A 72,089-nucleotide genomic window follows, 5' to 3' on the forward strand; every position below is an offset into this window, starting at 1 on the left:
GTTGTTGTTTTTTTTTTTTTTTTTTTTTTTTTTTTTTTTTTTTTTTTTTTATTATTATTATTATTAACTGAAATAAAAAGAAAAAAAAACAACGCGCGATTTACATGTACATTATTGAACGAACTAATTATCGATAGTAAATAAGCAATATAATAAGTCGTACAGTATTGTATTCTTATAAATAGCGTAACTTTAAATGATAAAGCGTATTTAAGATGTTTAACGATTTTTTTTTTCTCTGCTGATGGGTCCCGTTAACTGCTTATTGTGGTCATGATATTTTTATACCAATACATCAGAAATGTACATTTTTACAAAAAAATTATTAATTCTCAATACTTACATAAATAATTAGTCGACAAATGTACACGACATGATTGTCGGGGTTACTTTTTATCCCTGATACTTATTATTATTTTAATTTCTGCAGATGAATGAATTTTTTTAAAAAAATGCTGATTTTTGAATTCATAAATGGAAAGATGAATATAAGTATTCATTCATTATTTAGGCCACTTTTAAACAATTTTTTACCCCCATACTGCATATTATAAAATCCAATAGAATCAAAACTCACAGTCAACCTATATCATATGATAGAACATGCTGCATTCGATCATAAATTACATTTTTACGTATCAAAAATATAAAAAAAAAATTCCAAGTCGTCGAATTACATTAATAATTAATTGTAATCTAAAATACCTATTAAATCTTATTTACATGTAGTTTCAAAAATATTTTTTTCTATAATTTTTTTTTTTTTTTTTTTTTTTTTTTTTTTGCAGTTATCCAAAGTCCATTAATTGCAGCAGTAAATATTTTTAATCTAAGATATCTATTAATAAGTTTTTTATTTTTTGTTTTTTTTAAATATCCACTCCTAAATATTTTTAACTATTTTGTGTAAAACGTGATCGTTCGTGTATGTTGTCAACAATAACATTGCAGCCACTGCACATGCACCTGTATCGATCAGGGATGGGGTAATCGTAATCGAGTAATCGTAATCGATTGTAATGATTACTTTTTTCCAAGTAATCGACAGTAATCTGTAATCGAAGAGATTTTCAATTACTTGTAATCGTAATTTAATCGATTACAGCTAAAATTTTCAATGTAATTATAATTACATTTTCAATTACTTTCGATTAGTTTATACATAAATGGATGTTATTTTGGAGAATTATTTCCAGTCAGTCACACATAAAAATTTGATATAAAATATAAACCACCTGGTGTAATGTTTGGATTTCCTAACTTTTATTATTATAAGTTTAATGATGTTCTCAATAAATTTTGCATTATAGACCTACTGGTCTAGTATTTAATAATTCAGAAGTGCATTTCAACCATTTATTAATAAAATATACAGATATTTCGTGTGCATTTTACATTTGACCCACTGTCCTCTTGCTGCATGTCCCTTTTCATATTTCAGATGTTGAAAAACTTTGTCTTGTAATAGAAAATTATAAATAGCAAAAACAGATTGAAGTGCTGTATTAAATATAAATAATTTGGTAAATAAACTATATTGTACTCGAAAAAAGAAGATGGAAATACTTCTGAAAATGTTTAAAAACAACCTCAAACTTGTGTTTTAGTAACTTTAAAATTTGCAAAATCATTCGCATGTTTTCATTCCAACTTGTAAGGTTGCTTTTATATTAGTGAAAGGTTATAAGTGTCTGTAAGAGAGGAGTGTGTCACTGTGTTTGCTTATCTTAATTGGCTAATTAATTGACTGAGACATCTCTGACTTGCAGATAATGAGGTGTAAACTGTGAACTACCTAGTGTTTAACTTTTATTCCATTGAAGACAAACAATATTAATAAAACAATTAATAGCTCTCAAAACATTTATTTCAATACAGAATGAAATTGTGCTATTTGTTTCATTACTTAAAGACACATTTAATTTACATGTTTATTACAAAGAGTTCTAATTTACTTACTTTTTTGAAAAAGACACGCACAGGAATGTTTAATATGTACTGTCAACGTACGGGCAGCCCAAATACTTCTAATGAAGTAATTCACAATAAAATATTAAATAATTTTTGCAACAAGTAAATGTGGAGGTTCAGATATCCAAGGTTGAAAAGAATAATTAATTCCTTGGCATATTTTATTGTAGGAATCATGTCTCCACTTTCCATGGTAGAGAATCCCTCATTTGGGCATTTAGTGAGAATGTTAGCCAGAATAAAACCTTAATCTGTAGAATCTGTACTGAAACTGCAGGAACACAAACTTCAGTGGATAACATCAACATTTACCATTTAAATATTGCTTTGATATTTGAAGGGATAAAAACTTGGAAGTAATCGATTATTAATCGATTACATCTTCCAAAGTAATCGATTACAATCGATTACAGGACTAAAATGAGTGTAATCGATTATTAACCGATTACACAAAATTCCTCTAAGTAATCGATTATTAATCGATTACATTTTTCAGTAATCGTGCCCATCCCTGGTATCGATCGCCACAAAAACAACAATGATCGATTTCACTGCTGTATTTGGAATAAACAAGGGGTGGAGCTTACTGGCGGCAAGATTAAAGCGGGGTCCGCTTCGCGCATGAGTGCGCAAAGCGAACCCAGAAAGCGAACGCCGGGTTCGCTCTGGCGGACCCAGAGCTGACCCCGAGCGAACGCAGAGCGAACCCGAAGCGAACCCAGAGCGCACCCAAAATTTCTGAAAGCGGACCCGTAGCGGACCCCGAGAGAACCCAGAAAGCGAACCCGGGGTGCGCTTTGGGTTCGCTCTGGTGTTAGGTTGTGTCTGGTCGGCACTGTACCTCAGAGCATCAGCTCTGTTTCTGGATTGTTATCAGAGAAAATTTTGGCCTCTTAACCCATGTATCTATTTCATACAATGCTGTAACCTACTGTACCAAAGTGTACCCTTTGTAACCAGTGTACCCCTAACATCAGCTCTTTTCCTGAAATTTTATGTCAGAAAAGTTTGGCCTCTTCTCTTCGTACCCATTTCTTATAGTGTTGTAACCAACTGTACCCAAGTGTAACCGGTGAACCCCCTAGCATCAGCCTTTTTCCTGAAATTTTATGTCAGAAAATTTTTGTCTTTTGACCTTCGTATCTATTTCTTATAGTATTGTAACCAACTTTACCCAATTGTACCCTTTGCAGCCACTGAACCCGTGCTTTAGCTCAATCGGTTGAGTTTTAACTTTAAAAAAATAGCCTCATCATCCCTTATATCCGTTTCTAATAGTATTGCTACCTGCTGTACCTAGTTGTACCCAGTATACCTTACTCATCTGCTTCTTTTTTTTTTAAATTAACCTTACCACTCCACTGTAGAACATCTACTTTCAATTTCAGTAGGAACTTATAGTGTACCCTTTTTGTAATCTTTGGTCCATACATTTCATATGGGTGTACCCTAGGGTACAAAAGTATCACCTCAAAATGCAGTACCAGTTTCTTGCCATATCTAATAAAGTTACAGTCCCCAGACTCTTCTTTCTACAATCTCCACATTTAGTTTTAGCATTGCATTTAATTAAATGATGCAGGCATTAATTTAAAATACTTTCAATTTAAGACATGTCATGCGTTAAGATCTAATGTTACGCTGTCACCTTCAAATTCTTGACAAAAGGTACCTACTTTTACCCTCGAGACCAATGAAAAAAGCCCCTACAAAGCACATCGATGTGAAGTCCAATTTTACCCACAATGCAATTATTGTACATACATCACAAGATTATAGATTATACATCACAAGATTATTGAATAAACATCACAAGACAATCAAACAAACATCTCAAGATTATTAAATATACATCACAACTAAGATTTTGAATATACATCACAAGAATATACATCACAAGATATTGAACAAACATCACAAGATATTGATCAAACATCACAAGATTCTAAATATACATTGCAAGATTTCGAATATACATCACAAGATAATGAGTATACATCAAAAGATTTTGAATATGCATGTGCATCATAGAGTAATTGAATAAAGCAACGTTTTACACGCCCTACATTTGTCTAGAATCGGAAATTAATCGATGAAGAATGCAACCTTTGTAAAATAATAATGAACAGTGCTGTTTTAAAAGCATACATACTAGTATTTGTACACTCGTTGAATATTTACAAATATACGTAAAGGTCGTCCTGCTTAATTCAGTAAAAACGTGTAAAATTGGCTACAATGTTTAGTAAATACATGAATTTCCTAGTCTATTGCATGAGTAATTGCATGTATATATTTCCTAAAACAGCCAGTAAATACATGTATCTACTAATTGGTTTAGTAAATACATGTAATTCCTGATTTCATATATTTACTGTAATATATTTTGTTATACACTTCAGCTTAGCAGTATAAGGCTACCGAAGTCGAATGGATCTCCGCAAATGTGGTTATATAAACAAAATTTTGAAGAGTTGACAAATGAATGATAGTTAATGTTAATAGCATGTAAATGATTGCAAGTACATGTAAGTTAAGGTGTCTATAACGTCATACATGTAATATATTTTGGGAAAATTGATTTAAAAAAAAAATAAAAGGTATTCTCTAGGGACCACTTAAAACACATTGGAACATATCAGAAGGAACTAAATAACAAAAACAACTTACAAAGCACTTCGAATTTTCTACGGGCATGATAAAGAATCAAATATTAAGGCCAAAAACTGTCCATTCTGTGAGAGAAAGAACTAATTGAGGGCCGTAGGCCCGAGATTAGTTCTTTCTCTCACAGAATGGACAGTTTTCGGCCTTTTCCTACTTAAATCATGATTTCCTTTGTTCTAAAAATTAAATAAAAAATGTACAAAATGACAGGTAGCACACATACAAGGACAAGTTCATTGTTTACGGAATGGACAGTCACAGGTAAGCTAGGGATGCAGAGCAATTTGTTGAATAGCTATTGTGTTTCCAGATGCAAATAACAAAAGGTCTTTGTCTTAAGAATGGACAGTTACAAGTGGATTTTGTGGGATACTAGTATTTATACAAGTATGTGATGCTTTAGAATCAGTTTACAGTTTGCGTTGTAAAGGCATACATGTTTATCTGTGATGGAGAGAGTTTATGACAGAATCAAAATCTTATAAACCAAAATATGCACAAAATTAATGATATTTGGATCTGGAAACAGAAAAGTAAAAGAAATATTAGCCAAATTTTGACCCAAAAATGAACTTCGACGACATATACAGATGATCAAATTCAAATCAAACCTGGTAATGTTTTAATTGAATTCTATTTTTGAGGATATATTAACTGCAGCAGTGTATTGGTGAGATGCAAATTATATTCTGAGTGTTGGATTAGCCATGAGCTAATCTTCTACCTGAATTGTTTTTCAAATGAAATCTGGAAATGTTTCATTTTTATTTATTTTCTACCGAAATATTAACTGCGGCAGTGTAGTGTTCATGTTGCAAACTGTTTTCTGGGTGGAGGGTTTAATATTAGACGTATTTCTATCTGAAAATGAATTCTCCTCGAGGGAATGATTTTTCCGAAATTTAAATCAAATGTGAATTCGTGTCATTTGAATTCAAGTTTTGTGAAAATCAAGTTTTGGGTATTGAAAAAATGTGCATCATTCATGAATTTAAAAGAGTAAAATCGAGTGGATGCTGTGCAGACATTGTGTTCTGGATTAACTTTAATCTCCGCGTTCTTTTTGTTATGTAAATTAAAAAAGTATTTAATGTATTTGTTTTTGTTTTCCTCTTGAACACATTCCAAAGTTTACCTGTAACTCTCCATTCTGTTTGTTTTAACTGTCCATTCTTTTTTTAAAAAACTGTCCATTCTTAAAAGAATGGACAGTTTTTCAAAAAGAATGGACACTTACAGGTGACTTAATGGATTGTTTGAGGAGTAAGCTCAACATTAAGCTATAGAATGGACAACACAAACAAAAGGTTTACGTCACAATCATGTTTTAAAGAAACTTTTAAGAGTAACGCTCTAGAAGAATAAGAAGTTTAACTTCATCCGAAAAATGTACTGTTATGAAAATTTTTAGTATTTAAATCATTATTCGTACATGTGTCGACAACTGAAGTATGAATACAATGATATATTTTTCCAGAGAGAGAGAGAGAGAGAGAAGACATATTACACTTTACTCACTCAAAATGCCAAAAAAATATGATGGTTTTGGTCAAAATTGATTGCAAGCTTTGAAGTGTACAAGCGCGATTGATCGAAATGACTTCACAATAAAAAAAAAAACAACAACAAAAAAAAAAACAAAACAAAACTCCACCCTCAGATAATTTTTGATAACACATTAAAAATTAACTCATAGGCTTGAAATGTAAATACCAAAATAACTCTGTTAATACCAGGGGCTATTGGTTCCCATGGGAATTCCAACAGACCAGCGCGGCTTGGATAAGGCTGTCCCTTATATATCAAACCGTTTCATCTGTAGTCACTTATCTGAACTACCTAGATATGACTTTATAATAGCATATGACGTCAAGTCCCTGCATATTTGAGCTGACATGACAGGGAAAGTGTCATAACCTATACACATGTAGATTTCTTTTGGTGTTATTGTTTAATTCATGTGTCTGGATTGTTCTTTAAGCTCCAATGTGCTGTTATGATGTTGAACATTTGCAATTTAATATCGTTATTCCTTTCGCTTGTCCGATATGCACATATGATATATCACATAAAAAAAATGCGATGTGAAACGCTCCCCCTTACACGTCTGTAAACAGAGTAAGAACTTATGAATCGTGTATATATCTGACTGATACAAGTGATTAATAACGATAAATTGAATTTATTCTGTGTGAATCTTCTAGCGAAGTATGTCTTCTAATTGAATTTTGCTGGGGGGGGGGGGGGGATTGCATTTAATTTATGTTATTTTGTATAAATTACGATAAAAAGTGGAAAATAAGACCTTTGTATGTGGGTAAGTTGAATTTCTCGTGAAATGTTTTCTTAAGAAGTAGATATGTACCAAAGATCACGATGAATGTATTTATGTAACTCACTTTTCACAATAATTTTGTTTTGCACTTGTGCCGATGCGATTTTTGTGCAACATTTAGGAATTCACAATTGTCCGTAACGTGATCAAGAAAGTCCTGTGACATCACAAAAATTCGTTATTATAATAACTGATAAAACTCTCATCACAAGTTAACTGAAAATGCATACATAGATAACATATTTAAATTAAAATCTAGCTCAAAATAAAATGTATATTTTTAATGCATGTTTAGCCCTCGGACAGCCTTAACATAGCTCCGAGATCGATCTCCAAAAACTATATAGATACTGTCAATCAGAAACTCAAGCATCTTTTTAATATCAACTTCAGAGTACTTGTTAGTACTATCAGGCTATTTTTCAACAAAATAATTTTGCAAATGATCAATGACAAGGTAAGTATTTTTGCAAGTTCCATTTAAAAAAAAAAAAAAAAAAAAAAAAAAAAAAAAAAAAAATCTGTTTGTGATGTCATAAGCCTGGACTTCAATTTAACCTGGGGAATGGTTGTATAAAGTGTTGAAAAGTTGTACGTTATGATGTTATTGATTTTGGTAAAATATTAGGATTTCGGGTTTTCCAAACATTCCTTAGAATTAAAGTATCAACATCTGATTTACACCATTTCTAAAATATACTGTTGTACATTACTCCTGAAGTTTGTTTTTCCCTGCTATAAATATTTAGTGAGGAGAAAAGAAAGGGGCTTGGTAGAACATTTACTGGAAACCGCTATGTATCTTTGTTTGTAAGGATTTTTACTGAGTTTTAGAATCCAGTATAGATATGGTAATTCAAATTCAAATGGAATGTTGGGAATATTAAAACTATTTTAAGCCAGACATATGGTTAGGAAGAAAATATCTGGTGAACAGCAATTTAATTGATTGGAATGATTTAAACGTGCTTAAAAAAACCCACAGTTTTACAAAGATATCGTTTCTAGATTTAACATCACTTGACTCAGGTGACTTAATGGATTGTTTGAGGAGTAAGCTCAACATTAAGCTATAGAATGGACAACACAAACAAAAGGTTTACGTCACAATCATGTTTTAAAGAAACTTTTAAGAGTAACGCTCTAGAAGAATAAGAAGTTTAACTTCATCCGAAAAATGTACTGTTATGAAAATTTTTAGTATTTAAATCATTATTCGTACATGTGTCGACAACTGAAGTATGAATACAATGATATATTTTTCCAGAGAGAGAGAGAGAGAGAGAAGACATATTACACTTTACTCACTCAAAATGCCAAAAAAATATGATGGTTTTGGTCAAAATTGATTGCAAGCTTTGAAGTGTACAAGCGCGATTGATCGAAATGACTTCACAATAAAAAAAAAAAACAACAACAAAAAAAACAAAACAAAACTCCACCCTCAGATAATTTTTGATAACACATTAAAAATTAACTCATAGGCTTGAAATGTAAATACCAAAATAACTCTGTTAATACCAGGGGCTATTGGTTCCCATGGGAATTCCAACAGACCAGCGCGGCTTGGATAAGGCTGTCCCTTATATATCAAACCGTTTCATCTGTAGTCACTTATCTGAACTACCTAGATATGACTTTATAATAGCATATGACGTCAAGTCCCTGCATATTTGAGCTGACATGACAGGGAAAGTGTCATAACCTATACACATGTAGATTTCTTTTGGTGTTATTGTTTAATTCATGTGTCTGGATTGTTCTTTAAGCTCCAATGTGCTGTTATGATGTTGAACATTTGCAATTTAATATCGTTATTCCTTTCGCTTGTCCGATATGCACATATGATATATCACATAAAAAAAATGCGATGTGAAACGCTCCCCCTTACACGTCTGTAAACAGAGTAAGAACTTATGAATCGTGTATATATCTGACTGATACAAGTGATTAATAACGATAAATTGAATTTATTCTGTGTGAATCTTCTAGCGAAGTATGTCTTCTAATTGAATTTTGCTGGGGGGGGGGGGATTGCATTTAATTTATGTTATTTTGTATAAATTACGATAAAAAGTGGAAAATAAGACCTTTGTATGTGGGTAAGTTGAATTTCTCGTGAAATGTTTTCTTAAGAAGTAGATATGTACCAAAGATCACGATGAATGTATTTATGTAACTCACTTTTCACAATAATTTTGTTTTGCACTTGTGCCGATGCGATTTTTGTGCAACATTTAGGAATTCACAATTGTCCGTAACGTGATCAAGAAAGTCCTGTGACATCACAAAAATTCGTTATTATAATAACTGATAAAACTCTCATCACAAGTTAACTGAAAATGCATACATAGATAACATATTTAAATTAAAATCTAGCTCAAAATAAAATGTATATTTTTAATGCATGTTTAGCCCTCGGACAGCCTTAACATAGCTCCGAGATCGATCTCCAAAAACTATATAGATACTGTCAATCAGAAACTCAAGCATCTTTTTAATATCAACTTCAGAGTACTTGTTAGTACTATCAGGCTATTTTTCAACAAAATAATTTTGCAAATGATCAATGACAAGGTAAGTATTTTTGCAAGTTCCATTTAAAAAAAAAAAAAAAAAAAAAAAAAAAAAAAAAAAAATCTGTTTGTGATGTCATAAGCCTGGACTTCAATTTAACCTGGGGAATGGTTGTATAAAGTGTTGAAAAGTTGTACGTTATGATGTTATTGATTTTGGTAAAATATTAGGATTTCGGGTTTTCCAAACATTCCTTAGAATTAAAGTATCAACATCTGATTTACACCATTTCTAAAATATACTGTTGTACATTACTCCTGAAGTTTGTTTTTCCCTGCTATAAATATTTAGTGAGGAGAAAAGAAAGGGGCTTGGTAGAACATTTACTGGAAACCGCTATGTATCTTTGTTTGTAAGGATTTTTACTGAGTTTTAGAATCCAGTATAGATATGGTAATTCAAATTCAAATGGAATGTTGGGAATATTAAAACTATTTTAAGCCAGACATATGGTTAGGAAGAAAATATCTGGTGAACAGCAATTTAATTGATTGGAATGATTTAAACGTGCTTAAAAAAACCCACAGTTTTACAAAGATATCGTTTCTAGATTTAACATCACTTGACTCAGGTGACTTAATGGATTGTTTGAGGAGTAAGCTCAACATTAAGCTATAGAATGGACAACACAAACAAAAGGTTTACGTCACAATCATGTTTTAAAGAAACTTTTAAGAGTAACGCTCTAGAAGAATAAGAAGTTTAACTTCATCCGAAAAATGTACTGTTATGAAAATTTTTAGTATTTAAATCATTATTCGTACATGTGTCGACAACTGAAGTATGAATACAATGATATATTTTTCCAGAGAGAGAGAGAGAGAGAGAAGACATATTACACTTTACTCACTCAAAATGCCAAAAAAATATGATGGTTTTGGTCAAAATTGATTGCAAGCTTTGAAGTGTACAAGCGCGATTGATCGAAATGACTTCACAATAAAAAAAAAAACAACAACAAAAAAAACAAAACAAAACTCCACCCTCAGATAATTTTTGATAACACATTAAAAATTAACTCATAGGCTTGAAATGTAAATACCAAAATAACTCTGTTAATACCAGGGGCTATTGGTTCCCATGGGAATTCCAACAGACCAGCGCGGCTTGGATAAGGCTGTCCCTTATATATCAAACCGTTTCATCTGTAGTCACTTATCTGAACTACCTAGATATGACTTTATAATAGCATATGACGTCAAGTCCCTGCATATTTGAGCTGACATGACAGGGAAAGTGTCATAACCTATACACATGTAGATTTCTTTTGGTGTTATTGTTTAATTCATGTGTCTGGATTGTTCTTTAAGCTCCAATGTGCTGTTATGATGTTGAACATTTGCAATTTAATATCGTTATTCCTTTCGCTTGTCCGATATGCACATATGATATATCACATAAAAAAAATGCGATGTGAAACGCTCCCCCTTACACGTCTGTAAACAGAGTAAGAACTTATGAATCGTGTATATATCTGACTGATACAAGTGATAAATAACGATAAATTGAATTTATTCTGTGTGAATCTTCTAGCGAAGTATGTCTTCTAATTGAATTTTGCTGGGGGGGGGGGGGGGATTGCATTTAATTTATGTTATTTTGTATAAATTACGATAAAAAGTGGAAAATAAGACCTTTGTATGTGGGTAAGTTGAATTTCTCGTGAAATGTTTTCTTAAGAAGTAGATATGTACCAAAGATCACGATGAATGTATTTATGTAACTCACTTTTCACAATAATTTTGTTTTGCACTTGTGCCGATGCGATTTTTGTGCAACATTTAGGAATTCACAATTGTCCGTAACGTGATCAAGAAAGTCCTGTGACATCACAAAAATTCGTTATTATAATAACTGATAAAACTCTCATCACAAGTTAACTGAAAATGCATACATAGATAACATATTTAAATTAAAATCTAGCTCAAAATAAAATGTATATTTTTAATGCATGTTTAGCCCTCGGACAGCCTTAACATAGCTCCGAGATCGATCTCCAAAAACTATATAGATACTGTCAATCAGAAACTCAAGCATCTTTTTAATATCAACTTCAGAGTACTTGTTAGTACTATCAGGCTATTTTTCAACAAAATAATTTTGCAAATGATCAATGACAAGGTAAGTATTTTTGCAAGTTCCATTTAAAAAAAAAAAAAAAAAAAAAAAAAAAAAAAAAAAAAAATCTGTTTGTGATGTCATAAGCCTGGACTTCAATTTAACCTGGGGAATGGTTGTATAAAGTGTTGAAAAGTTGTACGTTATGATGTTATTGATTTTGGTAAAATATTAGGATTTCGGGTTTTCCAAACATTCCTTAGAATTAAAGTATCAACATCTGATTTACACCATTTCTAAAATATACTGTTGTACATTACTCCTGAAGTTTGTTTTTCCCTGCTATAAATATTTAGTGAGGAGAAAAGAAAGGGGCTTGGTAGAACATTTACTGGAAACCGCTATGTATCTTTGTTTGTAAGGATTTTTACTGAGTTTTAGAATCCAGTATAGATATGGTAATTCAAATTCAAATGGAATGTTGGGAATATTAAAACTATTTTAAGCCAGACATATGGTTAGGAAGAAAATATCTGGTGAACAGCAATTTAATTGATTGGAATGATTTAAACGTGCTTAAAAAAACCCACAGTTTTACAAAGATATCGTTTCTAGATTTAACATCACTTGACTCAGGTGACTTAATGGATTGTTTGAGGAGTAAGCTCAACATTAAGCTATAGAATGGACAACACAAACAAAAGGTTTACGTCACAATCATGTTTTAAAGAAACTTTTAAGAGTAACGCTCTAGAAGAATAAGAAGTTTAACTTCATCCGAAAAATGTACTGTTATGAAAATTTTTAGTATTTAAATCATTATTCGTACATGTGTCGACAACTGAAGTATGAATACAATGATATATTTTTCCAGAGAGAGAGAGAGAGAGAGAGAGAGAGAGAAGACATATTACACTTTACTCACTCAAAATGCCAAAAAAATATGATGATTTTGGTCAAAATTGATTGCAAGCTTTGAAGTGTACAAGCGCGATTGATCGAAATGACTTCACAATAAAAAAAAAAAACAACAACAAAAAAAAAAACAAAACAAAACTCCACCCTCAGATAATTTTTGATAACACATTAAAAATTAACTCATAGGCTTGAAATGTAAATACCAAAATAACTCTGTTAATACCAGGGGCTATTGGTTCCCATGGGAATTCCAACAGACCAGCGCGGCTTGGATAAGGCTGTCCCTTATATATCAAACCGTTTCATCTGTAGTCACTTATCTGAACTACCTAGATATGACTTTATAATAGCATATGACGTCAAGTCCCTGCATATTTGAGCTGACATGACAGGGAAAGTGTCATAACCTATACACATGTAGATTTCTTTTGGTGTTATTGTTTAATTCATGTGTCTGGATTGTTCTTTAAGCTCCAATGTGCTGTTATGATGTTGAACATTTGCAATTTAATATCGTTATTCCTTTCGCTTGTCCGATATGCACATATGATATATCACATAAAAAAAATGCGATGTGAAACGCTCCCCCTTACACGTCTGTAAACAGAGTAAGAACTTATGAATCGTGTATATATCTGACTGATACAAGTGATTAATAACGATAAATTGAATTTATTCTGTGTGAATCTTCTAGCGAAGTATGTCTTCTAATTGAATTTTGCTGGGGGGGGGGGGATTGCATTTAATTTATGTTATTTTGTATAAATTACGATAAAAAGTGGAAAATAAGACCTTTGTATGTGGGTAAGTTGAATTTCTCGTGAAATGTTTTCTTAAGAAGTAGATATGTACCAAAGATCACGATGAATGTATTTATGTAACTCACTTTTCACAATAATTTTGTTTTGCACTTGTGCCGATGCGATTTTTGTGCAACATTTAGGAATTCACAATTGTCCGTAACGTGATCAAGAAAGTCCTGTGACATCACAAAAATTCGTTATTATAATAACTGATAAAACTCTCATCACAAGTTAACTGAAAATGCATACATAGATAACATATTTAAATTAAAATCTAGCTCAAAATAAAATGTATATTTTTAATGCATGTTTAGCCCTCGGACAGCCTTAACATAGCTCCGAGATCGATCTCCAAAAACTATATAGATACTGTCAATCAGAAACTCAAGCATCTTTTTAATATCAACTTCAGAGTACTTGTTAGTACTATCAGGCTATTTTTCAACAAAATAATTTTGCAAATGATCAATGACAAGGTAAGTATTTTTGCAAGTTCCATTTAAAAAAAAAAAAAAAAAAAAAAAAAAAAAAAAAAAAAAAAAATCTGTTTGTGATGTCATAAGCCTGGACTTCAATTTAACCTGGGGAATGGTTGTATAAAGTGTTGAAAAGTTGTACGTTATGATGTTATTGATTTTGGTAAAATATTAGGATTTCGGGTTTTCCAAACATTCCTTAGAATTAAAGTATCAACATCTGATTTACACCATTTCTAAAATATACTGTTGTACATTACTCCTGAAGTTTGTTTTTCCCTGCTATAAATATTTAGTGAGGAGAAAAGAAAGGGGCTTGGTAGAACATTTACTGGAAACCGCTATGTATCTTTGTTTGTAAGGATTTTTACTGAGTTTTAGAATCCAGTATAGATATGGTAATTCAAATTCAAATGGAATGTTGGGAATATTAAAACTATTTTAAGCCAGACATATGGTTAGGAAGAAAATATCTGGTGAACAGCAATTTAATTGATTGGAATGATTTAAACGTGCTTAAAAAAACCCACAGTTTTACAAAGATATCGTTTCTAGATTTAACATCACTTGACTCAGGTGACTTAATGGATTGTTTGAGGAGTAAGCTCAACATTAAGCTATAGAATGGACAACACAAACAAAAGGTTTACGTCACAATCATGTTTTAAAGAAACTTTTAAGAGTAACGCTCTAGAAGAATAAGAAGTTTAACTTCATCCGAAAAATGTACTGTTATGAAAATTTTTAGTATTTAAATCATTATTCGTACATGTGTCGACAACTGAAGTATGAATACAATGATATATTTTTCCAGAGAGAGAGAGAGAGAGAGAAGACATATTACACTTTACTCACTCAAAATGCCAAAAAAATATGATGGTTTTGGTCAAAATTGATTGCAAGCTTTGAAGTGTACAAGCGCGATTGATCGAAATGACTTCACAATAAAAAAAAAAACAACAACAAAAAAAACAAAACAAAACTCCACCCTCAGATAATTTTTGATAACACATTAAAAATTAACTCATAGGCTTGAAATGTAAATACCAAAATAACTCTGTTAATACCAGGGGCTATTGGTTCCCATGGGAATTCCAACAGACCAGCGCGGCTTGGATAAGGCTGTCCCTTATATATCAAACCGTTTCATCTGTAGTCACTTATCTGAACTACCTAGATATGACTTTATAATAGCATATGACGTCAAGTCCCTGCATATTTGAGCTGACATGACAGGGAAAGTGTCATAACCTATACACATGTAGATTTCTTTTGGTGTTATTGTTTAATTCATGTGTCTGGATTGTTCTTTAAGCTCCAATGTGCTGTTATGATGTTGAACATTTGCAATTTAATATCGTTATTCCTTTCGCTTGTCCGATATGCACATATGATATATCACATAAAAAAAATGCGATGTGAAACGCTCCCCCTTACACGTCTGTAAACAGAGTAAGAACTTATGAATCGTGTATATATCTGACTGATACAAGTGATTAATAACGATAAATTGAATTTATTCTGTGTGAATCTTCTAGCGAAGTATGTCTTCTAATTGAATTTTGCTGGGGGGGGGGGGATTGCATTTAATTTATGTTATTTTGTATAAATTACGATAAAAAGTGGAAAATAAGACCTTTGTATGTGGGTAAGTTGAATTTCTCGTGAAATGTTTTCTTAAGAAGTAGATATGTACCAAAGATCACGATGAATGTATTTATGTAACTCACTTTTCACAATAATTTTGTTTTGCACTTGTGCCGATGCGATTTTTGTGCAACATTTAGGAATTCACAATTGTCCGTAACGTGATCAAGAAAGTCCTGTGACATCACAAAAATTCGTTATTATAATAACTGATAAAACTCTCATCACAAGTTAACTGAAAATGCATACATAGATAACATATTTAAATTAAAATCTAGCTCAAAATAAAATGTATATTTTTAATGCATGTTTAGCCCTCGGACAGCCTTAACATAGCTCCGAGATCGATCTCCAAAAACTATATAGATACTGTCAATCAGAAACTCAAGCATCTTTTTAATATCAACTTCAGAGTACTTGTTAGTACTATCAGGCTATTTTTCAACAAAATAATTTTGCAAATGATCAATGACAAGGTAAGTATTTTTGCAAGTTCCATTTAAAAAAAAAAAAAAAAAAAAAAAAAAAAAAAAAAAAATCTGTTTGTGATGTCATAAGCCTGGACTTCAATTTAACCTGGGGAATGGTTGTATAAAGTGTTGAAAAGTTGTACGTTATGATGTTATTGATTTTGGTAAAATATTAGGATTTCGGGTTTTCCAAACATTCCTTAGAATTAAAGTATCAACATCTGATTTACACCATTTCTAAAATATACTGTTGTACATTACTCCTGAAGTTTGTTTTTCCCTGCTATAAATATTTAGTGAGGAGAAAAGAAAGGGGCTTGGTAGAACATTTACTGGAAACCGCTATGTATCTTTGTTTGTAAGGATTTTTACTGAGTTTTAGAATCCAGTATAGATATGGTAATTCAAATTCAAATGGAATGTTGGGAATATTAAAACTATTTTAAGCCAGACATATGGTTAGGAAGAAAATATCTGGTGAACAGCAATTTAATTGATTGGAATGATTTAAACGTGCTTAAAAAAACCCACAGTTTTACAAAGATATCGTTTCTAGATTTAACATCACTTGACTCAGGTGACTTAATGGATTGTTTGAGGAGTAAGCTCAACATTAAGCTATAGAATGGACAACACAAACAAAAGGTTTACGTCACAATCATGTTTTAAAGAAACTTTTAAGAGTAACGCTCTAGAAGAATAAGAAGTTTAACTTCATCCGAAAAATGTACTGTTATGAAAATTTTTAGTATTTAAATCATTATTCGTACATGTGTCGACAACTGAAGTATGAATACAATGATATATTTTTCCAGAGAGAGAGAGAGAGAGAGAAGACATATTACACTTTACTCACTCAAAATGCCAAAAAAATATGATGGTTTTGGTCAAAATTGATTGCAAGCTTTGAAGTGTACAAGCGCGATTGATCGAAATGACTTCACAATAAAAAAAAAAACAACAACAAAAAAAACAAAACAAAACTCCACCCTCAGATAATTTTTGATAACACATTAAAAATTAACTCATAGGCTTGAAATGTAAATACCAAAATAACTCTGTTAATACCAGGGGCTATTGGTTCCCATGGGAATTCCAACAGACCAGCGCGGCTTGGATAAGGCTGTCCCTTATATATCAAACCGTTTCATCTGTAGTCACTTATCTGAACTACCTAGATATGACTTTATAATAGCATATGACGTCAAGTCCCTGCATATTTGAGCTGACATGACAGGGAAAGTGTCATAACCTATACACATGTAGATTTCTTTTGGTGTTATTGTTTAATTCATGTGTCTGGATTGTTCTTTAAGCTCCAATGTGCTGTTATGATGTTGAACATTTGCAATTTAATATCGTTATTCCTTTCGCTTGTCCGATATGCACATATGATATATCACATAAAAAAAATGCGATGTGAAACGCTCCCCCTTACACGTCTGTAAACAGAGTAAGAACTTATGAATCGTGTATATATCTGACTGATACAAGTGATAAATAACGATAAATTGAATTTATTCTGTGTGAATCTTCTAGCGAAGTATGTCTTCTAATTGAATTTTGCTGGGGGGGGGGGGGGGGATTGCATTTAATTTATGTTATTTTGTATAAATTACGATAAAAAGTGGAAAATAAGACCTTTGTATGTGGGTAAGTTGAATTTCTCGTGAAATGTTTTCTTAAGAAGTAGATATGTACCAAAGATCACGATGAATGTATTTATGTAACTCACTTTTCACAATAATTTTGTTTTGCACTTGTGCCGATGCGATTTTTGTGCAACATTTAGGAATTCACAATTGTCCGTAACGTGATCAAGAAAGTCCTGTGACATCACAAAAATTCGTTATTATAATAACTGATAAAACTCTCATCACAAGTTAACTGAAAATGCATACATAGATAACATATTTAAATTAAAATCTAGCTCAAAATAAAATGTATATTTTTAATGCATGTTTAGCCCTCGGACAGCCTTAACATAGCTCCGAGATCGATCTCCAAAAACTATATAGATACTGTCAATCAGAAACTCAAGCATCTTTTTAATATCAACTTCAGAGTACTTGTTAGTACTATCAGGCTATTTTTCAACAAAATAATTTTGCAAATGATCAATGACAAGGTAAGTATTTTTGCAAGTTCCATTTAAAAAAAAAAAAAAAAAAAAAAAAAAAAAAAAAAAAAAAATCTGTTTGTGATGTCATAAGCCTGGACTTCAATTTAACCTGGGGAATGGTTGTATAAAGTGTTGAAAAGTTGTACGTTATGATGTTATTGATTTTGGTAAAATATTAGGATTTCGGGTTTTCCAAACATTCCTTAGAATTAAAGTATCAACATCTGATTTACACCATTTCTAAAATATACTGTTGTACATTACTCCTGAAGTTTGTTTTTCCCTGCTATAAATATTTAGTGAGGAGAAAAGAAAGGGGCTTGGTAGAACATTTACTGGAAACCGCTATGTATCTTTGTTTGTAAGGATTTTTACTGAGTTTTAGAATCCAGTATAGATATGGTAATTCAAATTCAAATGGAATGTTGGGAATATTAAAACTATTTTAAGCCAGACATATGGTTAGGAAGAAAATATCTGGTGAACAGCAATTTAATTGATTGGAATGATTTAAACGTGCTTAAAAAAACCCACAGTTTTACAAAGATATCGTTTCTAGATTTAACATCACTTGACTCAGGTGACTTAATGGATTGTTTGAGGAGTAAGCTCAACATTAAGCTATAGAATGGACAACACAAACAAAAGGTTTACGTCACAATCATGTTTTAAAGAAACTTTTAAGAGTAACGCTCTAGAAGAATAAGAAGTTTAACTTCATCCGAAAAATGTACTGTTATGAAAATTTTTAGTATTTAAATCATTATTCGTACATGTGTCGACAACTGAAGTATGAATACAATGATATATTTTTCCAGAGAGAGAGAGAGAGAGAGAGAGAGAGAAGACATATTACACTTTACTCACTCAAAATGCCAAAAAAATATGATGATTTTGGTCAAAATTGATTGCAAGCTTTGAAGTGTACAAGCGCGATTGATCGAAATGACTTCACAATAAAAAAAAAAAACAACAACAAAAAAAAAAACAAAACAAAACTCCACCCTCAGATAATTTTTGATAACACATTAAAAATTAACTCATAGGCTTGAAATGTAAATACCAAAATAACTCTGTTAATACCAGGGGCTATTGGTTCCCATGGGAATTCCAACAGACCAGCGCGGCTTGGATAAGGCTGTCCCTTATATATCAAACCGTTTCATCTGTAGTCACTTATCTGAACTACCTAGATATGACTTTATAATAGCATATGACGTCAAGTCCCTGCATATTTGAGCTGACATGACAGGGAAAGTGTCATAACCTATACACATGTAGATTTCTTTTGGTGTTATTGTTTAATTCATGTGTCTGGATTGTTCTTTAAGCTCCAATGTGCTGTTATGATGTTGAACATTTGCAATTTAATATCGTTATTCCTTTCGCTTGTCCGATATGCACATATGATATATCACATAAAAAAATGCGATGTGAAACGCTCCCCCTTACACGTCTGTAAACAGAGTAAGAACTTATGAATCGTGTATATATCTGACTGATACAAGTGATTAATAACGATAAATTGAATTTATTCTGTGTGAATCTTCTAGCGAAGTATGTCTTCTAATTGAATTTTGCTGGGGGGGGGGGATTGCATTTAATTTATGTTATTTTGTATAAATTACGATAAAAAGTGGAAAATAAGACCTTTGTATGTGGGTAAGTTGAATTTCTCGTGAAATGTTTTCTTAAGAAGTAGATATGTACCAAAGATCACGATGAATGTATTTATGTAACTCACTTTTCACAATAATTTTGTTTTGCACTTGTGCCGATGCGATTTTTGTGCAACATTTAGGAATTCACAATTGTCCGTAACGTGATCAAGAAAGTCCTGTGACATCACAAAAATTCGTTATTATAATAACTGATAAAACTCTCATCACAAGTTAACTAAAAATGCATACATAGATAACATATTTAAATTAAAATCTAGCTCAAAATAAAATGTATATTTTTAATGCATGTTTAGCCCTCGGACAGCCTTAACATAGCTCCGAGATCGATCTCCAAAAACTATATAGATACTGTCAATCAGAAACTCAAGCATCTTTTTAATATCAACTTCAAAGTACTTGTTAGTACTATCAGGCTATTTTTCAACAAAATAATTTTGCAAATGATCAATGACAAGGTAAGTATTTTTGCAAGTTCCATTTAAAAAAAAAAAAAAAAAAAAAAAAAAAAAAAAAATCTGTTTGTGATGTCATAAGCCTGGACTTCAATTTAACCTGGGGAATGGTTGTATAAAGTGTTGAAAAGTTGTACGTTATGATGTTATTGATTTTGGTAAAATATTAGGATTTCGGGTTTTCCAAACATTCCTTAGAATTAAAGTATCAACATCTGATTTACACCATTTCTAAAATATACTGTTGTACATTACTCCTGAAGTTTGTTTTTCCCTGCTATAAATATTTAGTGAGGAGAAAAGAAAGGGGCTTGGTAGAACATTTACTGGAAACCGCTATGTATCTTTGTTTGTAAGGATTTTTACTGAGTTTTAGAATCCAGTATAGATATGGTAATTCAAATTCAAATGGAATGTTGGGAATATTAAAACTATTTTAAGCCAGACATATGGTTAGGAAGAAAATATCTGGTGAACAGCAATTTAATTGATTGGAATGATTTAAACGTGCTTAAAAAAAAACCCACAGTTTTACAAAGATATCGTTTCTAGATTTAACATCACCACGAAATGAAATAACAGAAAACATATTTTAACAATTCATAAGAATATGCTACTATATCTAAAAAGCTGGACAAGAAAAGGTATTTTATATGTAAAAGATTTGTTTACTATAGAAGATATGATGTATATAAATGATAAAAAATAAATGGCTGTACTTGGCAAGGGCTAATCACAGATAATCTATACAATATACCGCATAGCAGATCTGAAATACGCAGTACACTGCGCATGTGAGTTAAGGCTGGGTATAGGCGCTTCTATGCAAATAAGCTAATAAAAACGCATAAGAGGTATACTTATTATTCAGAGAGAGTTTTGATTTATTTTCTTATGCATACTTAATACCCAAGATATGTTATAGCCAGTACACATTATGACGTCATATTATGACGTCATTGTTCTTACCTACTTGATGTTATAAAACATATCAACAAAACAGCTTCGGCGTAAGGGATTACCTTATTTAATTTTACATAAAAATTGTATAATGGTAAGAAGAATATTCTATAGATTAATAAAACTACTGCACAAATCCTAGGCATTTTCTCATTTGATCGGACTTTGAGGAAACATATACGGGACTGTACATTTTTACCCTGATTCAACCTAAAACTTTTCAAATAGAAATTATACAACTGAGCTGTTGATATTTGTGCAGCAATACTAGCAATCTTTGTGATATTTTGCTTCTAAATATACCTTGTTTCAGTTAAATAAAATAGAGCATGCCCTTGCGGCGAAGCATTTTTGTTGATGTCCATTATAATTTTGTGTAGTAAAGAACAATGACGTCATAATATGACGTCATAATGTGTACTGGCTATCTCATGTCGTGGGTACCAAGTATGTATTAGACAATAAGTTTTAATTTTCCCCTTATAAAAGATATAGTCCTTAGACATTTTAATTAGTTTATTTGCATAGAAATGCCTATACCTAGCCCTAACTCACCTACGTGTACCACTTTCTTTTTGAAATTCATTTTGTACTATATGTTCTCTTTATAACAAAATACAATATTTTTATCAACATAATATGCTGCCGTAGACCTGTTTCATTTTCCTTTCAAAAAATAACTTATTTAGTCAAGACAACGAAATAAAACGAAGTTAAACAATTAAGTACTCAAAGATTTTTGAGTGGGAAAGGAAAAATTAAGTTGTAAATGTAAGGGCGACACTAGAAACACTCTGTTTTAACTCTTGGCATCTCAAGATTTTAACTTGGTTTCCGTCTAATGTTTAATTTGTATTAGTCATAAATAATCGTGAATAAATGACTAATCTTAACAACGGAAATTCCAATTTTTTGTTAAGATACTAAATTTCATAAATTTTCTCAATCTGATACATCGAAAACAAATTTTAAAATTCAATTCAAAATACGTTGTGTGTGTGTGTTAGGGTGTATGTGAGAGGGTGTGTGTGTGTGTTGGGGGGGGGGGAGGGGGGTAGTGAGGGAGGGTGTGTGAGGGTGGGTATGTTTTATCGGACTTTTAACTATAGTTTACTTACATTTATTTTAAAACATCGATCAATCACAGTTCACATTATTACATTATTGACCGAGTGTGAATTTTTCAAATCATGCTACCCAGGGGTTGGTTGGAGCCATAATAAGGGATCAATTTTTTTACATTGAAATATATAGGAAAAGTCTTCTCAAAATAACTAAACCAGAGAGTACATGTATGAAACTTAGGAAGTGAAGATTCTAAACTGTTCAACTCATGCCCCCAGGAGTAACGCGGGGCCACAATAGGGGATCAAAGTTTTAAAAGATTTTAAAAAAAATTGTAAGGAATTCAATAAATCATCAAAAAGCATACATTCCAAAGTTACGTGGATTTTCTGTCATTATCGACCTCGGGTAAGAGATGGATCATGTTAACATACAGCATTCTCAGGTGGTGGAAATCCATGTTTGTTCAAAACATGGCGCCAAGAGTAAGGTAGAACCACAAAATGAGATCAAATATTTTCATAAAAATATATATCAAAATCTTTTGAAAACATTAAGGACATAATTTAAAATATATGCATCTTCAGGATGTCAGATTCAATAGCATCCGGGGATAGGTTGGGGCCACAATAGGGGTCAAAGCATTATTTAAGAAAAAAACTTTTCAAGAGTTGCAGGTCAGCATTTAAATATTGTTAATATGCAGACGTTATTTGCTGACAAGAGTAAGCTTAGATACCCATGGGCCTCTTGTTTAATTATTGGATAATCGGGCTGGTCATCATAATTCTCCTCTGTTAAACGACAGCCTTCCTGGTATAAAAAAAAAAAAAATTAAGATCAGGAAGTAAAATGATGCGAATTAAACTAATGCGAATTAAATTGCGTTCACACGACAGCTAATGCGAAGTAAACTAATGCGAATTATAATTTTATTTCTACAGCAAGGCTATTCAGTGAGGCTATTATGACGTCATTTACAAATCACGTCATATTGTGCCCAGCAAATATACATTTGACATGATTGTCAGTGTCTGTACACATTTCAGTGTTAACACAATTTTCCTTTGTTTTCCAATCAAAAATAGCACAAGTACCTATATTTGACCATCGACATGTGGCCTGTGACTTAATTCTGCCCTTACGCATGCGTCAAAATTTAATTCGAATTAGCTTCGCTTAGCGTTCACACGAAGCTAATGCGAAGTAATTTAATGCGCAGTAAACTAATTCGAATTAAACTAATTCGCATTAAATTCTCCGTGTGAACGCGGATCAAATTTAATTCGCAGTAACTTACGTTTAATTCGAATTAAACTCTCAGTGTGAACAGGGCATTAAGTTCTTTCAACTGCAGTATCCAATTAACAATTTTATAATAGCACATGCAGTATACAACGACATTTTTACGCTACTTGGTGAAGCCAGAAGCTCCTACAATGGCACAAGTGGAAAAAAAAATCTGGGATATCTTCATGACACAGAGCATCTGGGTTTACCATTTTTTACGTATACATCAAAACATTCGTCATGATAATTAAATAATTAATTAATAGTATATCTTATTTGAAGCATTCTCTCTTGAATAATGACAGTAGCTCCGCCTTCTCTGGGTCAACGTTTGTAGAGGTTGGCATTAACAATCGTAATACTAGCTTTCCCCTTAGGAAACCCTGCCGACGGCATTCAAGAGAGTGTATGTGTGTGCGTTTAAAACAAAATAGGGCAAAAAAAAAATCCAAAGGATATTTGACAGCCTCTTTGACCCATTGCAAGAAAAGACAATATGAATTCTAGATCTCTAATTATAATCGGAATTACTTGTATTTCCATGTGCTTCTCAGGTGAGATAAAATCGATAGTCTAATATCAGTAGATATTTATTACATACGTGCATTCAAACGGAGACGAGACGTTCCTTGTTTTGGGAGGGTGGGGGTGTTATCGCGGGATGTTGAATTATTTAAAGAGACAGAAGTCTGTGAGTATGAGCGTAAAGTAACATAAAGTCTAGCCTATCTTATTGATCCGAATTTTCCTGGCGGCGAGTGATCGGTTATCGACAACGGATTAAAACGCCGCGAACAGAGAACACGTGTTGACGCATAAAAAGAACTTATATAAAAAAAGACGTTCTGTATAAGGATTTATAAGAAGATTCAAAGACGAACAGAACTTATAAAATTGTAAAACAAGTTGTATAAGAAAAGAACGAAATAAACTGTCTTTAAAAACAAGCGTAAAAAGATTGAATGACATTGTACGTTACAATAACCTCTTTTCGTATTTGTGGTAATTTATTTGACCTCCATCTATCTGACGGAGCGATTCTTTTTCACAGCCCGTCCCCTGTAGATAAATTTAGAACGAAATGGAAAGAAAAGTTGGGTTAAATAACAATGCAATTTTCTAATTTCTTTTATATTCGATTCTTACTAAAACTTTGCATTGTCAGTAGTGACACTCCTTATATACAGTGTTTGTAAAGCACAAATCGTGCTTTGTCATAAACATTGATAAACATGATAAAATCACAAAAAATTACAGACACAAAGTATCAAGGAGGAGGAAATGGACTATCCCCTTTTATTCCGAGAAAAACTAGTTTCATTTAAATTTAGATGGAAATTTTCATTTTATGCATGGCCGTTCCCAACCCATGCACATTTTTTTTTGGTTTTGATTTGTTTTGTTTTGTTTTTGTTTGTTTGTTTGATTGTTTTGTTGTTGTTGTTGAAAGAACGTGTCCACATGTACATGTACATCATTAGGGTATAAAGAGTACCATTAATTTGATTGTCGGTTGCGTATTTAAATTCCTGTAACCATTTTCAAGGCAAGTTGTTTATTGAATAGCTCCTGAAAGCGTGCCCAGTTCAGTAGTGTGAACGTCATTATAGATCGCTAACCTTTGTTCAGTTCTCTACAAACTCACTTGTATGGGGCCACAATGGGGAATCCAAGTTTGACGTAGCAATCTATAGGAAAAATCTTTAAAAAATCTTCTTCTTGAGAACCACTGGGCTAGAAAAGCTGAAAGTTTTATGGAAGCATTCTGGGGTAGAGTAGATTCTAAATTGTTCAAATCATAACCATCGGGGATAGAGTGTAGCTACAATGGGGAATCCAAGTTTTACATTGAAATATATAGGAATTTTTTTAAAAAAATCTCTTCTTCTCGAGAACCACTGGGCCAGAAAAGCTGAAAATTTTATGGAAGCATCCTGGGGTAGTGTAGATACTAAATTGTTCAAATCATGTCCCCCTGGAGTAGGGTGGGGCCACAATTGGGAATCCATGTTTTACATTGCAATATATAAGAATAATCTTTAAAAATCTTCTCAATAATCACTAGGCCAGAAAAGGTGAAACTTTTATGGAAGCATCCTTTTGTAGTGTATATTCTAAATTGTTCAAATCATGACCCCCAGGGATAGGGTGAGACCACAATTGGGAATCCAAGTTTTACATTGAAATACATAGGAACAATCTTAAACAATCTTCCTCTCAAGAACCACTGGCCCAGAAAAGCTGAAACTTATATGGAAGCATCCTGGTGTAGTGTAGATTCTAAATTGTTCAAATTATGACCCCGGGGTAGGATGGGGCCACAATACGTATTACAAGGGGGACATCTGGTGAAGAAAAGCAGGACCAAAGTTACTCAGGTGAGCGTTGTGGCCCATTGACCTCTTGTTTTTCTTTCAAATCCATGAACTATTATGCTCGTAGTAAATTAATAACTGATCACTCTTTATTTACATCTTTAGTGAGATTAAAAAGCAGGCTGTCCCCGCGTTCCTTGTAACACTGTAGTCTTAATTGTGAAATGTTCTTATCATTTTATAATTTAATGTTTGAATACAATATTTAGACAATGACTTTGATTATCCATGATCATGATACATAATTTAACCATTTTGCCCCATTTTTAGGTCACCTAAGTCAATCAGATGACCTATTGCTATTTTGTTTTTGTTGGTCATCATCTTTCATTCGTTTTTCTTCTCTTAAGAAATTTTAATCAATTTAGGCATATAGAATTAATGGCTGAAGAAGTACAACTTTTGTTAATTATCATCGTCCCTTCTCCCCCTGGATCCCGAGGAAAGGGGCTAAAACCATCAAAATAATTTGTGCTGTCTTTAAAAATTTTTACTCGTGGACATCAAGCAAGCAAACTGTTGGCATGATTGTAATAAGAATTGAGCCCCTTCCAAAGTTTTAAATTCTTGACCCCAGTATCAGGGGATCTGGAGTTTGGGTGGGACTGGAATGATCATGATGGTCATAAATTATACTAGTAGTGAATATGCATTACTTCTTTGAAATCTTCTCTCGCCCTGTATAATTAGCAGGTAAACTAGGTTCATGGCTATGCTGAGCAAGGATGCCGTTTCCAAATTTGTTAAATTTGAGGTCCAAAAAGTCAGGGGTTCTGTTATGGGAGGAGGACTCATTTGAACATTTAGTAAAAGTGCATTTTTATGCCCCAGTAATCGAAGATATATAGTTTTTTTTTCATATCCGTCAGTCTGTCTGTCTAGGTTTCTGTTTGTCCGCAAAATCTTTAACATTGCCCATAACTTTTGATTGGTTGGAGCTAAGGCTCTCTTTTTTTTAATGCTTTATTTTGAAGCCTTTTTTCATATGTATAAATACAAACACATACCACACAATTTACACCCACTTACCATCACACTTACACACACTCGGACAGTGCACTTTCTAAAATAAAATACTATACACAAATGTAGACATATGACAGTTAATCATGCAATTTATCAAACAAAAAAAAAAAAAAAAAAAAAAAAAAAAAAAAAAAAAGGATATACCAAAAGGAGAAGATATAAAAACCAAAAAAAAAAAAAAAAAACAAAAAAAAAAAAAAAAACAAAAAACAAAAAAAAAAAAAAAAAAAACAAAAAAAAAAAAAAAAAAAAACAAAACAACAACAACAACAAAAAAAACAAACAAACAAAAAAAACAAAACAAAACAAAACAAAACAAAAACATTTTTCATCACTTGTTGTATACATTATCATACAGGGCCCATTTACTAATTATTTTGTCCTTACATTGAAATATTTTTTCACAATAATTTTCTATGTTTCTGTAATATTTAAATAACCTTACAGCATCAATAAATATTGGCGTAAAACCTTGTGATCTTGAATAATAAATAATTTTTTTTGCAACTAACAGAAGAAAATTTTCTAAACAACTTCCCTTTACCAAGTAAAACAATCCTTGTGGATATTTTATAATCATTTTCAATGACATTAAACCATTGTACAAATTCATTCCAAAATTCAGTCACATATACACAGTCATAAAATACGTGAATTATTGTCTCTGTTTCACTATTACAGAATGTACATTAACTATTTTCTGACAGCTTAACTTTATAAAGAAAGGAGTTAGTAACAATAGAATTCATCAGTACTCGATATTGAAAATAAATTATTTTTGTCTCTTTTGTGCATAATGATGCATTTACAAAGTAGAATTTCCTGTTTTTTTTCTGAGATTGACTCATCTAGTAAAGTTTCCCACTTATCTTTTTTTGAAGTTGGGGCTATAAACTCCTTTTCTTTCATGATATGATACAAAAAATTAACATTATTTGTTGATAACAATTTTTGTACAAGACATATTTCTGGTTCAGTATTTTCAGGAATTCTATTTTCTTTAAAAGGAATGAGTTTTCTTTTAATTTTTGAGGGTATATTTAAAATCAGATGAAAATAGTTTAAATAATTATTAGTACCAAGTACATCTTTTATTTCATTGAAACATTTTATTTTCCCATTTTCCGACACTAGGTCGTTCAGGTTCTTAACACCTTTTTCAACCCATTTTGTATAAAATTCCAACTTTTTGACATCCACAAAATTTCCAATATTTAAGTACAAATAATCTAATACATGTACAGGACTTCAATGCTTTTATTACATGTACATCTTTCCAAAAATTATTATCAATGATTTTAACAAATTCTTGAAGATTCCCTTTAGATAAATAAAAAATGAAATCAACACTTTTAAGTTTGAAAATACAATGTAGCAAATGTTGCCATGCACCTTCAGTTTTGGTCAGATACCTCTTTACCCATTTTAACTTGATATATGAAATGAAAGATGAAAAGTGTAGCATATTTAAACCACCATCCTCATATCTCCCGATAAATGTATTTCTTTTAACCTTTTCTGACTTGTATCCCCAAATGAATTTGAAAAATGTTTTGTTTATTTCATCCAAAAGATCTTTTGGGGAGTCCGGCAGTGCAGAAAATAAGTATATAAGCTTAGGGAGAGTTAAAGTTTTGATAATTGTGATTTTCCCTAGTGGTGTTAAATCTCTTTTTGTCCATGATCCTAACAATCTCTTAATAGAGGTAATTTTTGTTTGAAAATTACTTGTAATCATATCCTCAAGGTTATTAGTGAAAAGTTATTCCAAGAAGTTTAAAACTATCTTTTCCCCAACCAATTTCCAAATCTGTACACAAAGTTTCTGCTGAACCTGTTTTACTTCCTAACCACACTGCCTGTGATTTAGATATATTAAGTTTCAATCCCGATACACTACCAAATTTATCAATAACACTCATTGATTCTCTTAGAGACGATTCACTTCCATCCAGTAGTAAATATGAATCATCTGCATATTGCCCCAATTTGTTTTCTTTCCCCCTCAATAATAATACCTTTAATGTTTACATTTTTCTTGAGTGAAATTGCTAGTAATTCAAGCGTGATGATAAACAAATATGGAGCTAAAGGATCTCCTTGTCTGCAACCCCTCTGAAGACTAAAAAAAATCTGATAAATGGGCATTATTTATTACACAACTAGTACTAGAGGAATAAAATGTAAGAAACCACTTAATCAAGGAGTCACCAAAATTGAATAATTGTAGTGCTTTGACAATGAAGTCCCACTCTAGAGAATCAAACGTTTTCTCAAAGTCTAATAAAGGTAGAAGTCCAGACTGTTTTTTCTCTCTCAAATAGTCAATAAGGTCATTCAGAAATCGAGTATTTTCACCAATAAATCGTCCCTTTATAAATCCCTTCTGTGTATCACTGAAAATATCATTCAGAACCTTTTTGATACGGTTTGATATGGCACTTGAACCGATCTTATAGTCTACATATAGTAATGAGATAGGTCGCCAGTTTTTCATATATCGCCTATCTTTATCCTCTTTTGGAATACAAGTTATTATACCCTGAGATTGGAATGAAGACATTTCCCTGTGTAATATCCTTCATTTAAAGATCGAATAACAAGCACTCCTAAATCCCTCCAAAAAAATTTATAAAATTCTACAGTGAAGCCATCAGAACCTGGTGATTTTTTATTTTCATTTTCTTCAATACTTCCGTACACTCTGCAAGCTTTAAGATTCCTTCACAATTCTCCTTTTGCATATCTGATTACCTAACATTATGATTTAGGAAAGCACTTTCATTTAGTGATGTTTGACTACAGTACTGTTTTTTACTTTTGTATAAATTTGAGAAAAAAGACTTTTGTTCAACTAATACAAGATCTTGTTTCATTATATGATTCCCATCTGCATCAAAAAGTTCTGATATAGTTTTATTAACAAAATTTCTTTTTTCCAACCTACAAAAATAGTCTGTATTTCTTTCTCCCTTTTCATACCATGTAGCTTTGGACCTTAGCATTAAACCCTCAATATATTTTTCTCTTGAATTCTGTAAGGAATTTTTTTCTTTTTTTCAAGAAGTTTTACATTTTTTGTCTGTCCTTCAACGTTTACCTTATATTCTAAATTTAAAATTTCTTTTTCCAGCATTTTGCTCTCAGACTTTAATCTTTTAGTCCTTGCTGATGAATACTCTATAGACAATGATCTTATTTTCATTTTCAAGATTTCCCAAAACAGTTGATCAGTAATATGAAATGTAATTGTCTCTGTTTTGGATATTTCTCCTGAAACCATGTATTCTTCTATAGTTTCAGTTATGACTTTCCTTACCCTATCTGTAAAATCATTTTCAAACAGAAGTTGAGAATTAAATTTCCAGTTCCCTTTTCCTCTAGTGCTATCATTTGTTTTAAATTTCAGAATAATTGCTGAGTGATCAGTTCTATAACCAGGAATTATTTTAGTATCAAGTACTCTACTAAATATACAGTGGGATACAAGGAAATAATCAATTCTACTTTGAATTATAGGGTTTGACCTTCTCCATGTATACTGACCTCCTTCTTCATTCCAAATTCTCCAAGGATCAACAACCTCCAATTCCATCTTAAAACTTAATATTTTTCTTTGTGCATGTGGATTATTTGAATTTTTAACGTTAAATGTGTCCTTTTATGATCCTGAACTACATTCCAGTCCCCACACATTACTATAGACATATTTTCTAATTTATTGACTTCAGTGTGTATATTCTGGAAAAATTCTGGACTATCTTTATTTCGGCCTTACAAATTAACCAATGTAAATCTGATATTATTTGCAGTAATATCTAATATAATATATTTACCTGAGAGGTCCTCTTGTACAGAATGGATTTGAAATTCACAGTTGTTCTTAAACAGCTACTCCGGCTGAGCTACTAGTATAACTACTAAATACAGATTTATAACCCCATTCGGATTCCCATAACTTCTCTACCTCTTCTGTACTATGAATTTCTTGAAAATATATAATAGAAACATTCTTATTTCTTACCCAGTTGAATACGTCCCTGCGTTTTTGACAATTTGATGAAAAACCTCTAACATTCATACTTAAATTATTTAAGCTTTCAACCTTTGACATGTTAAGTTAATTCTTTACATTCTAATTCCAATGAAAAAACTGATAAATTTTTAAGGCTTTGAGAAAAGCAGATAAACTGTTGGCACTATTATTATGATAAATTACATATAATTGAAAGTGCACACATAAACTTACACTTACACTCAAACATGGAAAACCACAGAAAGTTATTGACTCTTTACATTTTTTAGGCATACCTCGCCTTTAGGCAAACGTCACCCTTGTCCTTTAAGCTCCTCCTGTTTGTGGACATTTTCGAAGTACATGCTTATATCGCAAGTTTTTTGTCAATATCATCCCTTACATCCATCTTGTGTCTTTTCCAATTTGTATCCAACACAAAGATGTGTCCATTGTAGTACCACGCACTATCTACAATATGTTGTCTCTCCTCGGCCCTCAGTTTTCTCAGCAGCTGCGCATTCATGTTGGTTATGTGATCAAACATTATAAAGTCCTCTTTTAATTGTTCTCTCTTTATAATCACCGACCTCCTCACATCACTACTAACAAATTTGACAATCACAGGTTTTGGGTGATTTTTGTCATTTGATGGAATTATGTGAATTGCCAGAATGTCCTTTGGGTCCAAAGTGACCCCTGCTTTTTCAGCCACCCGAGCACATAACTCCTCTTTTAAATTCTGACCCTGTTGTTCTGGCCAATTCAGAATTTTGATATTGTTTTTCTGGGAGTATTGTTGATTCATATTTGCCATGCTAATTGCTGTACTGGCAATTCCATTTGTTTCTTTCAACTGTTTTTCCAATACACTGATCCTTTTTTTTCAGCTGTGATACATTCCCCATATTGGTGTCATTGTCCATCATTAAACTATCCACCTTGTCTGAGAGTTGCTGTCTCATCGTGGAAAGTTCTTGACCATGTTGACTCTTATTCTCATCCATGTTTTTAGTTCCTGCAACATCTCTACCTTAATTTCCTCTTTGATCTCCTTCTTAAGCTCCTCTTTCATTTCCTTCTTTAACTCCTCCTTTACCTCCACAATAACACTTTTGACTAGATCCTTTATGTCATCTTTGGTCACCAGTTTTTTAAGGGTCTCTTGTACGGAGGAAAGAGTAACTTTGATGTTGTCCATTTCTGAATTGTCATCTTGATCTCCTGCAGATGAATTTCTCCTCTGTTTGCTTGCTGGTTTTATAGATACAACTTGGCCTTTAACCTCAGCTGAGACTGATGACAGTGACAATGAAGGTCTTCCTTTGTCCATTGTCTGTTTGGTGTTTGATCTTCCAGCTTTCATGTCCTTTATTTCCTTTGTTGACATTGTAATGCTCCACAACACTACACAGTTATACAGGTAAACACAAGATGAACACAAGGTGAACCCAAGTAGTAGCACTTAGGTGAATACTAGTCAAACACTACTCAAGACTTCTCTTTCAATTTTTGAAGAAGGTAAAGCAAAATCCAAAACCACTATTTTTACATGAAACTATCCTCTGATGGAAAAAAAAAACAGTTCATTAAAAACCACTATGAGTATCTTAATTCCACAAAAACAAGAGAGCCCTGAAAACACCTCCTCACCCAACAAGCATGACCTTGACCTATGGCTCTCATGTTTCAAACGTGTCTTCCTTGTGACATGGCCTTTCTTTAGGTATCATTACATTTGACCTCTTTACCTTGACCTTGGAGTTCGACCAAATTTTGCTAGAATTTACCTAATTTTACCCTTGGACATAACTTTTGAACGGTTGGTGCTAAGGTCTTCATACTTTACATTTATATTTATTTTGACAAGACCATTCTAGGGATTAAATATTTTTGATTTTTTTGGCCTTGACCTTTGAGTTTGACCAGCTTTCCAAAAAATTAACTTTGGGCGTAACTTTTGAAGACTTAGTACTAGGGCCTTCATATTTCACAGATGTATTCCTTGTGTCAAGGCCTTCCTTTGGATACTAACAATTTTGATCTTTTGACCTTGGCCTTGGAGTTTGACCTACTTTCGAAAAATTTAAACCTTGGCCATAACTTTTGAACAGTTGATGCTAGGGATTTAATTTTTCACATGTATATTTCTTTTGACAAGGCCTTCCCCTGTGTACCTTTAATTTGACACTTTGACCTTGACCTTGGAGTTTGACTTGCATTTGAGAAACTGCAAACTTCGCCAAAAGCTGTCATACAGGGCATCAATTATTATTGATTGCTCTATTGATTATATAGTGAACATGCATTGACTCTTTGAAAATCTTTTCATCTGCTCCTGGATATTAAGCAATCATAGTATATTACATATGATGAGAAAGAGTGTTTCTTCTAAAAAATTGATAATATCATGACCCCTGGATCAGGTTCTGGTTTATGACAGGGCTATGCCTTTATTGATTATATAGTGAACATGCATTAGTTATTTGAAAATCTTTTTCTCTACTTCTGGATATTTAACAGATATTAAGAATTCATGTTTATGAAGAGCAAGTTTGCCTCTTCTATAATTTTGAATTTCATGGCCCTGTGTCAGAGGTTCTGGTGTTAGGACAGAGCTATATAGATGAAAATGTATACATTCTTTAAATGACTTCTCTGTCCCTTTGTATTTAGTGGACAAATTGTATGGATATGTTAAGCAAGGATTTCTTACACTTATATATTTTTTATGAGGTATTTGGCTCTAGTCTTTGGCACCTTTTTTCAGCTCTTCCAAGTCTTTTTTATTTAAATATTTTGGATTTCCAACGTTTCGGCTCGAGCATCACTGAAGAGACATAATTTTTCGAAATGCGCATCTGGTGCATCAGAATTAGTACCGTATAAGATTGACATTATACTGAAACTATGAAATTCGTACCCTCTGGACCAGTGGTTTTGGTGATAGGGCGGGGCTCTTAAACATATATTTTAAAAATGTACAATTTCTTTGAAAATCGTATTTTCTGTCCCTAGGTGCTTTTTCTTTTCATTAATTGTGGATTTCTTTGTGCTAGGGCCACTGGTACTGGAGGGAGATGGGGGAAAGGGGGCTCTATTGATTATAAAGTGAAAAAAAACATTTTTTTCTTTGAAAATGGTATAAATGAGCATGGTTATGGTTATCAAGTGTGCGTCTTCCAAAATTGTGAATTTCGTGGATCCTGGGTGTTAAGGGTTTCTGGTATTAGGGTGGGGATGTGTTGAACCTTTAGTGGAAATGCAATTATTTATTCTTTGCTCCTTGGCAAACAGAGTACAGTGTTGTAATAAAAAGAAAAAAAATTGTTTAAAATCTTGGCTTGGAACTATTTTTTGATGTGGGTTAAAATCTTGTTACACTTGTACTTCAAAATGATTTGCATAATAAGTACTACAGAATTAGAATTATTGACTAATAATCACGAATACTTATTATTAGTCATCTTTTATAAATGAAACATATACACTGTATGTGAGAGTCCACTTTGACACATAGTCTACTTAGACACATAGTTAAAAATGAGAAATATTTTTTTAATAAAATGATTCAGGGCAGAACCCTGTAACATTAGACATGTTAGGTAAATAGAAGTAATCATAGCACGTGATTGCTTAAACAACAAAATGCTTTATTCGTTTGTTTATTGAGAAATTAATGGTTTCAGCCATTGCAGAGAAAATAGAGTTGGTTATGTAATTTCTGCAATGGTTTGAATCAAACATTGAACATTCTACAACAAAAACTGTGGGAGAAGCAGTCTGCCTTTCAATAGGCTTATTATTCATTCCCCTCTCCTTCACTGCTAGCGTTTTCATCCGTTATCATGCATTGTCCATCAGTGATTCAGTCGTAAGCTATTGAACTTTTCATCTTCTTCTCTTGAACTACTGTTACAACTTTTGCATATAACATTAATGGGTGTAAGGGTAGAAAAAAAATGTAAAATTTCATGACCTTAGGGATGGGGTTAAAATCATCAAAACAAGAGCTTTCTTTAAAAATCGTATTCTTTTATTCGTGGACATGAAGAAGTCAAACTGTTGGCAGATTTATAATAAGCATTGAATACTCTGCCAAAATGTGAAATTCATAGCCCTTTGGCAGATGTTCTGGAGTTAGGCTGGGGATCTAATATTCATATGGTGAAAATGCGTAAATTATTTAGTCGTCTTTTTTAGCAGATAAACTAGGTGCTTTTTTATGAATCTTGAAAAAAATTGTTCTGCAAGGTAATAAGCAAAAATACTAAATGCAGGGTTATCATCACATGATGTGAACTTAGGAGGCATCATCAAAAATTGTGAATTTTATGATCCATGGGTCAGGGGTTCTTCGTGGTGGGGTGAAAGTGCATTATTTCTGTGATAACCTTCTATGCTCCAGGGTATTTAAAAGATGAACTAAATGCATGGTTATGACCAGGAAGTGTACTTCTTCCTTAAAATTGTCCTGGCCCATTAGTGAGGGGTTCTAGTATTACTTCATATTATACGCCTTTTGTAAGGGCTTTGGGTGTTAGGGCGGGGCTCTGTTGGATATATAGTAAAAATGTATTATTTCTTTGAAAAAGTTCTTTGAGCGTGGGTATATAGCAAACATACTTTGGACACCTAGGACAGGGATTAATTGATTAAATAGTAAATTGCATAATTTTTAAATCCCCATGTGCCAATATTTTTCCTCAAACCATGAAAATCTGACCCGACGAAGATATGTGATTTTACAGTATATAAATTTAAATATAATGGGGACATTTCTTTCATTATACAGAAAAAAAAATTACTTTTTTCAGGAGTGTCTTCAGAATGTAACATGGGAGAGATGTCCAAATGTTTTGAGGGGTTTGTAATGCCAAATATGGAGTCATTGTCAATGCAAGATTTACAGACCATGTGCGCGTGAGTAGTTTTGTATTTTGACTTATATTTCTTACCACTCAGACTCAGAAGAGACAATTTAAAAAAACCCTGTGATTTTAATAACTCATTCATTACTTCGGTAACTTGACTGTCATTAAATATTGTCAATACAACATGGCCGTAGGAACCGGGGGGTACGGGGTGGGGGGGGGGGCTGTCCCTATAATTATGCCGATATATAGAATATTATAAAACTTAGCTACTATGTGCTTGTACCCTCAATAAAACCGTCTGATGACCTTTTTTTTTTCTTTTTTTGGGCTTGTCAAGGAAATTTGGTAGTTGATAGTGCCCCCAACTGAAAATGTTTGCCCCCTCCCCCAACTGAAATTGCTTCCTATAGGCCTGTACAATAAAAGCCAAGAATTACAAAAATTATGTCAGGGTTTGACATTAACCTGTAAAAGTACTAGACCAGTCGGGCTACGTTCCATAATTTTTACTAGCCCTGGCCATAAAATCACTAGTCCTTACTTAACCTGAAAATTTACTCTTTATATTTGAGAATTTTAAAAATTAATTACTATTGAAACCATTTTCAGCTCTTTTGAGCAAAGGCTCAAAGAGCGTATGCTATGGCCATTTAAGTGGTGTGCTGTGTGCTTCAACATTTTGGAATATGGGCCATAACTCAAGAACCCCTGGATCAATTTTTGACAAATTTGTCACAGAATATTTTGGTCTAAGTGCTCTCATTTATACTAGAAACAGGGATATGACCTTAAAAAATGGAGACAATTAGGGAAATAAAAACAAAAGTAGTGTTTGCTAAAAACCTTCTCCTCAAGAACCACTGGGCAGATTATCACTAAACTTACATATAAGGATGAGGATATGTTACAAATTTGAAATTGTTCAAGGCATCACCCTGGAGTAAAAGGTATGGTCTTAAGGTCACTTCAAAGTTGACAAAAAATTATGTTTTCTCAAAACTTTGATATTTTGATTACTTATAAGGCCTAGGATAATTAAAACTTTTAAGTTGATGCATCTTAGACCTCGTATCATGACTCAAAAAAGGTTACGGTGACCTACTTTATGAATTTTGCATGTATTAATTTTCAATTTGATTTTTTGCATATTTTGGACATTTTGAAGTCTATGATCATCAAAACTTATCATTTTTTGCATTATGGAGCCTTGAAGTGTGTCAATTAAAAAGTAAGTCACTGTGACCTAATTTCTGAGTTTTATGGTTAATCTTTTTTTTTAAAAACATTTAAGGTTATTATTCCAGATACTAAGAGGTTTAGAATCATCAAACCTTGTACATGTAAGTTGATGCATCTTGGGACTTTAAAACATATTAATTAAAAAGTAGGTCATAGTGACCTACTTTTAGAATTTTGCAGACATTCATTTTCAAATTGTTTTAAAATATATTTTGGACACTTTGATCATCAAACCTTGTTTGATGCATCTGAAGGCCTCAAGTAATTTCAATCAAAAAACTTTTGGAATTTTATGGCTATGTTTAAATATTTTTAGATGCTAATTATCGTAAAATCATCAAACTTAGTCAGTTGATGCATCTTGGGTTCTTGAAGTGTTTCACCTGAAAAACAGGTCACTGTTACCTTTTTTGAAATTTTATGACTATATTTAGATACTTATTGGCTTGATGCATCTTGGATCCTCGAAGGGTGTCAACTGAAAAGAAGGTGTCTGTAACCGACTTTGGAATCTTATGACTGTAATTAAATATTTCAGATACTAATTGACTTAAAATCATCAAAGTTTGTCACTTGACTTATCTTGTGTCCTCAGAGTGTGTCAACTAAAAAAGGTCACTTTGACCTACATTTGGAATTTCGTGGTTATATTTAAATATGTCAGATATTTATTTTCATAGAGTCATCGAACTTTGTCAGTTGCTGCATTTTTGATCTTTGGAGTATTTCAGTCAAAAAGTTGATAACCTCTATTTTGAATAATATGGCTATAATTTTATATTTGAGATACTAAAGAGCTAAGACGAACTTTATCAGTTGATGCACCTCTAGTCCTCAAAGTTTGTCAACTGAAAAAGTAGGTCACCATGACCTCCATTTGGGGAATTAGCTTAGAATAATCAAATTTTGTCACTTTATGTATCTTTTGGTCCTCAAAGTGAGTCAACTAAAAAGTAGGTCACCTTGACCTACTTTTGGAATTTTATGGCTATATTGAATATTTCAGATACTAATTGGCTTAGAATCAGCAAACTCTGTCACTTTATGCATCCTGGATCCTCCGAGAGTGTCAAATGAAAATTAGGTCACTGTGACCTACTTTTAGAATTTTATGGCTATATTTAAGTCACCTGTCACTCAGCTGACCTATTGCTATCCGTTTTTGTCGTTGCGTTGTGCGTTAAGATTGAACATTTTCAGCTTCTTCTCTGAAACCGCTCAACCAATTTCAACCAATCATGGTATATAGCATCTATTTGTGAAGGGGAACAAAAATTGTGAACTTCACTGTCCCTACACCATGGGGTCTGAGGGGTGGGGCTAAAACCACCAAAATTAATGAAATCTTAAAAAATCTTCTTCTTTACTCCTGGACATCAAGCAGTCAAACTGTTGACATGATTGTAATAAGTATTAGTTCTCTACCAAAATTGTGAAATTCATAACCCCAGGTCAGGGGTTCTGGTGCTAGGTTGGGGCTATATAGTTCAAATAATGGAAGTGCATTATTTATTTGAAAATCTTCTCCTCTGCACTAACTTAGTATATAGGTATGAGGAGCAAGAGTGCTTCTCCCCAAATTTTGAATTTCATGGCCCAATGGTCAGGGATTCTGGTGTAAGGACGGAACTCTATTGACTATAAAGTAAAAATACATTAATTCTTTGAAAATTTTCTCTTCTAGTGAGTTTTAAATAAACTATCCAAGTACATAGTTATGAAGAGCAAGTGTGCTTCTTCAGAAATTATGGATTTCATAGTCCCAGGGTCAGGGGTTCTGGTGTTAGGGCAAATGGGCTCTATTGATTTTATATATAGTGAAAATGCATTAATTCTTTGAAAATCTTCTTCTCTGCTCCTGAGTATTAAATAAACTAATTTAGTACATAGTTATGTTGAACAAGGCTATCTCTTCAAAAATTGTGAATTTCATGGCCCCTTGATCAGGGCGTCTTGTGTAAGGGCGGGGCTCTATTGATTATATAGTAAATGCATTAATTCTTTGAAAATCTTCTTCTCTGTTCCTGGGTAATGAATAAACTAACAATGTACATGAGCATGGCTGCCTCCTCAGAAATTCTGAATTATATTGCCCCAGAGTCAGGGGTTCTGGTGTTAGGGCAAATGGGCTCTATTGATTATATATAGTGAAAATGCATTAATTCTTGGAAAATCTTTTTCTCTGCTCCTGAGTATTATTTGAGTATTATTTAAACAAAATCCATGGTTATGATAAGTAAGGATGCCTCCTCCAAAATTGTGAAATTCATGGCCCCAGGATTGGGGGTTCTCGTGAACTGGGGCTCTTTTGATTATATAGTAAAAATGCGTAATTTCTTTCGAAATATTTTTTCTACTCCTGATTATAAAACAAAGAAAGGTATTAAACAAACTAACTTAGTATATAGTTATGATGAGCAAGGATAGGATGCTTCTTCCAGAATGGTGAGTCTCATGGCCCCTGGGTCAGATGCTCTGGTTTAAGGGTGGGGCTTTATTAATAATATCGTGAAAATGCATTAATTGTATTTAATAATCCTGTCTGCTACTGGGTATTGAGCAGACAAACAAAGTGCATGCTTATGACGAGCAAAGGAGGTGGGGGTCATATATATTGGATAGATATAATGATGAGGATACCTTGTAAATTTCATGACCCTGGGTCATGGGTTCTGATGTTAGGATAGGAATGTGTTAATTCTTTTAGTGAAAATGCATTATTTCTTTGAAAATCCTCTGTGCTCCTAGGCATATTGGAGGCAAGCAGAGTAGTTTTAATAAGCAAAGGTATTTTTGTCAGAATTTTGAACATCTGCACCATTTGGTTAAGTATTCTGGTCTTTGCCAGGACTCTGTTAATTTGTATTCTATTGAGAAAAGTTATTCCCCTTTGCCATTCACTTTTGATAATTAATCACTGTAAATAATATAATTGAAAGGTTTATAGAAAAGAGAATTATGCAAGAATTTTTATTGTATAATACAAAAAGTACTTTCGTAGTTTTGATGATCAGGTAGACCTGGAAATGAATAAAAATGAGACAAAAATAACTTATCTTTTTAAATGTTCTTCAAAGGCCAAGAAAGGCCAATGTGAGAGGTAATATGGGGTTAAAGGTAGATATTTTGTCAATAGTCTGCGTGGTAATAGTGCTAAATGGGGGACTGATAAATACTACACCAATTATTTTGTTGATTCTTATCATACTATTTTTCTTGCTTTTGGGCAACAAAGCTTTATTTAGCAGTTAATGGATCCTCTAAACTGTTGTATTATACTCAGGTGACTGTTAAGGCCCTTGGGCCTCTTGTTAAATATTTCAGATACTCATTGACTTGGAATCATCGAACTGTGTCACTTGATATATCTTGGGACCTCGGAGTGTGTCAACTAAAAAGTAGGTCACTGTGACCTACTTTTTGAACTTTGTGGCTGTAATTAAATATTTTCAGATACTAATTATCATAGAATCAGCAAATTTTGTCAGTTGATGCATCTTGGGTCCTCAAAGTGTGTCAGTTGAAAAGTAGGTCAACACAACCTACTTTTAGAATTTTATGGCTATATCTAAATATTTCAGATTTCAGGTATCCCAGGTTTAAGTTTTCAAGGTAGATTTCTTTCCAAGAAATTCCAAATCACGCATTGATCAGCCTTGCCGACCGACTGAGAATTAGACCAGCTTGTCAGTGAAAAATTTTCCAGTAAATTATCTGCAGAGCATTATATTTGGGAATAAAGTGGAGAATCAGCCCCTTCCCCTCCTTTTCCCCCAATGCCTTTCGAAGATTGCAGATACTACATTTTTGGCCAAAACATTTGAGAAGAATGGCCAGGTTCATATTGTAGAGTATATTTATGTTTTTTGAGAAGGTTTAAGCTAAAATAGGATTATGTCTATTTCTTAAGTGAGCATAAGCTCTATGTTACTAAACATAACTGGATGGATGATGCATCTCGTATTAAACTTGTTAGGATGCTTGATCTGTCCAACTTTTCTGCATAAGTGGCCAAGGTTAAATATTTCAAAAGAAGGTCAATCTCCAAGGTCAAAGTAATAAGGAAAAAAAAGTTGGTTCCCCAAGAAGAAATGTACAATATGAATTCCCCAGCACCAAATTTTTAGAAGATTTAGTGGAGGTTAAATTCATAAGTAGGACAAAATCCATGGACAAGGTCATAGGATCAAAAATGATGATATCAAGAGAAAGAGCTTATCATAAGGAATGTACTCATGAAATATGAATGCTCTGACCTTATTAGTAAAATGTTCTTGTCAAAGTTAATGTTTGTTGCTGACAAACAAACAAACCAAAAAATCTGTTTTTCCTAGATCTTCATTTAAGAGGTATAAAAATGGTACGAATGAAAAATCATAACCCTATCAATTAACATCCTAAATTTTGTTTCAAATTTTATTTCGTTTTTTTTTTTGGTCATGTTTGTCAATATTGAAAGCATAATTTCAGCAAGTTAAACATTATGATATCGGCCATGTTTGTTGCAATGCTTTTGTAAAATACGTATAGCATGTCTTCATAAAAAAAAAAACCCACAGAGAAACAATAATGCATTCGTCCACATTGCCAGAAAATAGTTTCTTACCAGTTTAATGACAGATATTAAAATGCCATAAATATTATATTTTACAGATCGGTTAGAGGTGTGAAAAGCTGTATTGAGCCATACAAAAGTGCTTGTGCAGCAGATTCAACCTTTCAGTCGATGATGAGCGGTATGACTCTGGCTGCTGGGTATTGCGGTAACTACTAATTAGTCATTTATTTGACCTTCGAGTGAAATACAAGCAAATTCAAAGAATAGTCACTAACACAAGTTACCCTTGTCGTCATGTTGATTGGGATGCAATAATTAATGGAACATTTTTACTGTCTTGTCTGCGTGCCCTGATTTGTCTGTTCATTTAAAAAAAAGATGTAAATTTTTGAATTAATAAAAGTTAAGACCAAGATGATTTTTTTGGAAGATTGCATCAGATTTTAAGTCAGTTAATATATGTAATATAAAAATTAATATATAAATTTATATTAATATATAAATATGTTAAAATATATTAATCCCTCTGAAAGATCTTGTTATTAGTAATATACTTGTAAAAAATTGAAAAAGCCCTGTCTGTACTAGTCGAAAAATTTCGACCAAAGTTAAAGTTTGATTTAAGAAATTCAAAACATTTATTTCTGAAGAAAACAAGCTAATTCAGAGAATGTGTGTCCCCCGCTTAGGGGTAAAAAGAAGAACATGCGCAGTTCGGGGGAGGGGGTCACACTCCTCCCCCCTGGTTTTGTAGAATTATTAAATGTATACATGTATATTGAAGCAAATAAAAAAATGCCAACATGGATATAAAGATTTGATTGATTATTCTTTAATATGTGTATAGAAGATTCTTTTTAATTTATAGAATATATATCACATTATAATAATGATTTTATGAGTTTGTACACGCCAGACGTATAACTTTCTCATTTCACATGTTGGATAGTATGATATAGTAAATCAAAAAAAAAAAAAAAAAAAAAAAAAAAAATTAAAAAAACCCCGGATCGTCCGGGATTTGAACCAGGGCCTCTCGCTTGCTAAGCGAGCATCATAACCCCTAGATCACGGAGACACTTGATTATAGAGCAAATTAAATCCAAACAGTAGGTCACATGTAATGTTTATATTCACGTTCGATATTGTCAAAATTTTACACAATGGTGTTTAATTTAGCCTTTACTAAACAGTTCTAATAGATGTAATTAGAATATAAAGTCCGCCGACAACCTGTATTATACGTAATAACTCTCCACATACCCCTGTGCTAAAAATAGTTCCAAGCGACTTTTAATATACAATAAATAAAAAAAACGGGGCTTGACACTTTGAGAGGGGCAAGAGATGCCATAGGGAGGTATGGTATTAAATTTCATTGCAAAAGGTCAAAAGCTTTTTGAGATATCGCCCGGAAGCGAAAGTTTAACACACAGACGAAATTGGTGAATTGACGACCTTGAACTTTGACCTTTTGACCTCAAAATCAATAGAGGTCTTCCATAGGCCACAGGAAGTTGTTATGTAAAACTTCATTGCAAAAGCTTAAAGAATTCGCGAGATATCGGGGGGAAACGAAAGTGTTAAAACAGAGAGAATTTATAATTTATGACCTTGACCTTTGACTTTTTGACCTTTTAACCTAAAAATTAGTAGGGTTCTTCTTTAGGCCATAGGCAGTTGCTATACAAAATTTCATTGCGAAAGCTCAAAGGGTTCTTGAGATATCGCGCGGAAACGAAAGTGTTACAGACAGACAGAAATACAGACGGACGGACGGACGGACAGACAGACAGACCCAAATTAATATCCCCCACTTTCAGTGAAAGCGGGGAACAAAAAATTGTCTCAAGTAATGCACACATAATTTAATATGAACGCCTTATATTTTCTAATTCAAAAGTTATTGCCAATGTTGATTTTTTTCAAAGTAGGTAAGACTTGAATATCAAGGTCATGAGGTTGAAATTGTACTATATTTAAGAAAAAGTCTTGTCACATGCAGGTAATACTCATTTGAAATATAAAGGCCCTATCTTCTTTCATTCAACAAATATGATTATTGTAAATTTTTTTTAAAAAGTAAATCAAACTTAATATCAAGGGGTCAAATATCTTAGTGCATTTGGAAAGGTCTTATCACAGGTAATGTGCATGTAAAATATGAAAGCCATGTTTTTTTCTTTAAAAGTTATGACAATGGTTAAATAATTTTGTGAGAGACAGACAGATGAATGAGATTTAGTGTCCCCTTTCTTTCACAAAAGTGGGGAAAACAAAAATTTGCACATTGAAAGGGGAAAGAAATTTAATTTTTGTTTAAATTTCAGCAGATTTTCATCTTAAAAATAATTTACTTTTACCATCGCTGTAACATGCATTGATCGGCTTTAAGTCGATCCTAATCATAGTAGCTTTTTGTGCAAAGTTTTCTGAAATGAAATTTAAAAAATCAACTTCTGAAGAATAGTTGCATTCTTAGTTTCAATCTAGAGCTAATATTCACATCTTAGCACCATGAAATAAGGAAATCTCAAACAGAGATGAGTAACAAGTAAATTTCAATGCTTGATTTTGATTTTTGTAGGAGATTCTGGCTGCAATTTATTGAAATGCTTCTCTGATGCTGGGATTAATTTGGACAATACTGGGGGTAGCTCAAAAAAATAAGTTGGTAAACTCCTGTTTATTATATACTTTGTATATATTCAGGTAAAGTTTATAAATTATGTAATCCCTAACAAAAAAGTACTATAGTTAACTATAGTAAATCAAAGTTTTCACTATAGTAAATCAAAGTATTTTTACTATGAAATTCAGATCGAAATATTTTTTTTTTTAATTCCTACAAGTAATTTTATGAAGTTAATAAGAAATATTTGTTGTATATTTACGTTTTTTTTAAATTACATAATCGGTATGTAATTTAAGAAATGTCAAGGCTCTAAATCTTCAAAAAGTTCTACAGTAAAGCTCCATAGTAAACCAAAATAAAAAAGTATTTACAATAGTTAACTATAGTAAACTATAGTTAACTATAGTAAGTTTTTGTTAGGGATGTAAAGTTTTCTTTTTTTTTTTTTTTTTTTTTTGCATTTGATGATTGTTACCATTTGTCTTATTAACTCACCTTAGCCGAAGGCTCAAGAGAGCTTTTCTGATTCAAGTTTCTCCTTTGTTCTTGTAATTTTTTTTTTACATTTTCATATTCTTCTCCACATCCACTAGACCAGTTTTGAACAAACTTGCTGCAGAGCATCCTTGGGTAAAGGGGATTTAAGTTTGTTCAAATCAAGGACCACACCCTCTTTTAAGGGGGATAATTAAGAATTAGTGAAAATTAAAAGGCATCTCTCAAAAATGTTCTTCTCATAAGCTAATTGTCCAGAAAAAGTTGAAACGTATGTAAAAGCTTCATTACATATCGTAGATTGAAGTTTGTTCAAATCATTACTCCCTGGATTATGGTGGGACATCAAAAGAAGATAAAAAAAAAAATAACAGGAACATAAAGGAAATATCTTTACAAATCTTCTCAAGAACAACAAAGCCATGATTTTTAATATTAATACAGAAGTATACTCATGTAATGTAGATTCAAGTTTGTTCAAATCATGGCCCCTGGGGGTAGGATGAGGCCACAACAAGGGATCAAAGTTGTTCATAAGAATTAATGTATATTGGATTTATCTAAAAAATAAATTAACTTCTTAAGAACAACAAAGCCATTATGAGTCATATTATTGATATAGAAACATCCCTAAAGAATGTTGATTCAGATTTGTCTAATCATGACCCCTTCGGTTAGGACTGAGCCACATTAGGCAACTAAGGTTCATCGATACTCTGATAAGAGATATAACTCTTAATGCCATAAATTTCTATTATTCCTTTATAAATTTGCCAATTTGAAATGTCTCTTTTGTCTTATTTTGCCCCTCGCCGCAAGCTATGCTATAATTATTTTTATTGTATTTGTACAACACATTTCTTTTGGAAAATCATTAGAGTTAAAGCAGCGTTTTATATGAGTGAGCAGAGGGCGTATGAACCTTAAAGTTTTATTTATATTGAAGTGCATAGGAAAAAAAATCTTTGGGAATCATCTATTCAAGAACAGCAAAGCTCTGATAAGTCATTTTAATATGAAAGCAAGTTTGTTCAAACCTTCATTTAGGATTAGGGTGAAACCACTTAATACATATTTAAACTGAATGTTTTCATATTGAAATTCATTTCAGTGGGGGTTATATGCCATTGAAAAACTGTGTAGAAAGCCAGAAAAAGGCCTGTCAGCAGAACCCAGCTTACGCAGATGTTCAGGATTCTCTCAAGCAAGCGGAAAAAGCGTGTGGCTCTCCAGGTAAAATTTAAATAATGAATTAGGAAATTCCTCTTTAAGCTGCATGTTGTGTTAAGGCAGGTATTAGATTAATTTATTTATGTTGCAGTTTTGTTCTTTTCCTTTTTAGCTCACCTGAGCTGAAAGCCCAAGTGAGCTTTTGTGATCACCTGTTGTCCTGCGTCTGTCTATCCGTCCATCTGTAAACTTTACACATTTATAACTTCTCAAGAACAACACGGCCAATTTTAACAAAAGTAGGTACAAAGCATCCTTGAGCAAAAGGGAGTTTAAATTCTTAAAATAAATGAGCAAGCCCATTTATAATTATAATATATAATATAATTAAGAAAAGACAATAATAGGGTTGGTTCATTAAAAAATCTTCTCAAGAGCCACTGGGTCAGAAAAGCTGTAAGTTACGCGGAAGCTTTCAGAGGTAGTCTAAATTCTAAATTTTTCAAATCATGATCCCCGGAGGTAGGGCGGGGCCACAATAGAGAATCAAGGTTTTACATTGAAATATATAGGAAAAATCTTTAAAAATATTTTTTTCAAGAACCGCTGGGCCAGAAAAAAAGTGAAACTTGTGTGAGAGCATCCTAGGGGTATTGTAGATTCTAAATTTTTTTCAAATATTGGCCCCTGGTTGTAGGGTTGGGCCATGACATGGAAATCAGTTTTACATTGAAATATATAGGAAAAATCTTTAAAATCTTCTCAGGAGCAGCTAGGTTAGAAAAGATGCGAAAAATTCGTAAGGTAGTTTAGATTATAAATTGACCAAACCATGTCCCCTGGGAGTATGGTGGGGCCAGAATAGGGAATCAAAATATCACACATTTTCTCTTGTAGGTGGCGGAATCTCAGCTACCCCGGCCTTGTGGATGGTTTTCTCAGCTGCCATGATGGTGTTAGCAGCCATTTTTCCATAAACCAACAAATTACCTACCACTTTTTTAGTGGACATCAGTCATTCCAGATGTGAATTATTGGACAAAACGGAAAGGAAACAAGATCAAAATTATTATCTAGAGTTATGCGCCTTCATTGCTAAGTGATTTTTTTTTTCAGGGGTACTTGTGTGATTTTATTTTATTTGGAAGATTGAAGTATGTATAAGAATTTGTTCAAGTTAATTGGATACGATGTCTGTAATTAATAAATTTCGTTTAAAAAGTTTATAGAAATAAATGGATTTACAGTTCATTAAAAGATTTTGGTTTGAAGCAAAAGTGATACATTGATGACGAGGGTATTTTTTTTGTAATATCGATGTAATTTTAAATAAAATAAAGTGATGTATATTTCAAGGATTGAAGTCATACATGAAAAATTGGTCCATTTTAAAGACGCAAGAATTCTTTGGAAAACGTGTATAACTGTTGTATGTATAATATAAAGCGTCTCCGTACTTTTATAGTTATGTAGATTTCAATCAAAAGGTCTCTAAGTGTAAGATAGTTTGAATTGCCAAGGTACAACAGAAAGAAAATATCTGTCAAAAGATTTTTTTATTGTCTTGAAAAATTATTTTAGAACGGTGAAAATTCCTTGATAGAAATTGTTTCTGATTGTGTAGTCTCTTGATTTGCTGTTCAGAATGAAGTATTTATAAACTATACTCAGTTTATTATTAATAATTTTCCAATCTTCATAAATCGAACATAACAATGACCTTCAGGTTTGCGAGATAAAAACTTAAGTGCACCTTTTTGAACAGCTGTATACCATGATATTAAAAATAGTACATATTTAATAAATTTTAAATAGAATAGCCTTCACTAAATGCTTAAATTTCATTCAGGTAAATATTGTACAATTATGGACTCGTACGGAGGTGAATATGGCTTGTTATTCACCAAAAATATAGCAATATTGACCGAGGCGAAGCCGTGGTAAATATTGATATGTTTCTGGTGAATAACAAACCATATTTACCACCGAACAGCCAATAATTGTTTTATTATATAGTCAGGATTTGAATGAATAAGACATTGAAGGCTGCATGACGATTCCATTGTCATTAACGAACTTCTGTCGTAGAAAAATAGAAAATGTCCAAATTACAACTTATAACTTTATTTTGTTGTGTGTAAGATATCGAAATGTTTGATAAATAATCCTTTGATAGACTTGTGTAACAATTTTCCTGCTCAAATCTACACCTGGCTCCAGCCGTTGCAACCATTGTTTTCAACGTTGTTTGGGGTATTGATTGTGACGTCACAATGCCGCAGCACGCGCACTGACATTACGGTGAATACGGCTTCAAATCCAGTGAATATGTAGAATTATGAACTGTTTGCGTTGGTATAGATTATATAGGGACTATTTATAGACTATATAATAATGTGCTTTACTACCATTCATCTACATATGTACTCATCATTGTATTTAGCAGTGTATGCTGTGGTTTTTTAAGCTATATGTATGCATGCGTCATGTACTTAGTGTATATTGGTTTATATTAACTGTATGTGCTTTTATTGTCCCCCACTTTCACTGAAAGTGGGGGATATTAATTTTGGGTCTGTCTGTCCGTTTGTCCGTCCGTCTGTATTTCTGTCTGTAACACTCGTTTCCGCGCTATATTTCGAGGACCCTTTGAGCTTTCGCAATGAAATTTTGCATAGCAACTACCTATGGCCTAAAGAAGAGCCCTATAGATTTCGAGGTGAAAAGGTCAAAGATCAAGGTCATAAATTCATAAATTCTATCTGTTTGAACACTTTCGTTCCCGCGCGATATCTCGAGAATCCTTTGAGCTTTTGCAATGAAATTTTACATAACAACTCCCTGTGACCTAAGGAAGAATCCTATTGATTTTAAGGTCAAAGTTCAAAGTCCTAAATTCATACATTCTGTCTGTGTGTAACACTTTCGTTTCCAGGCGATATCTCATGAGGCTTTTGAGCTTTTGCAATAAAATTTTATTAATTTTATAATATAGCTCCCTATGGCCTCTCTTGCCCCTCTCAAAGTGTCCCGCCCCTTTTTTCTTATTTATCGTAATAAAAGTCGCTTGGCACAAGTTTTAGCACAGGGGCATGGGAGAGTTATTACGTATTATACAGGTTGTCGGTGGACTTTATATTCTAATTATATCTATTAGAACTGTTTATTAAAGGCTAAGTTAGACACCATGTATTGTGTAAAATTTTGACAATATCGAACTTGCATATAAACATTATATGTGACATAATGTTTGCATTTAATTTGCTGTTTAAACAAGTGCCTCCGTGGTCTAGGGGTTTGATTCTTGCTTAGCAATTGAGAGGTGCCAAGTCCAAACATATGATTAATATTCTATACAAAAAGAAACTTCTATACACATATTAAAGAATAAGCAATCAAATCTTTATATCCATATTGGCATTTTTTATTTGCTTCAATATACATGCACATGTATACATTTAATTATTCTACAAATCCAGGGGAGGGAATCTCCCCCCCCCCCCCCGAACTGTGCATGCCCTTTTTTCCCTAAGCGGGGGACACAAATTCTCTGAATTAGCTTGTCTTATATTAAGATTGAAAAACTTTTTGTCTTCCATTTAGGAAATAAAATTACGAATATTATAAGGTAGCGGATATCCTTTTATGGAAGTCTAGTAGAAATGGATAAACGCATTAAAACAAGAACTGCTAGTGTTTGTTAACTTTATGAACAGATCTAGTGTTATGGATAAGAAAAAGTGAAAGAGATATATTTGAATTGCATTAATTTTCGAAGTAAAATAATATGCAAACTTTTATATTTTAATCATTTTTTTTAATTATTCATAGTATAAAAACGTTGTGAAAGCTTAGTAGTACTTAGTATAGTATTTTATCTTTGTCATTGTTATCCTTTCATCATTTGGTGTATTTCTTTTTTTTAGAATAAAACGTGATGTTGTAAAATAAACAAGATGTGTTTGTGAAACACTGATGCCCCCGTATGGTAGCCTATGGCGAAGGTTAAAGTTTCTTAAATGCAAGTTAAACTCCAAGGTCAAGAGATCAAAAATGTTGTTTTCCAAGGAAAGGACTTGTACCAATAAAGAAAATGGGTCAAACTTTGAAGTCAATGTCAAAAATAGTTATACCCAAGTAAAGGCTTTGTCACAATGAAAACACATCTGAACTATGAAAGCCCTAGCACCAACTGTACAAAAGATATGGCCAGAGTTAATATTTACAGGAAATACAAGTGTGAAATAATAAAACCATAGATCCAACTGATCAAAAGTTATGGGCAAAATTAAAGTTTTTGCCTACAAACAGATTAACAGACAAACAGACGGACGAAGGGGGCAAAAAAATTTATACCCCCTAATCTTCGATTACCGGGGCAAAATTAAATTGTAGTAAAGTTTGAATATATATATGGTTGATAGACAATGAATTTTAGTTTACAAAAAGATTTTTTTTCGGCATCCTGCCAAAATACGCAATTCCTAAAAAAGTAAAGAATGGTCAATTATTAAATAATTGAAAGTAGAACAAAACATTTCATCTTTATAGGACACATACTGAATACAGAAAAGAATTGTTCTATAAGAACAACAAGTTTCTAATAAGAAACTTTAAGGAATATTACATTTTGCGTTATTACGTTTTGTGTTGATGTCAACGCAAAATCTAATAACGCAAAATGTAATAAGATAATTTTTGGATTATTATATTTTTTTGTTATTATATTTTGCGTCGATATTAAGCAAAACTCAACAATATAAACGTAAAAACACACTTTTTGGTCAGTTAGGTTGAGCATAATTTTAAGACCAATGATTAACCGCCACGGTAGCTGAGTCGGTGGAGCGCTCGTTCAATGATCGGAAGGTCGTGTGTTCGAATCACGGCCGTGACTGACCTAAGTCAATAAAAAAATAGATAGCAACTGTTCCTTCGCCAAGTGCTCGGCACTTTGAAGTGAAAGTTGCGGGTTCTTCGGATGAGACTCTAAAAACCGAGGTCCCGTGTTACGGTAGGCGATGGCCGAGTATAGGTCTAAATTTGAAGCCCTTCACCGATATATAGTGACATCTCTATATGAGCGAAAAATTCTCGAATGAGACGTTAAACAACAAACAATCAAACAATTAATCGCACCAATGATTATATATAATTGCTTTATTATAAGCCGTTTCCTAATTTATGAAATAATGCAAGTTCCATTTCAAGGGATCAAATACAATGTGCCGATTTCCTGGTTTTCAGAGATGACATTTTTTATTTCGTTGAAATGCAAAAGGACATGCCCATATCTTGTGTTTACGTATAATTGAGCAACTAGAATTTGATTCGCCAATTATATCATTGATTAGGTTCCACCGATTTTAAATCATCTTCGCGTTCAGTTCCACTAGTATTCAGTGGATATGCAATTTTATGATAGGAGCGTGCAATGCACAAATTTACTAAGAAGCAAAAACTCAGAATTCTATGACACAAAGCTTTATTTATGCATTAACAAAGGAAAAATTATATAAAGGACCTCAAAGGCATTTCATACTCCTAACCGACACATCCACTTCGGCACAATACCTTTTTCATATTTTATGATATTAAAGATATGTTTAAATTAATTTTATGATGTTTTGCGTTGAACACAATACAAAAGAAAATATTTGTGTTGTTACATTTTTATTTTATTACATTTTGCGTTGCCCTCAACACAAAAATAAAATAATGCAAAATGTAATAAGCAAGAAGTACATTTTGTAGTTGTAAATATGTCATTTATTAATGACACAAAGGTAAGACATGAAAATCGGGAGATCCTGTGTTTTTCTACAATTTGTATATACACCTGGATTTGGATCTCCCAAAACTTAAAGGTACAGCATGATAGTGGTGAAAAAAAGGTGGCAACCAACAATAGGCCAACCAAAACCCAAATTTTCTCAAACACTTATGTTGAAAAATAAGGTGGTAACAAACAATAGGCCAACAAACAAATTGATAATAACATTATGTAAATTTACTACCAATGGGACGGTTGAACGGGGTGGTAGTGGGTATGTTTTTCTTTAAAAATTACAGCGTGCACAAACACTTGCAGCTTAAGCATCTAACATTGATACTGATCACTTGATCCCACTGTAACTATTAACTAAACACCCCAAGATCCCTAAAACCTGAGACAATTCATTACATAACCTGCAAGTAGTTTACAAAGCCTAAGTTAACACATTACCTAATTTACAGATAGCTAAATTCTAAACACAAAAATGCAAAGATACATATGAATGCATAAAACATATTATTTCCAATTTATTTCCAAGATTATCGTATTATTACGTTCTGTGTTAATCTCATCGCAAAATATAATAACGCAAAATGTAATAATCCATAAACGTCCGTTTTTACATTTTGCGTTATTACATTCTGCGTTGATTTCGACGCAAAATGTAATAACGAAAGAGTAATAATCCCAGTTTATTACATTTTGCGTTGTTATTACATTTCGCGTTGTAACAGAGCTCACCAAATGATACGTCCGCTCCAATAGGAGTTTTCGTCCGGTCGAAGATGATTCTTTCAAATATCATCGATATTCATTCGGAGTTAAAGAAGGAACTGCGTTAACAAAATGGATACTCCCTTTGACAAGAATAATGGCAAAGTCCATGGTTTGATACAAGAAATCCCAAATATCTTTCTGATCAAGACGTGAAATTAAAAGTGCACAAATAAAATAAAGGTTAAATATATGAAAATCTAATAAATTTTTAGTCAGTTGTATAGAAGAATTTCGAATAAAAGATGGATACTGGGAAACCCCGATTCCGATGGAAACGTAAAATATCAGGTGCTTATTATAAGGCAGTTTGTATTAAAGATTCTGTATTAAATAGCATAAATTTGCAAGAGGAATTGCGGATAAGGGATTCCACCCCGAGGTGCTTTCGTTCGAGCGTACATTTAGATTTGAATTTTATCTTTTTAAAACTTTAAGGTGAATACAATGCAACTTTTTTTTTTAGCCTTTTTTAATAAGAGAAGACAATTTAATATGTTTAACAATATTTTGATCGGTAGTCAATCGGTGCCATTATCACAGGTGGTGCTGGGATTCTATAATTCGTTTCTGGTAACATAAAACGTTTAAAATTTTAGATCAAGGAGGATAAAAAACTTAGTGTGAAGATTTCCTTAGGTCTAATTTGATCGTAAAACATCGTTTGCATAATTATCTTTAAAATATTTAGGTAAATGTTCGTAATTTATTACATTATGTAACTACGTGGAATGTATTTTGTTGAAACACGCAATCTCTTAAAAACAAACAAAACAAACAATAATATTCATAACTAATTTGATAATATTAACTTAGATAGCTATACGTATCCTATCACGTACAAAGGTTTACTTTTTCATGTATTTTAAATGTTAACTTGTGATGAATAATATCGGCAGACAAAATATACTAACACCCCCCCCCCCTTCACTTTTATTCGCAATTTTAAAAAAAAAGGTTGACTCTAGAAAACTCTACGACCGGTCGAAAATGTATGAGAAGGGATGTCTCTTTCATAAAATATATCTTTCAGCCGTAGGTTATGTCGGTGCATTAAACTCGAAAAATAAGAGTCTTTTTCTAGGTTTGTCACAGTACTATATAGAGTTTGTTTTAGTTTTTTTTTTTCTTTGGGGGGAGGGGGGGGGGGGGTGTTCCTCAGTCTGCTTTAGGTAAACACTAGTTTTACAAGGATATACTATCGCAAGGTTTTTTTTTTCGTCTTAATCGTAAAATAAAAAGAGGAATCTTTTGCATATGCAGAATCTGTAGAATTAAAAGTAAAATGTGGGTATGTTGGTAAAATTTATACTCTTCTTGTCATATAATTGCGATCATCCTTAAAATGGATTGCATCCCATTAAGATTACGAACCTCAACTGACGTTTGAAGTACAGGTCTAATGCTTGTGTTCTTATTGTTTAATTTTTTTAATTAATTTTTTCTTTATTTATCTCATTTCCTTTGAAGCAATATTTGCCGATAAAGCAATAAAAGCCGATATTTTTTAGATGGTTTTCTCAGGTAAGAGGAGGGACTTCGCTTTACATGCATGTTACCCCGAAGCATTGACGGTCGTACAGACCGTGCAGAGCACTAATCCCTATACACAGTATACATAGGAAGTCCATGGATTTTACCTGTACAGTTTGTCTGGCATACATTTCATCGGGATATAAAATTAGTAGATCTCTACATCGATAGAAGATATTAAAGTAATAATTTTATATTCATAATGAATATCAAAGGGAAATCCCAAGGCTTATCGATTTCTTTGAAAATATTTGAATTGTACTTTATATCGAGTTGAGTTTATTGTAAAAATTTATTGACTTGATGTAAATCTTTAAATGTCATCCTCACCTGTTTCCTTCAATTTTTAAAAAAAATTTCTTATTATTGTAAAGAACCTCGATCACAGCCATATTTAAAGTTACTTCTAGAGCTGAAACTAATGTTCGAATATTCGTGAATAAATAGTAAATGGCGAATATTCAAATGGAAATTTAGCATTCGAATATTCGGTATCATAATTAATACTTCAATGTTTACTTTGTTGATTAAACTATATTAGTAGTTTAACGATAAAAAACTTATAGTATTAAAAAGGACTTAACGCTACTGTTTCACTTGAACTGTCAACTACCTCTCGGGATTTTATTAGTTTTAGAAAGTACCGGAAATATGATTAGAAATTTAAACAAAGAATGCATGTAATTTTTCTCAGTGTAAATCCTTTTGAATATACGCTCAAGGTATTTCATTTTCATATTGAGTGTAATTCACGCCTACCAATTTCATCACTATCGATTGCATGGCCCCGCCATTTCCGTGTGGTTTTCTATCACGGGCGTCACTAAATCACAAATGCGTTTTCTTTTAAAAAGAAATAATCCTAAAAACTAATTACTGATTTTAATCTTTTTGAAACATGTTTATTTACAGACTGACCTTTTAAAATGTTATAAGCATGTTCAGTAATGCGTAATGTGAATACCCCGATAACGCACGAGGACTTTCGCACTTCCGACTTTTTCTACAGCGTATGTCATTCTAACTATAAACTGTGACTTTTCCATGCATAGATTTTTATAAATTTTAGCATGTAAAGATAGTTTCCCATTTTAGTATTACACACTTTCCCACCAACTAACCTTGCGTGATAAAATAAGGTCTATACTGTAAATAGAGCGAGATCCGCACCACCGAAAAAAATATCGTCTGTTTTTCATTTTCTTTGAAGAGAAGCTTTAACAATGGGCAGTTTAACATCAAGTAACTATATCGTTTTAAATTTCATTAATATATACGTATACAAATTTTCTTTGGTCGGCAAATGGTATAGGTATTATAACATTTTAGAAAGATATAGTTTAAAATAATATCGACAAATTTTAAATAATTATAACAATTTTAAACAAAATCCATATTTGTTATTAACATAAGTATTTCTATCTAAAAGTATTTGTAACACTCCGCTACGGCGGTAGCAGCCCACGCATCGAGAAATGCTGGGTAGGGAAAAAATACTGACAATGATTTATTCAAGTATCTGTTTCAGGTATTTTTTTTTTTTATCTTCGAAATCTCCGATCCGTTACACACAAATAGAGTCGTGTAAGCAGCTTTTCTGTCTAATTTCATCGTTATTTTTCGCCATATCTAAAAAAATCTCCTACGGGTGAAAATAAGATTTCAGTCACCTACGTAATTATATTGTACATGGAATCGAAATTTACTTATTAGAAAAAATGTTATTATACACAAGCATGCTTTACTTACTGAATCAATATAAGATAAAATTTTCTTGAGTAATCAAGCTAAAATCTTTTGATATCGATACGGGTTCTTTATCACGCTGGTAAATATGCAGTAAACATTAGAAGACCGTAAGATAATTTAACGGTCGCCACGAGGGTCAAACAAGATTAACAAGTTATACACAGGGACTAATAATTAAATGTCAATCAATTACAAACACGCAATGATGGACCTTAATTCACTTGATTGACGGGGGTATATAGACCAGGTAAATTTGAAGGCGGTGCTTATTTCCTCGGGCTTTAAAGGTTATTAAGGTCATGGCAACATTTAGCTTGGCGCTTCACAGTTGCTGATCTTGTTAAAGCACAGTTACGCAGGAAACAGATATAGCATTGACAAACAAAATTCAGTTACAAAAAAACAAGTGCTAGCAAAATAAGTTTCAAGTGAGAGAGTCATAAGTTTCTCGAAAATAATCTCCCTATATTATATATATAACAGAGTATGATCCATTATTAGTGCACTCATTAAAATGATGATGTAAATTCTGTTTGAAAGATAATTTTTGAAAGAAGACTTCTGTAAAAAAAAATGTACAAGTATATATAAAAAAGATGTGTTTGTGAAACACTGATGTTCCCGTATGGCAGTTCATGATTAAAGCTTTTCAAAAGTAGATCAATCTCCAAGGTCAAAGGATAAAAAATATTGGTGCCCAAGGGAAGATTTTGACACAGAAAATATACACGTGTAATGTAAAACACTTGTTTCAACCATTCAAAACCAATTACCAAGGTTAGGGTAGATATATATAGGGAACTAGGATTTTTTGTAGAAAAAACTTCATTTCTCGACCACCATTTGACCCGTAGGGTGTAAATGAAAATTTCGAAATCTTATTGCACATCTATAGGACCTCGGCAATCATCTTTCAAGATATAATTTGGCTATTGTGTAAAATTTCAGCGGGAGTTTTGGAACCGGGTTTCTTTTTATGAAGGAAAAAACGTCGTTTTTACGACCCTCATTTGACCCTTAGGGTGAAAATGAATATTTCGAAACCTTATTGCACATCTACAGTACACACAATTCATCTTCTAAAATATGATTTGGCTTCTACTTTATATGTAAGAAAACTCAAGGAACCAGGGGTTTTATTTAGAAAAAAAAATCATAGCACTGGTGAAAACCAGGGGTTTTATTTAAAAAAAATAATCGACCACCATTTGACCCCGAGGGGAGAAAATGAAGTGTGACAGACGTACGGCCGGACCAGGGTAACAATAATATACCCGAACTTTCTTTAGAAAGTGTGGATATAATGAGTCTTGAATAATTCTTCGGGCCTATACCTTCCACATATGTGATTAGGACTTATGCTATAGTCTGGGAGCATGTTTACCCCTGTTTGGATGGTAAAGCAGTTTTCCATACAAAAGGCTGCAGAGGCAGCATCAATCCTTTTGAAGTAAAAATGATTGAGATTGACAGAAGTTTAAAAAGTAGGAAAGGTAAATATCAGAAAGGTAATAGTGAGAGGAGTTAGAAAGATTAGGATTGAAGTCATCACACTGGTGAAAAGTTAACCGGAGTTTTTGGAGATACGAGGTACAGTAATCCTTAATAAGGGTGAGACACAAAGTAATCCTAGAGCTTAATTGCAACATGGTACAAGGTGCAAAGCCTGCTCTACACTATCCTATAAGAAAGAACCTCTACTTGTTTCATCGCTGTGTTAAAAAAAGAACCCGGGACAAGTAACCCAGTAAATAAACAATAGTCATTCTAAGTTGATTTCCAAGTATAAATGGTAAGCTCGAATAGAGCATGGGAAAATTATATTTATATGTGTTTAATTGAGACCCGTTATCCCTTGAACAGAACTATAAGGTTTTGTATACAAAAGTATACAATAATATGTTATTCTGAACACAGTCAAAGGCCTTTGAAAAGTCAATGAAAAACAATAGAATCCCTTTTTAAAAACACCTTATAAATGCTTAATAATACATTCAAATATGAATGGTCAGGTTCGCATTAAACAGATCTCTGTAAGATCAACTCAATTGATTCTATATACATGTACTTGGATATAAAGCATACAGTGTAATTTCATTTCAGTTGATAAAAACAAAAGTATATTAGTAAGTATGCTTAAACAAAAAAAAAAAAAATAAAATAATTAAAATAAAAATAAGAATCTAAAGCTTTAAGAAAAAAAAATCATATAATTTTCAGATCGGTGACTGGTTAGACCATTAAATTATCATCAAATGGAAAGATAATTTTCTAAATATTTGTTAACATTCTTCTTAAAGCATTTCATCTAAAGTATCAATCATTATAAAGAAGAATATGTTATAAATTTCATCAAATATCAAGTATCGCAGAGTACAGAATCGGTGTTTTAACTATCTGTTTTACTATTTTTTTTAATATCTTTTATTTAATGATTTTCATTTGGTCAGGGCATTTTGTATTTAGTCATGTCATTTAATATTCATTAAAGGAATTGATAAATGACAATAATTTTAGCAAAAATGTTTGCTTAAACATTTATTCAACAGAATTACACATTATAACTCAAACAAAGTATCAAATCTTTTCTATAATCTTTAAATATTATTTTTTGAAGGATTTTAGGTTGGTTAGGTCAGTCAATTTTTTAGAAGATCGGGTCTTTGGTACATGTATCATGGGTGTGATCAATCGATTTGTAAGTAAAGTAGGGTTTTTAATTTTTTTAGTACAGTAATGTGTGTAGATATGTATTTTAGGAAGTGTCTGTATTGTAAGTGTTTTATAACAGAATCACGTGACAATAGCCGACTAATTACAGGCATTGAATGATATGATATTTTAATAGATGCAATTATAGAAACTTATTGTCACGCCACATATTGAGACTTTTGTAGCGTAGAAATATTATTTTTATTTTATTTTAATTTTATACTTACTTACTCTGTAGCCTTATCTTACTATACTAGTCACCAAGGGAGATTTATTTGATGGTTTGACCCAGACTATGGAAAGATCATGGGGATCTATCAGCAATTAGGGTAAGAGGAGAAAGTAAACTGATCGTAATGAATGGGAGGTGGAGATGATAGTGATTAATTACGTCTAGACCTTAGCTAAGTAGAGCAGGAGGAGTTAGGGGGAGTAAGAGGAAACAACAGAGTATATACAGGGGGTAATTTAATAATTAGTGGATTTATATTTAGAAATTATCTTTAAGGAATGTGTTATGGGATATTTGTTTTGGAGAATTTATTTAGAAATTGTTGTTTTGTGAATTCTTAAAGTGCCTTTCATTCATTTACAGTTTCCTTTTACTTTGTTTTAATATCTATGGATTATATTTAATTTTACTTTAGATTTTAATAAACATTTTTAAAATGTTACTGTGTTTTATTACAAAGAGGAGGAAATTCTGAAATTATAAATATGCAAGGATTACCATATAGATATTTTGCTGACATTGGATTTTAAACTACCTAAATATTACATAAAAGGAATTGATTTAGACAACTCGAAAAAGCTACACTTTTATGAACAAGTCTTGAAAAAATTGTGTGTTCAACGACTTGGTTTTTAGCAAGACGATCCATCAACAATTCCTCATCAGTTCATCTTTGCACTGCATTTGATGAAAGAATACAAATGATTTTGAATGCCTGACGCAATTTCAGGCATTTTGCCCAAGATTATCCGATGTAATTTCGTTTTAATTTGTACGATACATTTTGAGTATGATAATACACCAAAGTGTGACGTGATTAGGACCTAAGCCTCATTTACAAATCTTTTTCCATGATAAGGAATTGAGTGTTTCTCAAGCGGAAATTTATCAATGCCTTTTCTCAAATCGGGAGGGAATTTCCATCAAACAGATATTTTATAATACAGGTTTGTCATTTCACATTTCACAAATTCACTTTTCATATAAAATTTTCGATTAAAAAAAATGTAATTTTTGACTTGTCTAGCATTCATAGCATTTCACATTTTTAATTTAAAAACACTCCTTTTTGGGAGATTTATTTTTTCCCCCATTTTTAACAGTAAAATGTTTCCTGTATTCTTTTGCCGTCCAGGAACTTCTAGAGAAACATGGTCGTACTAACGTAATAAAACATATATAAAATTCCTGCTTCAAATAACCACGGGTGTTTTCCTGGAGGACAACCGCAACTGCAATTAATCGGACATTAAAAAAACTTCTTTTTGTATCAACAGCCTAAAAACGAGTTATATATTTTCACTTCAGTATATATTCCATATAAACTTTTCATACTAATATGCTGCTCTAGAGTCGATAGATTTTTTTCTAAATGATTACTCTAAACTTTCAGTACACTAGGTGTAGATATGTAAAGTCATGAAAACGGCTCTAATGTATTCTTACGTATTAATCACATGTCAACATTTGCTTAAACTACGTTTAAGCACGCTTATGAAAAGTTGTAAAAACATTTGTAACGTATTTAAACGCAATTTTTTTGGTTATTGGAAGAAAAACTTCACAGAATTCTTGCATAATATTTTCTCTTAATATATCGCTACATAATACAATATGAAACATTATGTCTGAAAAGACTGAACTTGCTTAGTGAAGCTAAGTGTGTTACATAAGAGATCGAGATAAAAAAGAAAACATGCTTGTTATCATAAAGATTTCGTGGATTATGTAATGTGCAGTTTTTCAAAATATTTGTAAAATATCGATTATGCAATTTTTAAATCTATTTTATAAGAAAATTAAACCATGTTTATGGCCTCCATGTAAATCAATTGATTTTTCAATTATGTTTTTATAATTCTTAAGACGTTATTGAATAGTAAGATTTTGAGCAAAACCTCTAGCCGTTCTACGGTAAAACACTCTTGGCCAGATGAACCTGGATTTATATCCGTTTTATATTATATCACCCCTGGCTATTTTAACCGGTCTTTTTGTACGATTTATTACGTTACTGCCGTCAAAAGGATATTACTCTTCTGATATACGAAAGGAACATATTTTTCCGATTTTGTGTTTTGATTTGCTGAAATATGAATTGAAATACGGCTAAATAGATTAGCTATTTAGTACAAAGAGCTGGGTACGTTAAGACCGATTTACGACCCTGTAAAATCGGCAAAAATTAAACGCACGATTACATTCTATCAATTGTATCCATTAACTCTTAAGGTTTCCCTGTGTGTGAAATAGGAATAAATTTTTCTCAACTCACGTGCCCTTTCATTTATATAACGTTCAAAACCGGTCTAATATTCCGGAATTCCCCTATTTTGGACGTTTTCCTCCTCTTCAAGTCTATATTTCTATATGGTCGCATCCGAGTATGTATGCGAAACTTTGCAGAAAGAACAAATACACTACGATTTTTAATATTAAAGAGAAAAAATAACCTTACAAAAGTGCGGCCACATCCGTTTTAACAAAAATTTGAAGTAAAAAATGCTGCATTTTTGGACAGACGTCACCTTTTCTCCACAATAAAATCTATATTTTTAAAGAAATTAATTGTTTAATTCTATATCTGAAGGCTTCATTATTTTTTTTATTGTCTTTTAAATTCAATTCTGCATTTAAAAAAAAAATAATTTAATACAATTATTTATGCAAATGAAACTATATGAACTTTCTCAGTGAAATTTACTATGGGAGATTACATGTAAATTAGTGACGCAATGCATTGAAAAAATGACGTCACAAAGAGCAATCATGTTCAAAATATGTACTTGAAACAATTTCTTCAGTCTTCGCAACTATGATAAATATTCAATCAATATTTCAGCGTGAAAAAGTAATTTAACGACATAGGTTGGGATGGTTCAGACAATCAATTTACATTTAATCCTATATGTACAATGTACCTCCAATTAAATCGCGCGTCTCTTTCATAGTGGACATTGACTTTATTTGACTTAAGAAAAGATTATTTTTAACATTTTTATTGAAAATCATCAGCTTTTTTAAGTATGTTTTATTCGTTTTCAATTTATATATGACTGGGATTCATGAATGTCAAAAGACAATAGCTAACGGTTTTTTTTTTGGGGGGGGGGGGGATTGGAAGCTTGGCTTACATGTATAGCAGTCACCATTTGAACATTTCTTTTCAAAACTTGTTATCCTTGTCACTGTATTGTTGTAGATTTTTATTTGACAAAATTGATTATGTCAGAAAGGATTCTAGTGTTTTATCGCATAATCAGAAGTGTTTTATATATGACAAAATACTTCTAAATCTGCCACTGCCGGCCTACATTTACTTATTGAAGGTCAGCATGCAGCTCGGAATAGAAAAGTTCGTACATGTATTTACACTTATTAATTATATATACATTTATCATGCTGATCGGAATATTGACATCAGTGTTTTCAAGTAAAATTGGGTTTAATTTATAATTTACAAGGAATTTTAGATAATTATGTTGACCAAGTTTATAAGGCTTAAAAAACGTATACAGTGGTGTTCGCTTTCGGTATTTTCTATGAAAATTTAAGTGAAACATGATACAATCAATCCTTTTCATTGTCTATAAATAAAGATTATATCTGTTCCCATGCCGTTCTGTAAGAAATACAAACACGATCTTGCATTACTTGTTGACAAGACACCCCCTTTCCGCTCCATAATCGATGGTTTAACTCGTTATTTTTTTCTTTCAGAAATTGTTTCTCTAATACATTTTAAGGCATTCCAAGTCTTGAAATGAAAAAAAAAAAAAAGAAGATTACTCTATAGATATTTATCTTCATCAAAAACGAATGTACATATTAACTACATGTACACTATTGTTAATCTTGAAGTAAGCGAGTATTTTTAAAAGGATTTTATCCAGACTATCCATGAAATAATAGTACGTAATATATTTCATAGGAAATATGTTTAGTATTCCAATAGATGTTCATTGGGGCTGGAGGAGCGTCCTGTCCAATATCACCTCTGTGAAAACGGCGGTGCACATTATCGCAAAATTTTAAAGATTCAACGTCCGTCTGTGATGATAATCCGTTCCAGAAAAAAAAAAACAAATTGAAAGTATTTTATCGTTACTACAAGGACAAATGCACAAGGAAATGCCCAGAGAGTTAATGTATCCAAAGGAAGTGATAAAATTATCATTGTCACCGAAATAATAATTTATCAAATACATGTATCTTACCTACGGCTGTGTAACATGTAAACATAGGGAGGAGTTCTAAAGAAAATCTTTATCTATTTTAATGCAGTTTTTGTCTTAGTAGATGACGTAATGTATCGTCTTGCAATTCATGTCAGCAGTTTGTTAGGTATATTTTTAAAGATTTTTTTATCAGACACTTACATGAAAAAGAAACATAATCAAGCTAGTGATATAATCCGGGAATGGCAAGGATAACTCTCTAAAGAAACACTGTGACGTGTTTTGCGTATTGTTCCCACAAGTAACAAAATAACATAAGATTTCGTATAATTTGATAACTGAACTAGAAATAAAATCTCTATGTAGCTTACTAAAAGGGACGTGAAAATGAATTTTGATTCTTTTATGTGATTGTTCTGTTATTCTGCCTTTCAATTATTTGTATTTTCTCATGTAAATAGAAGGGGGGCTTACTGATAATCAAATTATACATGTACTGTAACGAGTACCAATAAAAAAAATTATATCAAGAAACTGATTTAAAACTAAATACATCCCCTTCCAATTTCCTTTGGCTCCCCACTGGACTGTGATCGTTGATCGATCTTTTACTGATCGATATCAATGCAAGTGTCTGCCGTTTCATGCTGCATTGCTTTAAAGACGACATGCGCATATTTTCATAGCTGACGCGGATAAACTCTTTATGCAAATCATACATATAATATTATATCCTTATTCTTATTGCTTTTAGTTTTAGGGAATTATGCCCGTTAGAGTGTACTACAGGCTTCTGAATCCCTTCCCGAGAATTCGTGTGCATTTCCTGTCGAATTCACTACGCAGATTTAGGCATATAATTTTTGATTTTGTGAATCAAGTAATGAGTATGTACATGCAAAGTAATGTGTTTGTCTCTAAAATTAAATTATTAGCATTGGCTATATAAAGTATTTTGTTCATCGACAAATTGATCTTTAACAAATCGCACACCCTTTTCTAAGCCTTCGGAGATTTACGATTTTTATTTGAAGCAAATTTTTTCAAAGTCTATAAGGCAAGTTATGATAAGGCCATTCCAATTTTTTTTATGTGCAGTGTACGCGGAAAAATTGGTTTTGAGGTTATGAAATTAAAAACAAACACAAATTAAAATTGATAAATACAAAGCTTTGAAACGCAAACACAAAGTTAACTCAAATTAAAATCAACAAGTACGAATCTCTGAAATGCATTTTCCTCTTTTCGGATTGACATCTTTCTTTTTTAAGTGGTGTATTAATTTTTTTTTATTTCAATAAACTAGTAAATTAACTAAGTTTTATGGCGAGGAGAGGTCTCAAATGATAAAAAAAATTCTATAACTGTTCTGAAAATGCTGCTTTTTTCCCCTTTTGGTTTGTGTGTTTTCTCGGATAGGAAGATAGGTTAGGATGGACGCTAAACAAAGAAAAAACTTGGAATGGCCTCATCAATCAGGACTCTTATAACCGGTCTTCTCTTGTGGTTTTAACATAGAAAGTGATTGTGTGTAAGTATATTGGGGATTGTTCCTGGTTAGGGTATTTTACATGAACCAGCAGTAAAGCGGATCCACTGGAATGAATAAATAACGATCTATAAAAGAAATCCTAACATCAGAGAAAAAAATTTTAACGCAGTTTAAGACACCTCGTAACCCCGTAATAGTGAGTAATTTATACGTTTATCAAAAAAAAAAAAACAAAAAAAAAAACAAACAAACAATCAAACAAAAAAAAAAAAAAAAAAACAAAACAAAACAAAACAAAACCAAAAAAAGAAGAAGAAATTAATAGTGCTACCGTGTGTTGGAATGGAAAAGGGGAGTGATGTTGATGGCTTTTTCATTGCCAAAAATCCAATTTTGACAAATTTATATGCGACGTTCCAATTTTATTTTTAATACTGATTCATGTATCTTTAAAAAATTTAATGTAACTTCATAGACAATGCGGAAAATGATTGACGAAATCATTAGGACAATTTTACATTTAAAAAAAAATGATAAATTTGATACGAGCACAATTTTAAAAGAAGTACTACCTTGTCTCGTCTATATGGATGAATCAAGCTTCATTACTTGTCTGATGAAATCGTTTGTAATAAAATTATATTTTCTTTAAATTATTTTACTCCTTCCAACTATCAAAGATACATTACGATGAATTGAAATAAAAGTTCAAAATTGTTTTCTGGAACATAAGGCAGGTTAAAGTAAATAGTTTCCGGTTCAGAGAATTTACAGATTTCTTTTAACGTAACGTTAAAATCAGTAACGCCGTGATGACGTTATCACGTCAAAATTTGTAATTTCTAAAGAAAACTCCCCATTTTTCGAGACCTCTGACAGAAAAACGGTTTGTGATAATTAAAAAAATAAAATGATTTTGAAAAGGACACATCGTAGGCATGTTTGTAAAAAACTGAAATCAAATTTGGAGACAGGGCCGCTCTGTTATACTTAACGTACCCAGTTCTTTCTACATTTTTATTCACATTTATCCAAAAAATTGTATTCTTTGGGTCCTCGCTCCACGATTTTAAAACGTTATTTGTGTGCAGTTTAACTCAAAGAAACGATAACAAATTTGAAAGAAATGGAGAGAAGGCTCAGATTATTAAAACTTAATTTAATATATATATATATATATATATATATATATATATATATATATATATATATATATATATATATATATATATATATATATATATATATATATATATATATATATATATATATCATTGTTTAAATGTTATGTTTCATTGTCGTTTCAAAGCCAGTAAGAGTAGGTAACTATGATAGCATAGTGGTGTACGCTACGTATCCATGACAACGAGGAGTCGATATGATTTCGATCGATCTTTGCTCGGGCGTTTATTATTATTTTCAAACAAACAATCTAGTCATTTGTCAGTTTGATTTAATTTAATACTGATTTTTTTTTTTTTTAGAATAAGAAAATAAAATTAACTTTTGAATCGGTTGCATTAAAAAGCATTTACATTTATTCCAAAAATTATATACATTTGCTTTTATCTTATAATATGAATGCTGGTTATTAATCATGTGATATGTTACATATGTTATTGTAAGTGTTAGGACGTTAATGGTAACCAACAACAATTCTTTATGATAAATGTGATGACTTTAGTTTTTCTATTGTGAACTTTCCTTATTTATGTAGCAGTATATCTTTATCACATTCATATGTAGTTTATGTCTCCCAGTTCTTTGTTACACAAGAGCATGCTCCACGTAAGAGCAATTTCTAAGAGGCAAGCTATTGACAAACAAGTTGTTGAAACAAGGATATCAACAGTCTCGTTTGAAGTCAACATTCCACAAATTCTATTGTCGATACAATGATTTTGTCAGCAAATACAATCTATCATTAAGTCGCATGCTGCCCGAAGATTTTCATACTAATCGTTAGGCTATTATTTATACACTAAATTATGTACGGATTTTCCCCTTTGTCCGATTACGGCATGGAGCACGCGACGGGTGTGACCGGTCGACAGGGGATGATTACTCCTCCCTGGCACCTGATCCCATCTCTGATGCTTTTAGAGGTCTGTGCTTGCTCCGTTTACGATTTGTATTGATTCACTAGACTTTTGAGCTTGATTACTGTTCGTTATCTCTATATTTCACCTACTAATGTCCCTATGGCTTATTAATATTCTTTATCCATATGACCTCTAGTTTATTATAATATTGAATACATAAATGTCCCTACAGTTTTGCAAATGTACAAATGTAATGATTTATACACAGATATCCTTTATTGTATTTTAATAATTTATACACACAAATTCCCCTGAATTGTGTAGTGATGATTCAAACGCACATGTCATCGATTGATAAACGTTCCACTCTTGTGTAAGATATGTATACACTTTAAATTATAAAACATTCAAGTGCCTATAGAGACAGCGATCCTTATCACTGGTGAGGACAGTTGTATTTAGTGAATAAAAAGCACAGAAGAGATTATTTTATATATTTTTTTTTAAAGTCCTCGTTTAGATACAATATTTCAAGAACTTGTGTGTGAATTTTAATGAGGTCCCTATTTGTGCTGTAAAAAGTACTTGGCTTAAAACTTCAGATATCAATATATTCTCATTTTATTTGTCACCAGTGTTATATGATAACTAGTATTTTTGGTAAAATGTCAATGAAATAACGAAAATAAAGAAATTCCCACTTTAACAGTCTTTAACCCCTGTACCCGTTTGGCGCGCTTCACATGTGTGTGGGGGGAGGGGGGGGGGGTTGTAAAACGACTTGGTACATTACAGCAAAACGATACATCAGCGATGTCTAAATAGTTCATATTTATACAATACATAATAAAAGAATACAAATGATTGCCTCACGACATTTCAGGCTTTTTGCCTATTAAGTTATCCCATGTAGGTATGTTGTAATTTATACGATACATTTTGAGCATGATAATTTAAGTGTGATATTAATAGGACCTAAACCTTATTTACAAATCTTTACCATGATAAGGAAATTGACTGGTCTTTCAACTGGAAATGTATAATTTGATTAATTACAAATCGTAAGTCACGCGGGAAGGGAGTTTCCATCAGAGACAGATATTTCATCATACAGGTTTGTCTATTTTATATCCAAATATACTTTTCATATTAAATTTCTGATTAACATAAGTGTAATTTTTTACTTTTCTAGCACTCATAGCATTTAACATTTTTTTTTAACAAAAAAAAATCGATCTTTTTGGAGATCTATATTTTTATTATTAACAGTACAATGTTTCCTATATCCTTCCAGCGTCCAGGCACTTCTAGAGCCGCACGGCCGTAAAGTTACATAAACGTAATAAAACGTATATAAAATTCCGGGTTCATATATAGCCAAGGGTATTTTCCTGGAGGACAACCGTAACGTTTGTTTGTTTTGTATGTTGTTTAACGTCCCTCTCGAGAATTTGGGTTTTAAAAAGAAAAAAAAATCTTTTTACATCAACAGCGTAAAAAGTGTAATATATTTTCATTTCACTATATATTCCATATAAACTTTTCATAATCATACGCATTAATACGGATGTTCTAGAGTCGTTAGGTATTTTTTTCTTCTAAATGATAACGTTTAAATACAGTACGGTGTAAAAATGAAAAGTCATGGAAACGGTTCTAACGTATTTCTAACGTAATAATCACATTTCAATTATTGTTTAAATTTCATTTCAGTACGCTTATGAATAGTTGTAAAAACAACTCTAAGGTATTTAAGCGCATTTTTTGGTTATTGGAAGAAAAACGACACAGTGTTCTTGCGTAATATTCTCTCTTGATATATTATTAATACATTATATTACGTGATACATCCATGTAACATTATGTTTGAATAGATTGAAGTTGTTAAGCGTAGCTTAGTGCGTTACATAAGGGATCAAGATTAAAAAAAAAGAATGATAAACATACTTGTTATCAAAGAGTTTTTTTTTAATTATGCAATATGCTGTTTTTCTAATTATTTGCAAAATATCGATTATGCAATTTTTAATTTACGAGGGTTTTCCATAAAGTTTGTGGACAAATGCTATAATTTTCTTAATAAATACAGCACTGCCAAAAGTGGATGTATTTTAAAAAGAAATTTAAAACATGTAAATCTGTACTTTTTTTTAATATGCATGCCGTCCATGTAAATTTGCGAGAAAAAACGATTGATTTTTCAATTATGTTTTTTAGGGTCTTCCGTCTTCAGCGGAAGACCCTTCTATTATTCTTAGGTTTCTTTTTTACCTTTATTATTAATGTATAATTGTTTTCGTTCGGTTTCTTTTTCCCTATTATTATTATTATTAAGGTCTTCCGACTTCAGCGGAAGACCTTACTGTTATTCTTAGGTTTCTTTTCCACTATTTTTATTGGGGTTTTTTTCCTACCGATTTTGTGCACGCGAGTTCTCGAAAACGGCTCGCCCGATTTTCATGAAACTTTCAGGTCTGATAGAGAATTAAAAAATCTAGATATATATTTTTTATTTTGATGACGTCACTTTCGGTCCGGAGATTTTCGAGATTTGGTGATTTTCGAGGGTTAGTTTGTCCGGGCATTTTCAAGAAAAGCACTTAACACAGGAACGTGAGATTTTCAGTGATGATAGAGCAACATATATGATTGCGCCCATGACAAAAGGGCCTTATGGCAATTTTGCTAAAACAGAGAAATAACGTCATAAAGATATGACGTTGCAGACGGTGAGCGTCGACGCAGATTTTTTTTATCCACGTGTTTTACATTTTGACACGTCTAGCTCACTTTTGTCGTTGTTCTCAACATTGAAATAATTATTTATTTTCATTTATATCTTTAATTCACGTCTTGATCTTCTAGTCCACTGATATTAATTGAAATATTTAGAATTTTATTCGAGACCCGTTTCTTTACTACATGTTATTGTAGCTTTATACGTCTCTGATTTGGGCTATATGCATTTCCTATGCACATGTATAGAAGCTTCAGACAAGGTGATTTTCTGGATAATTGAATATGGATGAACGAATGCGATTTTGATATATAGACAAATTGAAGTTATTTAATAGACATGGGTATATTATCAAAATATTGCAGAAGAAATCGTTTTTCTGTATAAGATCCGCTCCACCATTCTCAACATCATGTAAACATTGAAGCATTGGTACATCGTGTATAAATTTTTGTTGTAAAATGCTTTAATTGCCAAAAACTTGAAACTGATCACACTTCTTCCAACAGAAAAGAAAAGTATTCTTGTAAGTTTTCACAAATCTAGCAAAAGTACGAACGAATGACAGACGTGATATTATTTTTAAGAACTATATAAATAAAAACAAGAGAGGTAACTCTGACAAGCGAGATACTAGAGAGGTACCAGAGAGGGACTTTTTTTTTAACACCATTCATCATTCAAATTTGCTCCCGTAGTATAAAAAATATTTCTAAAAATCTTACTTATCATCAGTTAAAAAACGTTTTAATTGTAAGTATTATATTTATATTTTCATTAAAAGTATTTTTGAAAGCTCATGGAACTAGCTGCTGTCAAAGTGAAAGAGAAAAAAATATAGAATAAGAAATAGATGCTACATTGAACCAGACTTTCATTTATTTTTTTTTAAATCTGTTACATGTGCATCTATTTATTTCAACATGAAATTATTTTTAAAAAAAAATTGAATTTTAATTTTTTTTTTTTCTCAGTAATAATGATCATAAATTTAAATAAAATAAAATTATATTAAAAAAAAAGTGTTTCGTCTTATTTTTGTTGTTGCCACTTCCGATGTAAGTACTTGAAAACAAACAAAAACTACCGAATGAAATAAAATTCTTCTAATTGTTCTAGCTTAAAAAAAGTTTACATGTATGTATACCTGATGTGAGAGAGAGAGAGAGAGAGTGAGAGATGTTACATTAAATCCAGTTTATTAATACAATGTGAAATGTGAAACAGAACAATATCGTATTATGAAAAGAAATCTCTATCTCTTTTTTTTCTTTTGCTGTCTATTTATTTTCAGTAACTCGAAAATATAACATTTTGGTAATCGTGTTGTGCATAAAAAAGTTCAAAGGTTTTAGCTTTATCTGTAGTTTTTAGTCACTTAAAAGTCAAATATATGTAATCCTTGTCATGCATAGAATCTCAGCATTGTATGTCATTACAGTTCTATTATCAATCTAAAACTCGTTTTCTTATTGAAATAATAATCTCAGTTATCGGTTTAGTATGATATTGCCTAACTTGCCGTTGAATTATGTTAACGGGCTGATTTTGTTATTTGGATTTATTGAAATAAATCTTGTTAAGATCAAATTGTATTTAAACATGCATTGTACAAATTAAATCAAATGCTAAAAATATACGGCACAAAAGACTAAGAATATGTTTGCAAGTTTTTATTTTTGTGGCAGTGCAGGAGACCGAGGAAGAGGGCCAGGGTCATTTTATATTACCGGGACCTAACTACTTTACAGTGTATCTGTAAAGCTTTACAAGGGTAAGCATATCCAAGTCTCTGGCATGGGGCCAGAATGGAATTTTTATATTGTAAAACTTCATATACAATAACATTTGAAAACAATAACATTAGAATTTCATACGATAAAGAAGCCGCGAGAAATGGGGGGGGGGGGGATTCTACACACACCATCACATAACAATAATTACATGTACCTAAATGTGTGCCACATTGTAAGAAAATTGTCATTTAAAAACTCAGCCAGTCAAGGAATATTATGAACCAGTCGCATTTAACTGACTGGATATATAAAACTTTCAATTAATTTTTACCCCCCCCCCCCCGCCGAAAAAATTCTATTAATTAATATGCATGTCATTGATTCATAACGACAACATATATATAATTATTTATGATTTATTTTTTTGAAAAATCTATATGATATTAATTTTAAAAAATGACATATTGATTTCATTCAAAGTTCGGATAAAATTTGTTGAAATGACAATAAAATATCTGATATCTATTAATACCCAGTGTATACATGTTCTTCTAAAACCATTTAATTTTACAAAATCAAACAAAATCGTTATTCTAGGACGCAATTTTTCTCATGATTAACTAGATTTGATAGCAGTTAAGTTTCCAGTTCCAGGTATGTGGAGCTCATGATCGCTGTTTGTTTTGAAAATGACTCTGCTCATATACATGTACGTAAGGAGAGAGTTCAAGATGCAAAAATAAATTGAGGAATTATTTCAATATTATTTCAAACCTAACCACATGACGTATTTGGAGGTTATGGGGTTGGTGGTGGGAAGGCACCCCCCCCCCCCTGCACACCCAAAATATAGGAAGATTTTAAAAATACGACAACCCTCGTATGCTATTAAACTCATGTAAACTACAAGTAATGTATGTTTCTGTCATTTAACTTTTAACCCCCCCCCCCCTACACACACACTACCAACCACTGGTCATCCTGGATCTGTTGTGTTCCTTTCAATTTAAATGCATGTGAATTATATTTCATCCATTTGTTTATAATTTATCAACCTGATTACTTAAAATTAATTATTCAAAAATTTTCCTTGCTGTGACTGGAAAAATGTGTATCATTTCAATTAAAAAAAGAAGAAGTTTTGTTACCACATGCGAGCAGAAGCCCTTCTGATTTTTTGTTTAAAAAATTTTTATCGAATATTGCTTAACATGCAGTGTATCAACTTAATGTCCTTAAATTGTT

General features: G+C 32.1%; 1 protein-coding gene and 1 long non-coding RNA gene across 2 annotated transcripts; both read left to right on the forward strand.

The window, feature by feature from the left end:
* The first annotated feature begins 23,939 nt into the window (after nt 1-23,939).
* On the forward strand, nt 23,940-44,253 carry LOC133203242 (uncharacterized). Its single transcript, XM_061339062.1, has 4 exons — nt 23,940-24,047; nt 35,727-35,832; nt 41,679-41,788; nt 44,171-44,253. Exons 1-4 carry the CDS (start codon nt 23,990-23,992, stop codon nt 44,251-44,253), a joined length of 357 nt encoding a protein of 118 aa, XP_061195046.1. The 5' UTR covers nt 23,940-23,989.
* Nucleotides 44,254-45,813: 1,560 nt separating this feature from the next.
* On the forward strand, nt 45,814-47,232 carry LOC133203230 (uncharacterized). Its single transcript, XR_009723364.1, has 2 exons — nt 45,814-45,946; nt 46,781-47,232. It is a non-coding gene; the product is annotated as an uncharacterized LOC133203230 (long non-coding RNA).
* Nucleotides 47,233-72,089: the final 24,857 nt, after the last annotated feature.

The sequence above is a fragment of the Saccostrea echinata genome, unplaced genomic scaffold (genome assembly GCF_033153115.1).
Source record: "Saccostrea echinata isolate AGI-Se365-2 ecotype Australia unplaced genomic scaffold, CSIRO_AGI_Sech_v1 ptg000049l, whole genome shotgun sequence".
NCBI lineage: Eukaryota > Metazoa > Mollusca > Bivalvia > Ostreida > Ostreidae > Saccostrea > Saccostrea echinata.

Excerpts from the sequence above, each read along its gene's own strand:
- LOC133203242 (XM_061339062.1), top strand. The coding sequence starts at position 23,990 with ATGAATTCTAGATCTCTAATTATAATCGGAATTACTTGTATTTCCATG. Across the intron at positions 24,048-35,726 it reads TATTTCCATGTGCTTCTCAG|GAGTGTCTTCAGAATGTAAC; the intron begins GTGAGATAAAAT and ends TACTTTTTTCAG. Across the intron at positions 41,789-44,170 it reads TCTGGCTGCTGGGTATTGCG|GAGATTCTGGCTGCAATTTA; the intron begins GTAACTACTAAT and ends TGATTTTTGTAG.